General features: G+C 52.7%; 1 protein-coding gene across 3 annotated transcripts; it reads left to right on the top strand.

Moving 5' to 3' along the window:
* The first annotated feature begins 2,784 nt into the window (after positions 1-2,784).
* Positions 2,785-49,744, top strand: HLF (HLF transcription factor, PAR bZIP family member). Of its 3 annotated transcripts, none has more exons than XM_084862612.1 (4): positions 2,785-3,412; positions 5,728-6,063; positions 41,013-41,233; positions 45,555-49,744. In XM_084862612.1, exons 1-4 carry the CDS (start codon positions 3,298-3,300, stop codon positions 45,768-45,770), a joined length of 888 nt encoding a protein of 295 aa, XP_084718738.1. In that variant the 5' UTR covers positions 2,785-3,297; the 3' UTR covers positions 45,771-49,744. The 3 variants fall into 3 exon arrangements, with proteins under 3 accessions (XP_084718738.1, XP_084718737.1, XP_084718739.1); XM_084862611.1 differs by having other exon boundaries at positions 45,552-49,744; XM_084862613.1 differs by lacking the exon at positions 2,785-3,412 and adding an exon at positions 4,645-4,761 and having other exon boundaries at positions 45,552-49,744.
* Positions 49,745-60,948: the final 11,204 nt, after the last annotated feature.

The raw sequence follows: 60,948 nt of genomic DNA, 5'->3' as shown, positions 1-60,948 counted from the left end.
CCGATGTTCATTCTACTGCCACCCACTGCATTCATTGATTTTTTTTTCCTCTCCCCCGCCACCTGTATTCTTCTTTGTCTCTCCTACAGTTCCCTTCACCCTTCCTTCCTATCACATATCCGCAAGCCTCTGACTCTTAAGCACACACCACACACACATCTGCCTTACTACACTTTGTACCTATCCGTCTCCGTATTTACCACCGAAGTCTACCAGAGCCGCAGGGACTCAGAGAAGACCCAGAGAGCCTGCCAGGGCCTCTGCCTGAGTCACCCTGGGGAGGAGAGCTCAGTATTCCCAGCTCCCGCTTTGTTGCTTTTGGTTAGCCTGCTCCTGCACCACGCCAACAGGTCAGAGTGTCTCCGGTGGTTAAGCTAGTTAACTATCGTTTTCCTGTTTGGGGCTTTAGTTGAGGTGGAGGTTACCGGAGGGAGAACCGGGACAAGCTGCACTAGGCTGAGGCGTAGCCGGCTGAACCGCCGCGTGATCCCTTTCACTTCGGAACTAATTCCCCGGATCAAGCGCCCTTTCTGGCAACAAGATAAACAGGTTCCGCTGGAGGTTTGGCTGCTTGGCTTGGAAGCCCTCGATCACCGCGCGCTCACCTCCATCCACCTCGGCTCCGGCCGGGGAGGACACAGTGGCGGCCATTGTGTGCTGGCCCAGGCTTCACGCCCACTGGGACTGACAGACAGACTGCCTGCCCTGCACAGGTCTCCCCGCAGACCTGCAGGCCCGGGCCCGGAGGCTGCCCCACGCCTGCCCCGTGGGCTACGGAAAAGGCCTCTGTCCCCAACCTCACCACCCACACTCCCGAAGCCTGACAAGGGAACTTCCGGGCAAAGTGGGGCTGTGCTGGTACCTCCTAAGAAGCTGATTCTGAGAAACCCTTCTTCTATGGCGTTGCTATTTCTAGCAGAGTTCCACACCTTGGGCGCCTCCCTATGCTTCCTGCCCTCCTGCAGAAGCCTAGAGAAAGGCTTTCCACTGACCTGTCAAATCTTCTAATAATGTTTTTTCGTTTGCTTTTTTTTTTTTCCAAGGAGATTTCTTTTGGCTTTATTTTTATTTTTGTTGTATTGAAGAAGTGTGATTTACAAGCAGCGAAGGGCTCAGATCTTAAGTATGCTGTTTAATTGGTTTAGACAAAGGTATACACACTTGTGTAACCCACATTCCTCATCACCCCAGAAAGTAGCATAACTTTTTAAAAGTAAAACCCCCAAAATAAAAACAATGAGAGTAAAACCCAAGGCCCATTCTCTGGGTCTTTGATAGAAGTACACAGGTCCACTTCACAGCATTCTAGCGATTGCATTAGCTAAATGAGTAACTCAGCTTTAAAATTTGTTTCTTTTTATTGGATTGATTAGGGTGAGGCTGGTTAACAAAATTATACAGGTGTTAGGGGGGCACAATTCCACAGCACATCATCTGATACTATTGTGTGCTCAGCACCTTAACCTTAACGTTTCGTCGTACTTTTCAAATGGGGGCAAAAGGAGAGGCCACTTAGCACGTGCCCCTTTATGAGCCACCGGGCAGCGCAGAGAGAGAAAGGCGGTTGCCAGAAGTCATTCTGCCTGGGACACCCCGCCCCCAGGCGGCCCTCCGGGTCCCCTGCCTTCCAGGTGCCTTCTCTCTGGAGGCTTCCCTCCTGGGGCTCCAGGGGAGTAGGATGCACGGGACCCCGCTGTACCCCACCCCGGGATGCAGCCTTCACAGAGGCCTGTATGTTCAAGAGCTTTCCGTCTCACCGACAGAACGTTTTCTTTCATTTGTACCCATTCCTTCTGCCACACCGGTGTCAGCGGGAGATGCGGGAGGGAGGGAAGACCCTGCCTGCCTGGGGCTCTGCAGGCCTGATCGCCCTGGCCCGGCCCACCCAGGTCAGGAGGGGTTCTCCCCACACTGGGGACAGGGGTGCACAGACCGACAGCGGGAGCTGCTGCTGCTGCGGCTGCTGTGGCAATGAACGCGGAGATCTGCTTTAGGAATCGTTTACAGAATCATTTTAATGGCCATGCAGACCTCTTCCCTTGAGGCCATCTGTCTTCTCCTGGAGCAGCTATCCCTAAAACGCCACTCAGCGCCTGTGTGTCCCTCCTGCCTGCATGCAATTGCGCCTCTGTGTATCCCTGTTCAGACCCCGCCGGCGCAGCGTGGGAAACAGCGGACAGCGCTCCTTCCTTCCCGCACTCCCCTCTCCAGGGCACGTTTTGTATCTTCTGGGAACTTCCCGTAAGAAGCTATTTTCGGTGGTTGAGGGAGCGGATCAGGAGCGGGAGGGGCTGAGCGCGCTGGGGCCAGGAGGATTCAGAAGAGCATCTACCTTCCATGGATCTAAACTTGTCCTTCCTTCGCAAACTTGGCTGCTCTTTGGAACCGCGGGGGAGCTTTGGAAACAAGTGATGCCTGGCTGTCAGCGCACAGGTCTGACTTAGTTCCTCTGGGATGCAGCGTGGCATCTGGGTGCTTAAGGTCCCCCAGCTGCCCGGTGGAAAACCACGGGAGTGCATTTCTCCCTCCTCGTCCCACTCGGGAACAATCAGACCCTCTGTCCAAGTCGTTGGTCTCAGGGATCGGGCTCCTGTCCCTTTGCAACCTGCCATCTCCAGATCCGCAAGGTCCGTCCCGGAAAATCCGCGCGCGCGACCACGCCAAACACGCCGCGGCGGCGGGCGGGGCTGGGGCTGGGCGGGGGCGGGGCCTCTCGTGGCCCCGCCTCCCGTACGCCTATCGGCGAGCGGTGCGGGCCCTGACGTCACTCTTGTCAGGGCCGCGGCACATGGGCGGCCGGATGCGCTGAGCCCGGCGCTGCGGGCCGCGGGGCGCAGGGGAGCAGCGGCCGCCCGCGCGCGGGGCGGGGGGTGGGCTGGGGCCGCGCGCGGCCTCGGGTGCTGGCGGGACGGGGCCGCGTTGGCGCGGTGTCTTCCGCCCTCCTGCGATCGCCTGCACAGTCTTTTTTTATTTTTTAATTTTATTTTATTTTTGCAATCTTAAACATTTTGCAAGGCGGTGGTGGGTTCAAGACAGGTGAGAGCATCCCGCAGGTCGCCGTCCCGGAGCCGGAGGGCACTTGGCGCGCTCTCCGGAGGCTGGCAGCACTGGAAACCTGAAAGTTTTTTGCTTTTATTTATTTTTTTTATGCAGATGCATTTCTAAAGCTATAAACACATTTTTTTTTCCTTCTCTGGTCTCCAAGCGAGTACTTTTGGCAAAGGACGGAGGAAAAAAGCTCAGCAGCATTTTGGGGGGCGGTTGTATTTTTTTTTTAAGAAAAATATTTGCATCGCCATGGAGAAAATGTCCCGACCGCTCCCCCTGAACCCCACCTTTATCCCGCCTCCCTACGGCGTGCTCAGGTCCTTGCTGGAGAACCCGCTGAAGCTCCCCCTTCATCCTGAAGACGGTGAGCGCTGCCCTCCTGGTTGCCCCTCTCTGGGAGGGGGAAAGAAGCTCTTGGGGTCCCCCTCCTTCGCAGGGCAAACACCCCCCCCCCCCCTGCCACTTCTCCCCTGCTCCCCGCAGCTAGCTCGCTGGAGCATCCATCTCCCTCCGTTCCCAGGGACCCCGGCCCTGCTTTAATGACATAGAGGAGCTCACCCATCACCCCACCTCCCCTCGAAAAATGGGGGACCCCCCTCACTGTGCAATGTTTCCAATAATGCAGGGGACCCGGCCCAGCCTCCCCAGGTCCAGCTCTGGCTGAGCGGGTGGGAGATGGAACTTGACAGGTCCGTGTTCCGCACACGGAGGCTTCTGCGCCCGCAGAGAGACACGCCGCGCTGGGGCAGAGCTCCAGCTGGGGGAGGAGAGATGGGGGGGGGGGGGGCTTGCTCCCGAAGGGGTGGAAGCCCGAATTGGGGGGACGGGTGTCTCACCTTCTAGGCCGAGTATTGGGATCCTATTATTGTGCCTGTTATTAGTTCGGATTTGGAGCTCAGGAGGTGTGCGCGGAGACAGGAGTTCTCCAGTGAAGAGTAATTGAGAAGCGGGGGGAGGAGGGGTGCTGAGAGCTGGCGGGTGGGGGGTGAGGGGTGCTGCCTCCCCGCGGGAAGCGGTGCCCGCCTCCTCTCGCTCTGCACTTTGTCGGTGGGAGGGGAGCGAGGAGCAGGCTCACGTGTAGCGGCGCGGGAGCCTCCTCTGGCCCGAGCCCTTTCCCGGTAAGTCCCGAAGCTTCCCCGGTGGCCTGGGCTGGAGCCGGGCCTGAGGGAGGGAGGGAAGGGTCGTGCAAGGAGACCCTGAACCACCCGAGCTGGTGCAGCCAGGGGTTTGCCATTTGGGCTCATCCCAGTAGCAAATGCAGACCGTGTGGCTCGGAGTGGAAGGTCCTGAAAGATCCTTTGGCCACCCATAGCCCGGGAGCACTCGCATCTTCTCGCACCCTCTTTGCTGGCAGGGGCCCACTTGTTGCATGGCACCCAGGCCTTGTTGTGTGCACAGGCTGAGGCTCGGCCTTGTTCTCGGTCTGCAGAGCACAGCCTTCCGCGGAGCTCTCCTTGAAGGAGTAGCACTTGGCAGGGAGGTGCTGTCTGCCTGCAGCCTTTTTTGCATCCGTGGGTGTTTCCAGTCAGATTCTCGGGAGATGAGACTGGAGAGGATTAGAACGGATGGCAGCGGCGGAGGCTGTGTTTCTCCGAGGAAGGAGCTCAGAAGCCAAATTCCTTAATTCCCAGATTCCACCGGCGCCTGAGTACTAGACTTGGCAAAACCCTGAGCGCTGGGTAAAGCCCTCCCCGGGTGAGGCGATGCTTCCAGGTAAAAATAGTTGCATACCTCCATCATAGGTATGTCAGGCAACCACCTTTCCCATCAGCCGGGCTTTTAACAGCTTGTGTGCGTGTGTGATTTTTTGTGAACCAGGTCACACTTATGTGTTTAGGGGAAGAGGTGGAAGAAAACACTTTGTATGTGTGTGTGTGTGTGTGTGTGTGTGTTTTAAAAAAAGGAAATAAAACTCCTTTTGTAGAATCCAGGGTAGCCCAGTGGATTTAGAAGCAAAACCCGAGCTTAGGCCGTGTTCTCAGTTGTCTTCTGGGCCAATATGAGGCATTGGTCAGGTTCCTTCCGGCTTAGAGCCTCCATGTCTTCATTATACATGGGGATAATCACGAGTTGCAAGTAGATTCTGGGAGTTTTGGAGAGAATATATGGAAAGAGCCAGGTACGAAGTAGGTGCTCAATACACGGTTTCAGAGAAGGGCGGAGAGTCCCTGCTTCAGCGAACTCAGAATCACCAACTCCCGGGCTTTCCACGTCTGAATGGCTTCCTATTGTTACTGTAATGACTTTCCTAGATGCTAAATCATGCCTAGTTATTGCCTTTTTTTCTTAAAAAAAAAAAAATCCCAGCGGTTTTATATAATTGTGAGCGTTACTTTCCCACTGTGGGTTGAAATGATTTGCCTCCTCAAATAATGCCCCAAAGACTGTGCCCCCTTGTTTACGTCCCAGAGCAGTCTGTCGCCCCGACCCAAGGACCAGCGCTGTCTTTCCAAAGTAAATAGGAAGATGCTGAAACACGGGCCCGGATCCATGTCCTGCCTGAACTTTTCACTCTGGAGCCACAAAAGCCGGCGGCCAGACAGCCCCCGTGTTTGTGAGACCAGAAGACAACTGAGAACACGGCCTACGCTCCAGTAGCTCTGGAGCAGAGGCTGGGAGAGGCGGTGAGAAGGCCGCATGTTCTCTCTGTTAACATCCGACTCTCCCCTTTCCCCGCAGCGTTTCACAAAGACAAAGACAAGGACAAGAAGCTGGATGATGAGAGCCACAGCCCGACCGTCCCCCAGTCCGCCTTCCTGGGACCCACCCTTTGGGACAAAACCCTTCCCTACGACGGGGACACGTTCCAGCTGGAGTACATGGACTTGGAGGAGTTCCTGTCCGAGAATGGCATCCCCCCCAGCCCTCAGCACGACCACAGCCCGCACCCGCCCCCGGGGCTGCCGCCCGCCGCCTCTGCCGCCCCCTCCGTGGTGGACCTCAGCAGCCGGGCCTCTGCGCCCCTTCACCCCGGCATCCCGTCCCCGACCTGCATGCAGAGCCCCATCAGACCAGGTAACCCCTCCGACGGCTCTCCCTGCTCACTGCAGGCGGGGAGGGGGGGCTAAGGGAGGGGCGGGGAGGGAGGGTAAACTTCTTCGTTGCGGGGGCTTCGCTCGCTCTGAAAGAGGAGCCTCGAACAGGGTGGGGCAGAGGTAGGTGTCCAGTTGTTCGTCTGGAAAACGGTACAGTGGTGAATAAGTGCGAATACAAGAGTATAAACCCTATTTGGCGTACTCGCCGCTGTGCACCTGCTTTTGCCCCAGGCTGTCTCACCCCCAGCAGCCGGGGTCCCACTCCAGTGAGGGTCTGTGCCACCTCGGGCGTCGGCCGAATGCAGACCAACCCTAGAAATGCTGGTTTTCAGGCTGGGGTCAGAGCCCAGGAACATGCATGTTAACCAGCTCCCCGGGGGATTGGACGCCATTGGTCCAAGGACTGCAGTGTAAGAAACACCAACGGACAGGCGATGATTCGGACAGTTCAGCATCCCTCTCGCCTCCTGCCCCTGTCCGCATCCCCAGCTCCCCGGATGCGAGGCTCTTGTGAAGGATGTGTGTAGACGCTCTATAAGGCAGTGGTGTACGTACGTTCCCCCTTGGCTGGCCTGAAGGGAAAAAACGATGTGAGTTAAGGGTGTGGGGCAGATAGGCGTTTTATCTTTTCCTCTCATGTCGTCACGATGGAGAAGTTGACTCTCAACCCACCTCTCCTAGTAAGCACGGCTTAGCCTTTTTCAGCACCAGGCCTCACAGTTAGTTCTCTCTTATGTATTCCTCTAAACCAACTTGTCCTTATATGTCCCTTTGTCGTTTTCCTCTGTCTGAGCACACTTAGTCCACTTTTATCAATGCCTGCAAGGCCGCAAGGTCGGCTGGAAATGGTGTTGAAATATTACAAAAACCATCCCCTGAAATGGCCAGGACTTCAAAACCCGCTACCGAGTGCTGATACACACATGGAGGAGGGAGGCAGCTGTGGCTCCGGGCCTGCAGCTCCCCGCGGTCTAAAATGAGCAGGAAGAAAGGCCGCAGGTAACCTGGAACAAAGATTCGGCCGGATCCATTGTCAGGAAGGCCGCGGAGCTGAGGCTGCGCTGCAGGGGAGGACGGAGAGCAGGACAATGGGAGATTGTGCTAGAGATCCTTCCTGAACCCCGTGTCCTCCGGGAGAATTTCTGTGACACGCAGAGCAAGAGTAAAAGGAAGGACAGGCAGCAAAGGAGGAAGAGCGCCCCCCTGCCTGGAAGTGTTAGTGTTGGGGTTAAAGTTCTCCATTCATAGCTCTCTGGGCCGGCCCCCTCCTCCCAGACCTACAGTGAGTTATGGCCCAAGGCTACTGGCTGGCATGGAATTCATTCTTAACCTCTCACCACCTGGGAGGCTGCGGAAGCTTGGGAAAACTCTCTTTCCTATGACCCCGAGCTCCGGGTACTAAGAGCGGACAGTGCCACTGTCTTCACCTTCTTCCCGGGGCCAGACAAGTAGCAAAACACACCATTCAAAGTGACACAAAACCGGGGAGAGGGGGACAGAGCCCCGAAGGGCAGGCACCGCTGTGCCTCAGGCTTTCTGCTCCGTGGCTAAGGGGACGTGCCACTTTGTAGCCGGGTGGCCTTTCACGGGACAGCCTCTCAGAGCCTCTGTTTCCCTCTGTGTGGAATGACAGATTGTCTGTTTGAGCTGTTGTGAAAAATGGAGGTGAGGTACATAAAAGGTGCGGTGACTAGCATCACGAGAGCAGTGATGATCGTTGTCATGTGTGTGTCATCTTTTATCATGTCGTTCAATCCCTGTCTTCTGAAATACCTTCTTAGACTAATGAGGTACGTACAGTATGCAGCTACTTTGTCTGGGGAGAACTCTGAGGAGGTGTGGACCAGTCGTTACTGGCGTGGGGTGTTTGAACCCTACCGCTTACAATCAATTGATAATGTATTTCTCACCCCTCCACCAAATGCCATGTTAGAAATACTGTTTTCCCAGTATTGGGCCCCCACACCGTAGTTCCCAGGGAGGATCAAGAGCTGGGGTTGGGACTGAGGCTTTGGTGACAGTCATTTGTCAGAGCTCGTTAGGATCCGTGTTCATCAGCGACTCAGGAGCCCGAGGTGCCCCGGTCCGATTCGCAGCCCATAGTGAGGACTCCTGCTATCAGTGTCTGTCACTGGTTGGGGTAGGCGGGGGGTGGGGTGGGGAGCGGGAGAAGGGGAGGAAGAGGAAAGACACTAGGACCAAAAGGGACATACAAACGCTCGGTTGACATGTCTTTTTTTGATCATGGAGACACACTTCAAAATAATCTCCTTCTTTGAGTTGAAAACACAATGATATTCCTCACAAACAAGGGGAAACATTAAAGCTCTTCTTCAGACACCAAATGCAGATGAAATGCCCTCTGCTGTTGATCCTTACAAAGATCATGATGCAAAATAGAACTCTCGCGGGTGTGGGCCTGGTGCAGGGTCCCTCCTAAGCAAACATGACAAAGGAGAGAGCTCTCGGTGGTCCTGTGTAATCACAGTGGTGACCGGAATGGAAAGACCAGGTTTCCATTGAGGAAAAGAAATCCTCAGAAGGGAAGAGCACAGAGGTAGCCTGGAGCATTCTGGGAATTGTGTAATCTCAGTCTAGAGCAGGACTTCTCCACCTTGGCGGTACTGCTGTTGCAAGTAAGTCTTTGTTGTGGGAAACTGTTCTGTGCATTGTAGGAAATTTAACAGCACACACACACACTCACACACGCACATACACACTCTCAAACACATGCTCACACACACATACATTCACAACACATACACACTCTCATACACTTATCCACACACTTATTCACACACACTCATCCATCCATACACACACACACACACTCACACACTTACTTATTCTCACATGCACACTCACACTTGCACATACACTCACAACACACACACTCTTCACACACACTCACTTATTCACACAATTATTCACACATACACACTCTCACTCCACATACACTTATTCTCTCTCTCTCTCTCTCTCTCTCTCTCTCTCACACACACACACACACACACACATACACACACACACAAGTTATCTGTGACAAGTTGCTGCCAGATGTCCCCTGGAGGCAGAATCATCCCTGTTGAGAAGTGATGTCCACTGTCCACTGGGGACTGAATCCGGACCCTGTCACCCACATGGATGCTTTTGACCTCCTGTAATGCTCTGTGGCCAAACTCTTGAGAATGTCAGGAGACATTAGGTTTCAAGAAGAAACACAATGTTCATAGAGCAGAGTCGTGCACTTTTAGTTTATAAAAGTATGGCACCTGGTGAACCAGGAGACATTTTCAGAGTTTTGATATTAAACATTTGATTTCTGCTATTGCATCGTTTGGGCTATGCTGGGGAGCATGTATCATTAGGGCTGTCTGTCTGGCAGGAAGGAAACACATGGGCACTTCTTGGTCTGCCCAGAGCATGTCTTGGAATGGCACGGTGAGCATTCCTGTGAATTCTCATAGGATCGGCCGTGACTCGCCCCAACCCCCTTTCCTGTTTTGCGCACCCATCCTTATTCCTCTGTCTCGCTGTCTGATCAGAAAATGAATCAAATGTCTGGAGAAATATACTTGGCCTTGCAGAAATACCCCAGGGGCCCATTCGCCCTCCTGTGGCTCTGGGGTGACGCTCAGCTTCCTGGGCTGATGCCCTAATGGCAGAAGAAGAGCGGTGGCGGCTGGATGCTCTGGCACCTGCACGGCTGCTCAGTCACCTGGGTGCCGCCTCCCGGGCGTCCCAGGCAGCAGAGGCCGGCGTCACCCTGACCACATCGGTGACTGGGCTCCAGGGGGGACCAGGAGTGGGACTTGGAAGCGCCGGGTCCTGGAAACATAAGAATCCGTTTGCCGGGAGGATGGAGCGGCCGCTGTAAGGACAGCAGTCCCTTTAGGGAAAGTCGTCCGCAGCAGACAAAGGCAGGGTTATTTTTAAATCACACGCTTGTGGAGCCAGCATTGAGATAGTTTCCTCTGGTGGTTTTCCTTTGAATAGCTCGGGGGTGTCCTGCCCTGGCAGACCCGTATGCAGCTGAGGGTTGGGGAGTCTCCCTCTCTGGGTGTGGATGAAGGACGGCTGAGGGTGACGAGAAAACCCTTCCACGTGGTGGGGGGAGGAGGGAGCGTCAGGGAGCCCTCAGCATGCCCATAGGGGATGGAATGGGCGTGGTTTCTGCTGACCTTGCCTTGTGAGAAGGCGTGGGCCTGGCAGGAGAATGCTGGCCGTGGGTCTGAGTACTGAAGGCAGGAGGTCGTGTGCTGGTGGCTCTGGGATGAGGGGAGGGTCTGCCCCAGCACCAGTGTTCTCTTGCTTTTCCCAGACTCATGAGGTGAAGCGTCAGTGTCCCCTCCCCATACATGCAGGCGGCTCACATGTTGGCCACCAGCATGGTGTCGTCTGCAGGTGGGGGCGTGGGGACTGAAGGTGGCTGTGCGCTGTGCCTCGGGGAAGAGCCTGGGGACCCAGGATGTCACCCAGGGGAGGGCGTCGGCTTCGTCCCGGAGGCAGGCAGACTTCTGTCTGTCTCCTCAAAGAGTGTGTCTTCTCCGCGGAGCGCTGTGGCTTTATCGTGCCGAGGACAGTGGTTCCCGGCCTCTGGGAAGAGGTGTCTCAGACAGGCACGGACAGCAGGACAACTCGGTTCTTAAGAGCATAGGCGCCCGGTCAGCGTGGCACAGTGGTTGAGCATCGACCTATGAACCAGGAGGCCACAGTTTGATTCCTGGTCAGGGCACATGCCCGGGGTTGTGGACTCAATCCCCAGTAGGGGGCGTGCAGGCGGCAGCCGATCCATGATTTTCTCTCATTGTGGATGTTTCTCTCTCTCTCACTTTCCCCTCCTCTCTGAAATCAGTAAAACTATGTTAAATTAAAAAACAAACAAACAAACAAACAAAAAACGCATAGGCTCTGGACCCAGGGACTTGGGTTCACATCCTGGACCCACACTGGCCTTGTCTGTAAGTTTGTGTCGGTTCCTCGGCCTCTTTAGGCCTCGGTTTCCTCGTCAATAGAATGAAGACAGTAACCAGCCGCTCCCTGGGGTCTCAGCAGGGCTGGGTAAGGCAGCACACCACAGAGGATGGCAAGGCGTGGCACATGGATTCTCCTGCTGGGAGCCGTCCTGGTGATGCTGGTGGCACGGCCTAGGGACGAGAATGACTGTGCTCCCAGCCCCTGCTCCTCATCTGGGATTTGCTTCCGGTCCCCTCCCCTCTGCAGAAATAGGACAGGCGCTTTTCTCCCAGCATGCCCAGTATTCTGTGTGGCCTGGTGACTTCCCTCCTTCATTCTGGGCTGGAACGATGAGTCCCTCCCCGGATGCTAACCCAGCATCCTCACTTCTGGGTTAGCACCTCCCGATCGGCCCGTGTGTGGAGGCGGCCACTCGCTCGGTGCCCAGCCGCCCTCCTCCCCCCCTCACCCAGCTCTCGTGAGGGCCCTGGCAACCCTGGCCGCCCGCCTGCCCGCCTGACCGTGTGCTTCAGGCACGTGGCTGTGCCCTGTGGAGCTTGCCCAGCTCCGGGTGGCCTGCTGGCTGGGCTTCCGCCCTCCCCCCGCCCCCCCCCATGCTGGCTTCTCTCCCCAGGCGAACCGCAGCGCAGCCAGCCAGAGATTGTAACGCTGACCCTGGCATGAAAAAGCCGAGCTCTGGAGGGCAGTTCGGATGCCAGGGAAACCTGCTCTCTCCAGCTTCCTAGCCAGACCCCAAACTTGGCCCGGTCTCCCGCCCGTCTGCCCGGAGGCCCTGTCTTCTCCGCGCCGCTGTGGTGGGCAGGATTCCTGCAGGCCGGCTCCTGCCAAGGGTCCTGGCAGAGCCTTCCCCGTTCAGCACGGTGCCTACCAGACTAGAAAAACAGCAGCATGCAGACAGAGCGAGGTGGAGGAGGAGGCAGGGCTGGGGAGGTGGGGAGGATCGAGGCCCTGATGCCACCCTCAGGTGGAAGGCAGAGGATGAAAAGACAGCGGTGATTTATGAGGTTTTTCCTTGGAAACCTCGCTGCCAGCCAGCACTAATCACTTTTACCCAGGAGTCATTTTTTATGTCTCAGCAGCGAGAAGAGAGGGAGGAAGGGAGGTGGTAGGGGAAGTAATAAGATTAAAAAAAAACAAAACATTGGAAAAGAATATATGAGAGAGAGACCGGGGGGACAGGGCCTGTATTTGATTCTGTGGTGGGGCTGGGTGAGAATATTCTTCATTTACTGTCATATCTGGCGTTGTCCCAGCAGATGTCGACCTGAAACCACCAAGCCATTGTTTTGGAATAAACTTCAAGTTTCTTAAGACATAGCCGCCTGCTGGCTCACCTTTCACAGGGTCCATTGGCATGTCCTGTGTTTGAGACACTGTTCACACACGGGCAGTAACACAGCGATGTGTTAGAGCAGTGGTCAGCTCACCGAGGCTCGTGAGCCACATGCGGCTCTCTGGCCCCTTGAGTGTGGCTCTTCCATAAAATACCACAGCCTGGGCAAGTCTATTTTGAAGAAGCGGCGTTTGAAGAAGTTTGAGTTTAAAAAATTTGGCTCTCAAAAGAAATTTCCATCGTTGTACTGTTGCTATTTGGCTCTGTTGACTAATGGGTTTGCCGACCACTGTTTAGACTGTAGGGGTGTCGAACTCAATCAGAGAAGGGGCCAAAATCTAAAATCCAGCCTAAATTGCGGGCCGAATGGTTTACTGAACAGTCATAAACTGACAATGTCATAAACTGACAGCGGAGTGCAGTGATGACAGCGCGGTGCGGGCCACATTGCAAGGCCTGGCGGGCTGGATTTGGCCCGCGGGCCTTGTGTTTGACACATGTGGTTTAGAGCCTAGGATGGCCTGGATAGTCCCACTCCGCCCTGCTTGCCTGGGTCTTGGGTAGGTCACTTCAACACTCTGAGCTTCTGATTTCCCATCTGGAACTTTGGAATCATCCATCACTGGCCCGCCTCACGGGAGTGTGGAAGGTCCATGAGCCAAGGTGCCCGGAGAGCACTGGGTGTGGCACCTGGCACACACGAGGTGCCCAGGCACAGTTAGCTGCCGCGAGAGGCATCCTTGTACCACCTGCTCTCACTTCTCCCGGGAGGACCCAGCCCGGGAGTCCCCGTGCTTTTCCCTTCCTAGCCGATCAAGGCGTTTGCTCAAGCCATTGACGTCTCTCCTCTGCTTCTCTACCTGAGTCATGTCTGTCCCTCTTAGCCCCTGAGGTTTAAGGAACCTCGGGTCACTAACTGGAATCTTCATTCATTCCTCCTCGCTCATGAGATTAAAAAAAAAAAAAAAAAAAAATCAAACAAACAAAATGCAGCTCAAGTAAGTTCTTGATTAGATTTCCCCATGACACATTCGCCGGTAAATCAGTCCATCCATCAAGGTTGCTATTGCATTTTTAATCACAGGCATCAGTCACGGTACCTGAGGCTGTAGAATGGCCTCGGGGTAAATAACCAGGAAGACACCGGGTGGTGCTGGGAGGGGAGAAAGGTCTCGTACAGTTCATCCTCCTGCTGGCAAGCAAGACCCGACATAGGCACCCAGACTGATCATACTCCTGCCCCCACACGGTCCTGTCGCGGGCAAGGCCTTGCTCTTTCGAAACTTCCACTTTCTTGTCCGCAAAGTAACGTCTTTGCTGGGTTTGTGTGAGCTTTCTGGAACTAATGCGTGTGAGGGTCCTGTGTGGCAGCTGGCACACGGGAGGCCAGCCTCTGCCACAGGTCAGTTCCCTTCATTTTCCTCTAGCAAATGACACGAAGGTTAGAGAGCTGCAGGGGAGGCTGGAAGAGCAAAGAGCCACGTGGACAGTCCCCAGAAGTGGCCTTGGCTTTGGGCTGCCCCCTGGGGAAGACAGACAAGGACACGATTTGGCTGCTGGTCTCAAGGAGTTGGCCATGGAGTAGGGAAGACAGAACGTCGAGATAAAAGGAAGAGTGACAGCCGAAACCAGTTTGGCTCAGTGGATAGAGCGTCGGCCTGCGGACTGAAAGGTCCCGGGTTCGATTCCGGTCAAGGGAATGTACCTCGGTTGCGGGCACAACCCCAGTAGGGGGTGTGCAGGAGGCAGCTGATCTATGTTTCTAACTCTCTATCCCTCTCTCTTCCTCTCTGTAAAAAATCAGTAAAATATTTAAAAAAAAAAAAAAAAAAAAAAAAAAAAAAGGAGGAGTGACAGGGCAAACTAGCCTGTTCTCATTGCCAAACAACGAGCACAGGGAGGCCTCCAAGACCCGTTGGAAAGAGGAGAGTGAAAGAAAGTGAGCGAAAACTTTCAAAATAAATAAGGGAGCCGTGCAGACAAGGAGATCTGCCAGACCTCACAGGAAGCGGCCACTGCCCAGGGCAAGAGTGTCCTGGGCGAGGCTTCTTGGAAGGGATGGACCTTCAGCTGGGCCTGGCGGGAGAGGTGGGGGAGCCAGAGGGTGAGTGGGCCACGGTGCCCCCGCACTGTGGAAGCAGGAATGCCCACAGGGCGTTTAGGGCACAAGGTGCAGATCCAGTTTGGCTGGTGCCGGAAATTCATCCGGAGGAGGCAGGGGGCCGAGTCCGGAGAGGCGGGTGCCAGCCAGGCTGGCAGCTCCGGGCCAGCAGGCCGAGGGGAGCCCGGGACGGGTTTTGAGCAGGGAAGTAGCCGGTGGACATTTCCCCTTGGGTTCAAGGTTGGACTGGAAACATTTTTAGACACTTCACAATCGTTTCCTCTGGCAAACTGGGACTTCCTCATTATGATTGTTTTGAAAATAAATACTCTGCCCTGAACATCAAACAGCTTTCCAAAACACAGTGTTCTAATGATCGAGACAAAGTAATGTAAAAACACAGGGTTTAGGTTTCGCTTGTGAAGCCCATAATTTTGGGTGGTTGGGGGAAACAGGCTCTGGCAAGAAAACCATGCGAGGGTTTTGAATGGTTCGGAGTTTAAAAGTCTGAAAGCAGGCCTGGTCTCACAGGAGTAGAGAAATAGAGTTTCATAAACCCCATCCCATTCACATTCATCACTTTCAAATGCTTCTATTTTATAAAGCTCACGGAGTTGCAAACAAGTATAAGGAACAGATTTCTGTGAGAGAGAGAGAGAGTGTGTGTGTGTGTGTGTGTGTGTGTTTGGTGTGTATGTGTGTTTGGTGTGTGTAACATGTCCATATGAGAGAAAATTACTGCCTCAGTGATACAAATGGTCCTTGGTTATGAGGACTAACCTGCCGCCCGAATATCAAGCTAAAAATACTTAGCCAGGTTTCCGGCCAGCTCATTAATTTTACTCCTGAGAGACAAAGGAGTCATTATTGCAGTTTTGCATTCTTGAGTCCCGACCTTGTATTTGTGGCTTCCTTCTTCCCTGGAACGGGAATTAATTGCATGTCGCTCTGAGATACGCTGGCTCTGGGCTGTGTGAGTGTTCTCTATTGGGGAAAGGAGCGTCGAGGGGGGACACAGGTTTTTTTTTTGGGGGGGGGGTGGGAGCTGCTGAGTGGCCCAGGCATGACATGACGTGCTCAAGTACCCCTGAAGGGGGCTCTGCCAGCCAGCCAAGCATACAGAGAGCCGGAGGAGTTTTCATGACCTGGACCGGTTCACTCAGATAACAGGTAACAGTCGACATGTGCAATCTCACCTCCAGCTTTGAGGAGGAGACAATGACAGCAGTGTTGGCAGAGCCTAGTGTCTGTTGGAGGAAAACCACACAGTCCTTGTTTCTGTCCAGTTGGCTTCTGGCGGACACACACATCCATGACTTAATGGGAAGGTTCCTGAAATGCCTCTCTCCTTTTCTGACTTTACCAAATATTTTTTATTGTCTCTGCTCCCTCCAACTCATCCTGGGCACCCGGTATCGGTTTCTGTCTTTAATAGTCCCACAGTTCCCTGTCACCCAGAAGTTTTGGTTTTGGAAGTTTCATCTAGGATTTTGTTCTGTGTTTTTTGTTGTTTTTCATGAATGATTTTTTGGAAGATGCTTTGGAATCTGGGGCCTTATCATCAGAGACAGCTCACGGCTAATTAAACCCCTTTCCCTCTCCAATCTTGCCGGCGAGACCGGAGATTCCTAAGAGCAATGAGTGCATGCTGCAGAGGGATGCTCCAGGGAGCCTCCACACTAAATCATCTGTGACAAAATGTTCTCCTAGGAAGCGGGGTTGCATAAATGGATCAGCAGAAATAAACGCTTTGGTAGAATCTCCTTGAGTGGGAAAGAGCAGCGCTTTCTTTCCTAATGAGCTCTGGGTAGCAGTGCACCCCGATGCCTTTGCTGAGGAACCCAGGCGTGGATTGGGGGGAAGGGGCGGACAAGGGGGCTCTCTTCACTACTCTCTGAGTGCTACTGCTCTGAATGGAAAGAGTTAAGCAAGGCTGTTCATTCATGCACAAGAAATGCCTCTTGAGTTGGACTGAATGGGAAAAGCAAAGGCTTGCTTGGGGAAGGATGGCACCGGGCCCTGGCCAATGGGAGCCCATGCTGTAAACCAGATGAACAAGATCGCCTGGCTGTGCAGTAATCAGATTACCTGGATCGGAGCTCAGCGTACCCCCAAGAAGGGCAGAGTTCTAAGGAGCGTGGCCAACAGCTAAACTCCACCGGCCCTGAGCACTGAACAAGAGACTTAACTCGCCTTAGAGTGGAGTCAGTATGTCGTGGCCTTCGAATCAATGAAGGAAGCTTTTAGAGGAAAGAAGAGCTGTATGGTGGTCAATTCTCTCCCTCTCTTCTTGATTCTCCCTGCAAGAAGGGAACCCAGCAGGGGTGCCTCCAGGTGGGAAAATGGAGCCTTCCATCAGAGTGGAATGGAACCAGGAAGAAATTGAAAAAAATCAAAAGAAAATTATTTGGGCCCGGCTGGTGTGGCTCAGTGGTTGCACCGATGAACCTGAAGGTCATGGTTCCATTCTCAGTCATGGCACATGCCCGAGTTGTGGGCTCCATCCCCAGTGTGGGGCATGCAGGAGGCAGCTGGTCCATGAGTCTTTTTCATCATTGATGTTTCTATCTTTCTCTTCCCCTCTGGAAAACAAGTGTGAAGATAGTTTTTACAGAAAGGGGATAACTGAAAGTTGGTTAATATAAGAATTGTTTTGAACCTGACATGACAGTTTCCCAACCAGATTAGGGATAAGGAGTTCTTGGCAGTGGTCTTGATACAGTACGTTATGTACTGTACAGTTGGGTGAGGCAGGTTAGCGCTTTTGAAGATACACCAGCCCTGTCTTAAGGACAGCATCAAACCAGGCAAAATTTTCTCCTCTCAAGAGGGAAGTTCGATTCTAGCTAAAGCTCCCTTGCCATATTTTTACATCCAATCAAATGTCTCTGAGCTTTATAAAAGAGTGCACACACACCGTGCTCCTAAGTTTAAATCAACGAAATGGATATGAAATCATAGCAGCACCCCTGGGGTATTAAAGCAGCGATGGTGCTAGGCATTGGGTGTGAGAGGCTGCAGGACATCAACTCATATTAGCAGCGATGCTGGTTCAGGCGTTGAATCCGCCCCCAAGAGACTGAGTGGTGGCTGCATTGCCGAAGTACGTGTTCCCTCTCCTTCCCCAGCTCTCCCTTCTGATTACAGGCAGCTTAAAATACACGTGGGCATATCTCAGTGGCCAAAAACCATGGAGATCAGGATGAAATCATTTTCAAGGCAGAAATAGCAAGCTTTCGGGAGGATATTCGGAGAAACGCAGTCCTAATAGCATCAGCGCGTCACTGTCAGACCTTCAGGCCCTGAGAGAGGGTGGGTTTGGAGTGGGAGGTCTCCTAAGAAGCCATGATACCCGGACAAGTCACGTACGTGGGGAACCCCTCGTTTCCTCCCCAGGACACGGCAGCCTGTTGCACAGTACGTCCTGGAGATTATGTGACATTGGGTGGGCTAACCATTGAGCTGACCTGGGCCTGGGCCTGGGCAGAGCTATCACCCGGCTAGTTTTAATTCAGAGTGAAAATCTGGTGTTTAAAAGACACTTTTCTAAGATGTAGTTCAGTCTTTGAGTCTCACTTCCAGCTTTTGGAGTTGCTGGGCTGAGTCTTCGCAAGGTCCCTGATACTCCCTCTGGTCCACTGAGAGACCTCAGTACCCTCCCAGCAATGCTGTTCGTTAGAATATAACCCTCAACAAGTCCTCAGCCTGTCCAGGTTTTCCTTCTTTATCTGTAAGATGGGGACAGTCTGTGTCCTTCTCACTTACCAGGTGCCATAACGTCAAGTTAGATAGCCAACTCAAAAACTGGCCACATAAAAGCCCAATCAAAGTATAATCTGGGGCCCGGCCGGTGTGGCTCAGTGGTTGAGCATTGATGCAGGAGCTAAGAGGCCACAGTTCCATTCCATGTCAGGGCATATGCCTAGGTTGCAGGCTCGATCCGGTATGGGGTGTGCAGGAGGCATTCGATCACTGATTCTTTCTTATCGTCGATGTTCCTATCTCTCTCTCCCTCTCCCTTCCTTTCTCTGAAATCAATGAGAACATATTGAAAAAAACTTAAGCTGCAAAGCAAAAGACACGTGACACTATTTGGTGGAGAGATGCAGCAGCATTAAATGTAGTTGCTTCTTTTAAAGTGGTCTTCGTTCCGAACGGGAGCCACTGGCTTCTGGCTGGTGTCCAGCCTTCCGGGGAGCCCTGATACCAAGTTATCTGGGTGAATCATCGGCCCAAGGCTTGGACATTTCAGCAGTGGTTTGTTAGCCAGACCAAATAATTTGTAAACAAGAAAAGGAAAACCCCCAAGACCCCAGCTCAGTCTTCTGATGGCGGCTTTTCTGGAAGGGCGTGGCCAGCGGTGCGCCTGGGCTGGGCCTCTGGGGGGCTGCTGGCAGGTAGGACCCCCCACAGCTTGTCGATGGACTCGTAGGTGCTCGCTCTGAATGTCATCTTGTCCCACGGAGGCTCGGTCTGGGCGCAGAGGGACAGTCTGTGCCGGGTGCGGCTGTCCTGACAGAGCAGGCTGCGAAGAGCCTTCAGGACTTGTCCTTCCCCTGGGCACAAGGTCAAGGACTCCGGCCAGTGCTCCTTCCTGTGTCCCGGAGACGTGTTCTCCAGGCCGGGCACGTGCTGTTTTGCTCTCTGAGGGAGGCTTCTTCTCCTTACCTTGACAGAGAGAGTGGAGAAGGGCGGCCTATTGATTCCGCTCCATGGTCACAGGACAGGAAGCGTGAGGCTGACGGGGCTGTGATCCAGCAATGCCCATCGCATCCCTGGGGGGGCTGGCAGAGCGCAGGCTGGGGGCTCGCTGCTCCGGCCACAAACCGCAGAGCCTGGTGGCCATGGCCAGCGGTCACGGCTGCGGATTCCCTGGGAAACCAGCCCTCGGAAGGAGCAGGTGGCTGTCTCCCCTGACCCCCTCCCTCCCCCCCCCGTACTCCATGCCCTGTGAGCCTTGCTGTTGAAGACAAAGTGCCACCACCTTCTTCGAGAGGCACTGGGGAGTGTACCAGTCTGCCAGGCTTAGAGATGACCTTCAGGGACCCAGGGTGCGGGGCCAGTGCTCTGAAGGCTGTTTCTCTCTTCACCTTCGACACGTGCTCGCTCAGATCAGCTCTCCTGGTGATGTTTGTGCCCTTCGGGTGTTCCTTTCTGTACAGAACACTTGAAAAGGAGGGGCATGGTGCTTTCACAGCACCCCCCCCCCCCCCCCCCAGGTGCTGCCCACAGCCGGCCGGAGGGCCTCAGAGTCCGCCCCGGTTGGAATCCATGAACCGCTCCAGTGGAAAACAGCAGCTGCATCTCACTGAGCGTTTACCATGTGCTCCCCGGCAGGGAGGTGGCTGTGGCGAGGAGTGGGTCTAGGTGGGTGTGGTGTGGGGCGGCGGGCTCGGGGTGACACGTGGCCTGTGGGAGTCTCTCCCAGAGAGTGGACCTGGCCGCCTCTGCTTCTGCGGCCTCCTCCTGTTCCCAGCGGCTGCACCTGAGCCGTGCACGGGATTAACGTGCCATTCTCCCCGGGCCGGTGAACCGGTTTGCAGATTAACCCCAGGGAGGGCTCAGCCGGGCCTGGTAATTAGCTGGTTTGGACTGGTTGCCTGCCCGTGGTCAGGGAGTGGAGGTGCAGTGTCTTCCAGAACTTTCCACTCCCCTTCAACCAGAAAAGCCCTTTGGCCCGTGAAGTCCCGCAATCCCCAGCGTGGTCCCTAAGAGGTTCCAAAGCCCCACGGGTCCCGGAACTCTGCCCTGGGCACCTTTCAGGCCCAACACACTCCCGGCGTTGGGAAGACAAGACTGGGCTGGCTGGAGGACACGGGGAATGTGAGAGTCAGTGATTAATCTGTTGAGAGGGCAGCTGCTCTCCTTTTCTCCTCAGCCTGTGGACCTCCCGCCCCACACCCCCGAGGGTGGACTGACAGGCTGGAGATGCTGAGCGGCAGGTCCCTCCCGAGGCCAGGGGAGGCCACGCTGCCCACCAAGCAAGCTCCTGGCGGGTCCGGCCTTCCCACGGCGATTACTGGGGTTGCTGGGAGCCCCTCCCCGTGGCTGCAGGGTTCACAGAAAGTTGACTGCGTTTGCCAGGCCCCTGTGGGGTGAGGGAGTAGAAACAGGCGGAATTGCCACACCTCCCACCAGACCAGAATGCACACAGCTGAACCCAGGGCTTGCTCAGACTCCTGCGCGTTGGCAGCGATCTCAGTGCTGTGGGCAAGGTTCCCTGGGTCCCGGGTTTGCTGCCAATCCCGAGAAAGTGCACATGAAGGACTTCAGTCCATGGACCTTGAGAAAGAACACACACACACACACACACACACACACACACACACACGCTCGAGGGATCATGCTCCACGGATTGTTTTTATGTCTGAAGCACGGACATGTCTTTTCCTCCCCGCCTGTGTCCTGCCTCTGCATCTGGCAGGCCCGGAACGCCTGGCCCCGGCCCAGCCGAGCCGGAGGCCTCTGCGGTCCCTCCCCGGCCAGGGCCAGGGGTTTCCTTGGGTCCTTCTCGCTGGCTCACGTTTTCCCAGGGCTGCTGGCGCGTACAGTCTAGTTTATTAACAGAGACTCTGCCCGGCCCTCGCAGTCACGTGGAGAGCCATGTGCTCCCCGGCTACGCCAGCCCGCAGCTCTCTGTGCAAAACACAGCCGCGCCGGGCGCCAGGCCAAGCTCGCATCTCGCTGTGGAACACACTCTGGCTCGGCCCCTGGCAGCACATCCTCGGCAGCGGCCATCCGGGGAGCAAGTCAGAGGAGTGTCCAGAGAGGGGGCCTCTAGAAACCACCTGACCTTTCCCCCATCGTGGCCTGCAAGGTGCCCAGGAAAAAGGTGACCCAGCCCGGGTTCAGCCTCCTCTGCAAAGCCGCCGCCTCCCTCCCTCCCAGCCTCTCCCGTTTCCCCTGCTGAATGAGTAAACACACCCAGGGACCGCCCGCCCGCCCGCCCGCCCGGGACCGAGGAACCCGGGCCAAGGTAATAACATCAAAACCAAAGTCCTGGAGCTCTTGAGTAAACGAGTTAGCCTCCCAGATAAAACAGCGCCGCGGTCCAGATCTTTCTTTCCGAAGATCTGAGGCTTTTCGGAGGCTGGTCCCAGGCCAAGCATGGGAGGAAGGAACTGCAGTGAGCCTCCCGCCATGGCAAACTCTGCAAATAAACACGCAGGCTCTCCCATTCGGCTCTCCCTCGCCGGCCTGCTTCTATTCCTCCTGCCATGGGGTGGTGGCCGCCCCTCTCCAGCCCCTTCTCCATCCCCCTTTTCTCAGGGCCCCGCCGATCGGTGTACCTCCAGTAAAAGACATATCTCATTTCAGAATGGGGAGGTGGCATGATTCACTTCTTCCGGTTTTCCCTCACCCTCAGCCCTTGCAGGTGGCTGCTTGAAGCTGGACCCAGGGTTGGAAATCAAGCTGATTTTAGAATTTTAAACCCTGCTGAGGAGAGGTCAGGATGGTTGGAAAACAAAGATGTATGGGAACAATCCTGGCTTCTCTTTTTTTTTTTTTTTTTCTTCAATGGAATAGACCCCTCTTGTTAGAAACCTATTGACAGACTTCCTCCGCCATCACACCACAGCCCACAGATCCCACAGTACCTAGGCGTGCCAAGCCTCACTCTGATCCTAGTGTTTGCTGCCTTGGATGGTTGTGTTTGCTGTCAGGACCACCCAGCCAAGCAGCAAGGAGTCAGGACTTAGGAGTCAGGACTTTCCCAGCAGAGTGCGTGTGCCAGGCCGCTGCTGCGTGGGTCAGGCCGCCCCCGAGAGGCCCCCACGGCTGCCAGGCTGCTGGGGCCCTTGGGGGCTGGGATGCAGGTTCCCGCCCGTCACCTGGTGATGCGTTTGCCTGCTCTGCAGAAGGGAGGCGACAGAAGCCCATCCCACCTGTCTCAAAGGCCTGCTGGTAATTAGCTTTAAAAAATAATGCCAAGTTGTCACATGGCTGGGAGAGACTCAGGCTCTGTGTTCCGTGTGTGTGTGTGTGTGTGTGTGTGTGTGTGTCAGGGCGGGGGGGGGGGGGAGCAGGGAGAGGGAAGGGTGCTATTTCCCAGCCTAACGCTGTTGCAATCTCATTAATCATCCCCGGGGAGGTCAGATAAGGTTCTGAAGGGGTGAAAGTCGCCCTGCTGGGTCAGAGCTGTCTCCAGAAAGGGCAGAGACAGGGTTGAAGTTCAGAACTTGGTTTGAAATTTTGTCCCCCTTCCCCTTATCGGCCGGATTGGCACTTTTTGGGGGACACATTTTCTTTTCTTTTTATAAATATATTTTCATTGATTTCAGAGAGGAAGGGAGAGGGAGAGAGATAGACACATCAGTGATGAGAGAATCCTTGATCAGCTGTCCCCTGCATGACCCCCAGTGGTCTAGCCTGCAACCTGGGCGTGTGCCCTGACTGGCAATCAAACCGTGACCCCCTGGTCATCGATGCTCTACCACTGAGCCACGCCGGCCAGGCATGTTTTCTTTTCTGAGGGACGGGAGCTCTGGCAGATGATGGAGATGGTCTGTTGTCAGCCTCGGGCATCCCGCCTCCATGGTGCCTTATCCTCTTCCAAGTCTTAGCCATGATTAATGTGTAAGCCCTGGCTGGTGGCCATTTGCCACCTGGCGAGACGGCACCTCGAGGCCTGGGCCCCTGCCCTCCACCGGGGAAGAGTTCGGGGGGTGCAGTTTCATTTTATAACTAACAGAAGCTGTGCACGGTGCCTTCCTTAGCGCATGGTGCGGGCAGGACCGTTAGCGTGCAGCATTCCCTGTGTCTGGCCCGCTTTGAAAAGCAGTGCGTCCCGTGGTTGACCTGAGTTGGGACGATTCTCCTGTGAGTGGGAGTACTTTCATGCTGCAGGATCTTTTCATTTTGCATAAAAACAGGTGAAGGTCTGGGAAGCGCCCCTCTCGGTGCTCTCGTCTCCATCGCTGCCCGCTGGCTCTCTGCCCCTCGTTGGGAAGTTTCTCAGAGGCCGGGACTGAGGAGGCCTCTATGCAGCACCTACGCAAAGGGTGAATGCAATGACAAGGACCTTACTTTCATTAGTATTGATTTCTTAAAATATATTTTTATTAAATTCAGGGAGAGGAAAGGAGAGGGAAAGAAAGATAGAAACATCGATGATGAGAGAGAGAGAATCACTGACCAGCTGCCTCCTACATGCCCCACACTGGGGATCGAGCCCCTGCCACCTGAGCATGTGCTCTGACCACGAATGGAACTGTGAGCTCCTTGTTGATGGGCCGATGCTAAACAGGCCAGCGCCGGGCAGTATTGATTTTGAACGCGTTCCTCTGCCCACCTAATGTCTTCGACGTGGTGCATCTTTGCCAAGGGTCATGATGGCGGGATGAGCTTTGGGGCTGGGTGGTCTCAGGAGGCGAAGAGCAGACAGGCCCCTGCTGAACTGTGACGGGCCAGGGCTCCTCTGAGCTTCAGGGAGCTGCTCTCCTACTTGAGCATTTCCCTGTTTTCTGAAGGAGGAAGGGTGTTTTCAGACAAAAGGATTTAGGTGCTTATAAACACAGGTGGATCTAGCCCAGCCTTTGTTTTGAACTCCATCCCCAGTAGGGGGCATGCAGGAGGCAGCCGTTAAATGATTCTCTCTCATTGATGTTTCTCTCTCTCTCACTTGTCTCTCTGAAATCAATTAAAATATTTTACACACACACACACACACACACACACACACACACACACAGCCTCGGTGACAGGGATGCAACTGGAAGTTGGTAGCATGTTCCAGGATTAGCTGTATAAAAGTTCTTAAAACTCATCTCACACCTTCTTAAGTAGGATTTTCACTGAGTGTGTAGAGAAGGTCCACGGTGTGTGTGTGTGTGTGTGTGTGTGTGTGTGTGTGGTCGGGGGGTGCCGATAAGAAACGCCAGCTTCCATTGGTTTGGTTGGCAGAGGCGGGAGTTGTGGCTTCTTGGAGTGCAGGCGTAGGCAGTGGCACTCCTGCCCGTGCCAGCCAGAGGTGGGGCTACTGAAACGGGCACGGCCCTGCCCTGGGAGGAGGGCAAGGTTCCCAAGGCCCGCGCCCTGGCATAGCCCCACGCGGAGGCTGTGCTGCTGGCGGGCCTGCCCTCGGGCTTGCTGCGGGGGCAGCAGCAGGTCAGGCGTTGGGACGGCTGATCCGGGGATTTGTGATGCCCTCAATCCCCTGGCAGAGTCCACCCTAAGCCCCTCCACGCTGTGTGCCCACACCGGGGAAAACACTGCAGACCTCCTGGCAAGTAGGACCCTTCTGACGGGCTGCTGCTCTTCATTTCCTGTGTCTCCATGTAATCATCTATAGGGAACCCGTCCCTCCTACCAGGCCAGACATGGAGGTCTCTGACAGAGAGGGCAGAAAATTATTCAGACCCCCGAGGCGTTCAAAAATTATTTTGAGAATGATTTAAAATACAAAAAAGAATACATAGCACATGTCCTTCTTCCTACCACCCAGAATTAGTAATTTGGCATATTCACCATATATATTCATATAGACATTTATTTATTTATGAATTTAAACAGTATGGGCCAATTGAGGTCCTGAGTAACTTTTTAAAAATGGAAATGGCCTGGCCAGGGTGGCTAGTGGTCGAGCATCAACCTACAAACCAGGAAGCCAAGGTTTGATTCCAAATCCCAGCGCATGCCCAGGTTGTAGGCTTGACTCCACAGCAGGGGGTGTGCAGGAGGTAGCAGATCAGTGGTTCTCTCTCGTCATTGATGTTTCTCTCTCTCCCTCTTCCTTCCTCTCTGAAATCAATAAAACATATATTTTAAAAATAAAAAAGAGAAATGTATTCACTTATTCATAAGGCTGAACGGTCATAGTCCAAGTCTGTTTTCCTAGGTCTTCATCCCTCTGTAGGAATAAATGCGCCTGTTGTGCCTGTAGTTAGAAAACAAGTGGAATGCTGTGTCCCCTCCCACTGGGGATGGAGCCTGCAAAACCGGATGTGCCCTGACTGGGACAGGCAGCTCTTTGCACAGGTTCCGGGGGTGTTTCCCTTGGAATGTGGAAGAAGTATTCCTTAGCCCTGGGGAAGCCACACCAGAGTGATCTGTCCACAAATGCACAAAGCCGACCTCAAAGGAAGGGCCCGGAGCGCCCAAAGGCCTCAGCTGTGTGCTGGGCCGCCGGCCGCCCCAAGGGCTCAGGTGACGGGGGCACCAGAAAGAAGGCCCTCCCGCAGGGCAGGTGGACTGGGCGATGGCCTGGGGCCACCATGTGCTTTCTCTCCGGACTGGTGAGATCCTGAGAATCGGGCCCTCCACAATGCGCACCAAGTTTTCTCTGGATATAAAGCCTCCACCAGCCCTGGCCAGTGTGGCTCAGTTGGTTGGGCATTGTCCTGTGCACCGAAAGGTTGCTGGTTCGAATCTCAGTCAGGGCACATCCGGTTTTGCAGGCTCCATCCCCAGTGGGAGGAGGGTTCAGGAGGCAGCTGATCAATGTTATACTCTCACATCAATGTTTCTCTTTCTCCCCCTTCCTCACTCTCTCAAAATCAATAAGAAATATTAATTTTTTTTAAAGCATGCATGATTGTATGGACAGGCTGGCCATCAGCTCTGCATTTGGCCATCCACTGGATGAATGGAGGGAGTCGGAGGTGCTCACCCAGTTTTCACTTTTCAGGGACACTCGCTTGGTGCGAGCTCCTCACAGATTCGAAGCATGGGGAGAAGGTGGTGCTGGGAGCTGTGTGTGTGTGTGTGAAGCATCAGGCCAGGGCATGCGGCAGCACTGGGTAAACATTAGTTTCCTTCCCCTTCCTGCATTGTGGGAGAGGCATCAGCAGTCTGGAAGGCAAAAATAGGCCTGTGTGAGGACACGCCTCTTCTCCCAGGTGTGGGCCAGATGCCTGCTGAGGACTCGGGGACTGTGACGCTCCCCTCTCAGGCTGCGCTGCTCTGCCCCAGATGGAGAAGCCTCCCTTTCGACACACTTCTTGGGTCTGAAAAAAACAAGAACAAGAAAGAGGATGGTAGGAATCTTAGGGCCCAGACCTTCTGTAGCGAGCACCCCACCCCCCAACCCCCTCAGCCCCATGGAAAAGGATTTCTATGTGTGTCCCTTGGATCTTATTTTCCCATCTGAGACACGGTCGTTGCGTCATTGTCCTAGCTATTTAACAACAATAAAAAGTAATGGAGAACCATAAGCAAACAGACATTGGTTTGGGAGTGCATTTATCCATTTGGTCAGCAGACATTGACTGAGGGCCGTTTACCAGGCACTGAACTAAATGTTGGGAATCCAGATATAAGGAAGATGCCAGCCCTTAAAAATGAGAAGCTTATGCTGAAACCGGTTTGGCTCAATGGATAGAGCGTCGGCTTGGGGACTGAAGGGACCCGGGTTCGATTCCGGTCAAGGGCATGTACCTTGGTTGTGGGCATATCCCCAGTAGGGGGTGTGCAAGAGGCAGCTGATCGATGACTCTCTCTTATTTCTAACTCTCTATCTCTCTCCCTTCCTCTCTGTATGAAATCAATAAAATATATTTAAAAAAAACAAGAAGCTTATGAATTGCAAAGAGATAGATAAATGGAGTATATTGGGCACGGCCAGTGTGGCTCCATACAGGAGGTCACGCTTTGATTCCCAGTCAGAGTACATGTCCAAGTTATGGGTTCAGTCCCCATGGTGGAGAGTACAGGAGGCAGCCGATAGATGATTCTCTCTCATTGATATTTCTATCTCTCTCTCCTCTCCCTTTCTGAAATCAATTAAAAAAAAAATTTTTTTTAAAGAGTACATTTGGTATGTACCATTTGGAACCAGGAAGGCCAGAATGATCTGCTCTGAATGAGATGTAGCGGGAAGGTCAGAGGTGGTCCATGAGCTGTGACTTGATGAACGAGCAAATATTGTATTGATTTATTGATTGGAAGCCTACATTTAAGTGACTCATTGAGGTCTTTCTTGACTAATATGAAGAGTTATTTGCCATTAACTATGCACAGGAAATAATTCAGATCATAGTTGAGGGACATGGGACTGGAATAAAAAGAGGTGAAGAGAGAATAGAAAGAGTGTTATGTGGTGATTAATCTACCAAGTGACTAGCTTCCTCCTACCCAGATGAAGGAAGCTTTGCTGCCTGTTGGGGCCCTGGGCTCCACATGCCCAGGGCAGCCATGTCACGTGTCTGAGATGTGGTAATTTGTTTAAAGAAGACATTGGGAGGGTAGCGACGGATAATTGATGGGACTTGACAGTTGCTGTGGCAACACACCCACTTCCAGAAAAGCAGGGTTAGTGGGAGGGCAGGAACACTCCTGGCACCTGCCCTGGGCTGCCCTAGGCCTCACATGGCTGGTCCTGGGCCCCAGGCGTGGGCAGGTCCGGAGGCACAGACGCCTCCCATGGCTGATTGCTGCCCGCCTTTGTGGAATTGACTCTGGAGTAAGATAAGGAGATGCCTAAACCAGAGCAAAGAAACAGGGAAAACGGTGTGGGGGAGGAGGAGGGGGAGGTCTGAGTCAGCATAGACAACTCTGCTCAGGAAAACATCTACCCAGTGCTGCATTTTAATATATTGGAAGTGGGTTTCTATGGGAAAAAGAGTATATGGCATAAAAATGTGTGTAAACTTTCCTTTCTAACTCCGACAAAGCATGCTTTGGGTATAAATAAAATAGAGTAGTGAAAAGACTTGGGCTAATGAAAAATTGGTTTTGACAAGTTTGGGCTGAAGCTCTGGGTGATTTCCTCTGGCCCTCCACCTTCTGGCAAGTTAGAGGCATGACATGTGAAAACTCCCCTCCTGAGTGGGTGGTGGGTTTCCTTACTAGCTGGAGTGTATGAGCTAGACATCCACCGGGCTAGTTACTTCCTCCACACCACGGGTCCTCAGACATGACCTCACGTGAGAATCATCAGTAGATCTTTTCCTTTTTGGCAAAAAATTACCCCAACATATTTCATTGTGAATGTAGTATGTGATCAATTTTAAATAAAGTTAGAACTGAGTGCACAGGTGTGCCGCTTGAGTGACAATGTCCCATTCGAAGATTTAACTATTAATGGTTTCTTGGGTACTCTTCCAGACATTTTCTTTGTGTTTGTAAGCATATGTATATTTATTAAAATGTACAGTTCTGACTTTATTTATGTTACAATGACCATACATATAGTGTGTATATAGGAATGTGGTAATGTATGAATATACATTCTATATAATGTTATGCAACTTGCCTTTTTTATATAATACTAGAGGCCGGGTGCACGAATTCATGCACTGGTGGGGTCTCTCGGCCTAGCCTGCACCCTCTTGCAATTCAGGACCCCTAGGGGGATGTCTGAGGCCCCGTACACAGATTCAGCTTGATCCCCTCAAACCAGGCTGAGGGACCCCACCAGTGTACAAATCTGTGCACCAGGCCTCTGTCATGCATATAAGACCTTTGATTAATCTCTTCCCTCCTTCCCCTTTCTCCCCTTCCCTCTGAGATTCATAAGTCTGTTCCATGTTTCCATGCCTATGCCTTGCGCATCTGCCCTATGGTGGTCAGTGCATGTCATAACTACCAGTCGAACGGTCAAACAGTCCAATGGTCACTAAGGCTTTTATATATATATAGATCTTTCGGACATGTTTTCCTGTTAGTACAGCTTTGTGAAATCCTATTGTCTGGATGTGCCATAATCTGTTTAACAAGCTTTAGCTTGTTTCAGCCTTGGGTGCCATTCTTTGTAGATTCCCACGGCATATCTAAAGTTTAAATCCCTAGATGTGGAGCTCCTAGAGGCCAGATCAAAGGGTGCAGGCTCGGAAAGAATGGTGCTAGTTCAAACACTCATCATGAGATGTGTGAGAAGGCTCTTTCCCCTTTTATTAAACAAAAACCCAGCAAGAAACAAAATACAGAGCCAGGCCCCGTGTCTAGTGCTTCAAATGAACATGCAAGAGCTGCTGAGAATCTGTGTTGTTTAAAAGCTCCACTGTGGCCCTGGCCTGTTTTTCTCAGGGGTTAGAGCATCAGCCCGTGGACCCAAGGGTCTCGGGTTTAATTCCCTGCCAAGGGCATGTACTTTGGTGGCAGGTTCGATCCCCAGCCCCAGTCAGGGCACAAGTGGGAGACAACCAATCTATGTGAGTCCATATTTCTCTCTCCCTCCCTCCCTCTCTCCCTCTTTCCCTCCCATTCATTCTACAAAATCAATGGAAAAAATATCCTCAGGTGACGACTAATTAGTTAATTTTTAAAAATAAGTAAATTAATGCTCCACAGTGGCCCTGGTCCCTCATGACGGTGGGACGCGTCGGCCATGGGAGGCGGGGACATTAAAGGGACAGTGCTCCTCCATGATGAAGCCTCAGCCACGCCCTTTCAGGCCCAATGGCAGGGCTTCCCTTACTGTGGTCCATGTGGAGAAATGGAAGCCCGTTTGCCTTGCATTCTCTGCTAAGCAGCAGATCTTCCTTTAAGCGTGCACGCGCGTGCACACACACACACACACACACACACACGTTAAATGAATCCATACTTAAAATATGGTCATAATAAAGCTCCAAGAGCCAGAGAAGTAACACCTAGGTACAATTGGGTACTTTAAAAAAATATATATTCTTATTTATTTCAGAGAGAGGAAAAGAGAGAGGGAGAGAGAGAGAGAGAGAAACATCAATGGTGAGAGGGAATCATTGATCAGCTGCCTCCTGCACCCTCCACACTGGGATCAAGCCTGCAACCCAGGCATGTGCTCTGACCAGGATTTGAACCGGGATCCCCTGATTCATAGGTCAATGTTCAACCACTGAGCCAAGCCAGCCAGGCCAGTTGGGTACTTTTCTCACTTTTCTGTAATTGTTTAGTCATCATCCATTTCTTCTTATATAATTAAGAATAATTATTTTGTTTCTTTGTGTGTTGCCTTGGGTTCCATTAGAAGCAGATACAGTTCAAGTAAATGAACAGTCAAAAACTGTTCTTTACCTTATTTCAGCATGAAAAGTCCCCGGGCTGTTACACAACTTGCCAGTCTGGGGATGGTCTCCTTTCTTTCACTTTGTTAGCCTCAATAGATAATAGATGATAGATAGATAGATAGATAGATAGATAGGAGGAAGGGAGGGGCAGGGGAATAAAATGGACTTTTGTTCTCCAGAACACCTGTTCTAAGAACTGCCCATCTTATGCAGCTATTTTGGTATTGACCTTCACAACCGGTTTCAGACAATGCTCACTAACCTTCAGGGATCCCTTCCCTTGAGGCCACGCCTTGCCCACTTCTGAGGGTTCCTGTCTACTGAGCTGCTGCCAAGGACAGTGTCCCCAACTGGGAAGCCATGTGATGCCTCCACCTGTCCCCCACCCACCTGAGGCCCTTTGTCTCCATCTAACTTTTTCTCCTTGAGGAAGCTGACTCCGCCCCTCCCCCTCTCATTTGCATATCCGCACCTTGGCCTGCCTCTGCCTCTCACTCCCTGATTAGGTAAGAGCCCCTTCCATGAAGGAGGCTGTGTTAGGAAGTCCGAGCTGGCGGAGTCGTGATTGACCAACACACTGGAATGGGAGGGGATTTCAGAGGCGGTGTGATATTCTGGGTCCAAGGAAGCGTCGCAGGGTGTGATGGGATCTCCCGCTGGGCACTGGTCTCAGAAGCTAAAGGAGAAAGTGTGCAACGAAGTTAAGATCCTTCGTCCTGTTTGATACTGACTTAGCGTCTGGCTTCTGTGCACCCACGAGGCACACAGACCTCACCTCTGCCTGGGGAGCACAGAGGCAGATTCCAGTCCCAGACAGATTTCGCCTTAGACAACACCAGCAGGGGCCCGGAAGGTGTTGCTTGGCTAACCCCAGTGCAAGCTGGAAAACTTCAACTTTTTCCGAACGACGCCTTTCTAAGAAATTGAGTGTTATTCCAGTGTATTTTAGGAACTGTGGGACCATAGGCTGGCTTAGAAATGTGCCTGAGTTCAGCAGGCATGGCTCAGTGATTGAGCGTCAACTTATGAACCAGGAAGTCAACATTCAATTCCAGGTCAGGGCACATGCCTGGGTTGCGGGCTCAATCCCCAGTGTGGGGAGTACAGCTGATCAATGATTCTCTCTCATCATTGGTGTTTCTATCTCTCTCTTCCTCTCTGAAATCAATAAAAATCTTTTTTCAAAAAGAAAAACATAGGTCTGAAATGTACCTGCGTCTCGCCTCTTGCCCCACCAATGGATTTAAGAAACCCCTCCATCGTTACTCCTGGTCTAAATCAGCGACAGGAAACTTTCCTCCTATGTGGGTGGGACTTGGATTTATTTGAAGAAATGCGGGTGCCCACCTTTCCCCAAGCCTTGGCTCGCATGCGAGCGTGAAGAGCAGACGCATGCCCACTGAATGTTGATTCAGATTACAGATTGCTATGCACTCTCTACGTTGCTCCATCGTCTTCCCTGTCCCTCTGCCTCAATGACTGGTGCCCCAGCCGCCACTTCTTTATAATGTAATTCCTCCCGTGATACCTTGCCTCACAGGTAGGAGCCAGTCGGCAAGACCAGCCTTGTGCGATGAATTCATGAAGTGAGTCTGCCCTGCAGCGGCTGCCCGGGCTGCAGTATTAGCCCATTACTCACCTCCCCCGAAATGAGACTCTGGGGGCACAAATCCATTTTGTTTAGTTACCAGCTGACTTGGTAGAATTAAGTTGATTTCCCCCGCAGGATCCATATCCCTGATTTAGCATAATCCCCCGTCCCTCCTCAGGCAGGCCCTATTGCCTAGCAACACTTGTTCAGTAACCTTTCAGAACGGTCCTTAAGGAGTACGGAGCAAAGGTCCCCTTCCTGCAATTGGCACAGACATTGCTAATTGCAGGTGGTCAAGGGGATCTCTACAGGTTTTCCCCTACCCTCCTCCCTACCTCCATAGCCCAGGCACCCCAAACAGACACTCACCGGACCAAGAAAATAAAGATATACCGTGGGAACTTGAGGTATTGGTACATGGACAGCAAAGGAAAATACTTCTATTGGGCTGGGCTGCTCAATATCTCAAGATGCAGACACACCTCACAAATACTCCTTCAGAGAATGGAAAGTAGGCACCTGCCATCCCAAGAAGCATGTCTAAGGTGACCAGACGTCCCACTTCCGGCGGGACTGTCCCGCTAAAAGCGGGACGTCTGGTCACCTTAATGTAAGCACCCCAGGGTTCCTGCACGCGTAGAAGCCGGGTGCTGCTGCCAGAAGGAAATTACCGGACACTGGCTGTTGGCATTCATTTTGCTGGTGGACATGAGTGGGTGGAGGTGGAAGTGTAGACAGAAAGGGCTTTTGAATTCGCCCTGATTTGAATGTGCTCTTCCAACTCTTTGGACTTTTTTTTTTTTTTTTTTTTTTTTTTTTTTTTTTTAACATTTTTAGGAAGGAAGTGAGAGGGAGATAGAAACATTGATGATGAGAGAGAATATTGATCAGCTGCTTCCTGCACGCCCCACAATGGGGATCAAGCCCACAACCCAGGCATGTGCCCTGACCCGGAATCGAACCATGACCTCCTGGTTCATAGGTCAATGCTCAACCACTGAGCCAACCTGGTCAGGCTATTCGTAATCTTATGTACAAGGCATTGGCAAGGACTTTGCCTGACATGACTTCCCATCTAGTTTGAGAATAGATACTGCTTCAAAGTTATAGTCACTTACTCTGATAAATCTTCTAGGCTAACACATGCCAAGTGCAATGTGACACTGACATTGAATGTACCAGGTGAGGAACGTTAGAAGTTGTGATCAACCCTGGGACAGCCAGGAGGAGGAAGGCTTGGCTTGGACTTGATGGATGGTCGGCCTGGTAGAGGTGGAGAAGGTGTGAGGGAAGAATGTCCAGGGAACAAGGCGGACCCGCTTGGCTGGAACAGAGAACACAGGACGGGGGCCGTACGCTTGAGAGTGGAAGTTCCTGGGCGCCAGACTAGGAGAGTGGGTGGGGAGGCGGTGGGAAACCATGGGCCACCGTTGACCACGGTAGAGATGTCCTGGGAAGAGTGACCTGGTGGCCCTGATGGCAGTCAGGACTGCAGGGGCAGGGAGACCAGTTCGGAAGGTACTGCAGTAGGCCAAGTCCTCTGTGGACTGGCCTGCCCTCGGCCTATGACCGGGATCTGAACCACCAAGGAAAACCTCCACGGAACATCTGGGAATGTGTACTGCTAGTGTCTGAAGGAGCCTTTGCTCTCATCCCAGGATTCATTGAAGCCAGGGAAGCTCACACATTCCCACAGCTCTCGGGGTGCTGGGATTCTGGGCCGGGCTCATTTCTCCCTCCCGCCTGAGAGGTGTGAGAGTAACTGACAGGATGGAGAAATCGCTCCAGGCCCCAGGAGACCTGGAGGAGAGTGTGGTCATCGGGAGATCGGACGGCCAGTGTGGCTCCGAGCTGCCCGCAGACTGGAAGCAGGGATCCCGGCGCGCAGAGCTGGCTGGGACTCTGTGTGAACTTGGTGAGAGAATGGCACCGGGCGCTGGCCAGGGGCCAGGGCCTGGCAGCTTTGGAAAAGCGTGTTTACTTGTGGGCGAGCAAGTTGGAGACGCACACAGGAAGGCGTTTTCGTGGGTCTCCTCCAGGGACGGCACAGCCACAGACACACCTGAATGCTATTCATGTTCCTCCGGAAGCTCGGGCTCTAAGACAATCCTGTTTTTCTTCCTACGTTTGTTTGGCTTGGGGTGGGGGCGGGGGCTGGGGAGAGGAGGAAGGGCAGAGGGCGGGCCATCAGGTCACCGTGGGCTCCTGGGCCCAGAGTGGATGCGAGGACCACGACCCCCACCTTGTCCCCGCCCCCCTCTCTCCTCTGTGTTCAAACAAAATCTTAACGTCACCCGAAGGAGAGCAGTCAGTTTCACCTTCCACCAAGGCAGTGCTTTAGAAACTGCGGGCTCCCAGGGGCTGGGCCTGCTCCTTTCACAGACTCAGACAATGCGGAGGCCCCCAGGGCCCACGCGGTGCTGACTCAGGGCGGGTGCACGTTGGTGTCAGGAAAGGAAGGAGCCTCTGAAGTGGACTCCAGGGACGGGCGAGCTTGTTTCTCTGCTGGAGAAGAAGACAGCCCCGTCATCAGACGCCCAGTAACTTGCTCAGTGGCTCCGCTTCTCCGTAGGCGAGGGGTCCCCACCGGCCTGCTGCTAGGGCCATTGGAGGGCAGAGTGAGGCAGCAGGTGGGTGGCACGCAGTCCACCCAGGGCCGAGTGAGCAGCTCCCCCTTTCCCTGCTCCTCTGTGGGGTGATTGCACCCACACCGTGCACCCCTGGGGGCTCTGAGGACGGGCTCAGACACACGCTGGACAGGACCCTCCACTTGATCCTCCAAACGTCTCTTGTGGCGTGGCCTCCGGTGTGTGGGTGCGGGGAGGCTTGAAATGGCCATTGGCTCTCACAGCCAGGGTCGCCAGGGCAGCCTAGGGAGGGCCTGGGCCTCTTTGCTTTCAGGACGGCGCAGCACAGTGGAATGTGGACACTCAGACCCCAGGGGCAGCTGGCTGGGACGTGACCATCTGTTCCCAGGCCTCCCCCTCCCCACGCACCACGCATTCCCTTCAGTACAAGGCCACTAGGCCTGCCTTCTTCCGCCGCAGTTCCACACCTGCAGTGTGTGTGTGTGTGTGTGTGGAGGCCATCACCTCTTGTTTCCCACTCACAACCCTCCATACTCACCTCAGGGGGCCCATGTTGCAAGATCTGCACTGTATCTCATGCAGGCCGTAGTCTCAGGCACCAGGAGTTCATTTCCGGCTCACCTGCCACTTCTCTGTGCCCTGGGGTGCTGGGGCAGCTACGGGGAAAAGGGTGCGGGGAGAGGGGGCTGTCTCGGGGGCATGGTGAGAAGCCAGGGCCCACAGGAGCTCTGACCACAACTGGAGCTTCTGCTGCACTCCATGCACCGGACTCCACACGCCTGTGGTGTGAGCAAATCCGGTCCCACCTCTCACTCCGGGAGGTGTGTTTCCTGCTGGCACGCCGGCCTGGAGCGCGATGATAAACGTGCTCGGAATGGGAGGCTTGTGAAGCCAGCCCCGGCGCCTGCCAAGGCGGGAGCTGCCCGGTCACGCCCGGGCACCAGGGCACCGCTCCACGGCCCCAGGGCAGAGGGCTTGTCCTGGACACGGGGTCACACTGGTGACGTCGCAGGCCTCATCGGGCTGCAGGTGGAGGAGAGTAGGAGCCGAGGGAGTGTGTGAGGGGAGGTGTGCTTCCCACCGCCCTCGAGGGGCCTTCCCACGTACTGCCCATCCCACCTAGCCCTGTGAGATGATAGTATTTCCCCACTTGACAGACGCTCCATGCTGGAGGGACAGGCCCTGGGCCACAGAGCTGTTTTGGGACAGAGCCACGATGAGCCCACGTCTGTCTGCACCTTCTGATGAGCCGTGCATTCTCAGGGAGGTCAAGGTGGAGGGACGGAGGCCGGAGCAGAACCTCAGCACAGAGTTCCAAATGCCTTTCTTTACTCGAACCCGGCCAAGCAGGTGTTCCTAGAAATACTGATAATGTAAAGGCATGGGCAAAAACAACATGCCTCCCTGTGCGATGCCCTTGGAAGCCAGCTTCACATCCTCCTGAGAGACTGTGAGATGCCCTCTCGGCCAGGAGTCCTCCCCCTCCCCCTTTGGGGCAGGTCTCAGCCATCAGAGGCTTTTAAGGGCACATGTCTGGTTTTGGGCTCAATCCCCATTAGGGGGTGTGCAGGAGGCAGCTGATCAGTGATTCTCATCATTGATGTTTCTCTCTCTTTCTCTCTCCTTCTCCCTCTCTCCCTTCCTCTCTCCCTTTCTCTCTAAAATAAATAAAAATATTTTATTTTTAAAGAAAAGAACTTGAGTTTTGGAGTCAGAAAGATGGTGAGGTTAGTCTCTGTTTCATCTACCAGCTGGGCAGCCTTGGGCAAATGGTTATTTCTGAACTTATACTATTTCTCTTCTTTATTTCCACGTCTGGAAACGGACGTACCAATGGTTCCCCTTCACAGGGCTGTGGTGAGGATGAAGTGAAGTAATACATCGGAGAGGTTGGTGAGGCGAGGGTTCCCCCAGATGCTATGGCTGTGGCTCAGGGTGATTCTGCCCGGGGATCCACGTGTTCACCCTCTCAGGAAAGGGTGGCAGACGGCCCCTTCCATCGCTCACATGCTGATTGGGCCGGCGTATTGTTTTACCCCGTTTCTGTTGACAGCGGTTACTGTGCAGAGAGAGGGTTGGGAAAGGGCCACTCAGATCAAAGCGATCGGAACAGCAGGCCTCTCAGGGGTTTGTCCGGGAGTCCTGGCCACTGTCTGAGGCCAGTGCCAAGGAGGGTGTGTGTGTGTGTGTGTGTGTGTGTGTGTGTGTGTGTGTGTGTGTGAGAGAGATTTGTTGTTGCCTTAATATCAGCACATCAGCATGTGAGGCTCGGACACTTGGAAAGTAGGGGCATCTGGACAGATCCCCAGCTGTTGGGGTCCAGGGGATTCCTCATTTAACATTTGCCTGAGTGTTTTCTTTCTCATCCTCTGTCTTTCTGTTTCACCCTTATGTCCTTCCTTCCTTCCTTCCTTCCTTCCTTCCTTCCTTCTTCCCTCCTTCCACCCTCTCTCCCTCCTTCCACCCTCTCTCCCTCTTTCCTTCCTCTCTCCCTCCTTCCTTCCTTCCTCACTCCTTCCCTCCCTTCTTTCATTCTTGTGATTCTTCTGTTTCTCAGTTCCTTTCTCTTCTTTCTCCAGCCCATTTCCCGTTCTGGTCTCCTCCTGCTCCTGCCTTCCCCTCTTTCTTTCTGAGCCTTCTCTCTCGCCATAGTATTTGGCATAGCCTCCTGAGCGTACTACGTGCAAAGTAAGCAAAGTCCATTTTTTGAAAATCATGTTTTTTTCTTCTGATTTTTTTAAAAGTAAAAGATACTTATGACAGACAATTTGAAAAATATAATAAATAAATTTAAAAAGTCCTTGTTTCCAAAAAAGTGTCCTTGTTGGGATCTGGGAGTGCTTATTTCTGGTTACCCCATCATTCACATGGAGCTTCCTCTCCATGAGTGTTCTGCCTCAAAACTGGGGGTGCCCCAGCAAATGAGACAAGACCCCCATCCTGTGGAGCTTCCGTGTGAGTGGAGGGAGGTGGTCCACAAATGTCAGGCGCAAATGGTGATTTGGGTGGAGATGGTATTGTACAGGAGATGAAGCAGGACGGTGGAGGGAAGCCGGGGATCCGAGGAGGTGGCATTGGAGCCAGTGCCTGGACGTGTATCAGACTGGAAACATTTAGAACATGAATATTTAATCCTGAGGAAGTTCATTCTCCTAAGTGTTGGTGCAAGTGTAAATAGATGTGACAGTTTAACAGAATGTTTGGAAACATAAGACGCACATGCCTGTTGCATGAGCAGTGCCACTTCTTGGAATCTTTTCTACAGGAGTGCTCGCATACCTCCAAGCCCGTCCGTTGGAGAGTGATTAGGGAACTATACTGAGCCTTTGAAAAGATCAAAGGAGTTCTCTTCCTTTCCACTAACATGGGAATGTGTGTGGTATATGGAAGCGTTATTGACGAGCGATGGTAGTCATATGGTGTCTGTGCAACAGCCAAGGTCTGAGAGGCTCACACATGTGGTTAAGGGGGATCCCCTCATGAAGGGGCAGCAAGATGGTCGGGGGACAAGGGAGAGGATGGCTTCTTGACCCATTGCTGCATTTGTTCAAATGTTGCAGTGAGCACCCGTGGTGATTTTTTAAAAGTTATGCAGTGATGCGTTCTCAAATTGAGAATTCTTACATTACAGTTTTGCAAACCCACAGTAGGTACGATGAAAAGTAAAGATCCTCCTCCCCGTTATCCAATGAGACCTGACATTTTGGAATAAGGGGGTTTGGGGGAGGTGAGTCCAGCCAAGTTAACTCAGTAGACAATGTGGATAACCAAGATGGTGAGAGGTAGCTTTGGGGAGAAGGGGGGACCCCGCTGTGATTCTCAGGTCCTTTGCCCTGTGCTGTTTTTTGGTGCCGGGGAAGCCGTGGGCCTCATCTGGAGTCCAGTTAGGTTTTCCCCATCCTGCAGGTAGGGCTGGCCTGCTTCCGTCGGAAGAACGGGCTGGAGAGAAGGAGTGCCAAGGAAGGCTCTGCTGGGCCGGGAAGTGGTCTTGGCAGAACGCCCAGGGATGAAGGTCAGGGCCCAGCTCGCCGAGGGCCCCGTTGATGAGGAGCACTCTTGGTAGAAGCAGGACTCTGACGTAGGGACCACAGTGAGGGGTGGGGGGGTGGGGTGAAACAGATAAACCACGAAAGACCATGAGGTCTGGTAGAGGAGGAATGTGTGTGTGAAGCTTAACATTTATAAAGCAACAAACGAGAACATTTTACTACTTTTAATATAGCATCACAAACAGAATACCGAGTACTGGGGAGGGAGTCGAAATAACTTGGAGCCATTGGATTTGGGAAACATGAGTGAAGAGAGGCTTGCAGCGGGTGGGAGAAGGGGGCATGCGCCTGTGTGAGAGCGCGTGCGGTGGGGAGCGGGGTGGGGAGGCGGTCACAGAGGCGGGGCACCGGGTAGCTTTGGCATTAAGCTCAAAGAGCAATTGCAAAGGGAAAAGGAAAGCCCCGTTTGACTCAGACACGGTCTGTTGTCTGAGGCGATGTCAAGAGGCAGGAGATCAAACCCAGCTCGCCACGGTCCAATCCGGAGCCCAGCTCAGCCTGGCTAACGGGCATCTCCGTCCTCGGCCAATGCCTCCGGGGCCCTCGCTTCCCCTTTGGCAGACGAGAGACAGAGGGCGCTCAGAGCTGGGCGGGGGCTGAAAGGTCACCCAGAACATTCGTTTTGCAGGCTCCCCAGCAGGCCTTTCCAGGAAACAGACAAGCCTGGCTTCACAGTTTTGCTGGAATGCAAGCCCCTGGCTTTGCACTTCCACCTGGGGTAGGCGTTGATGAAGGCTGCAGGACACGCACACGCTGGCCAGCCACTGGCCCTGAGCAAGGGGAGGAGCAGAGCTGAGCTGTGTCCACCCCGTGATCCTCTGGGCCTGAAAGGAGCGATTGAAAACTTCAGGTGAAACTAGAAGTAAGATTCAGAGCTCCCCGTGCAAACAGTTCATTTCGCCAGGGAGACGTGTGAGCAAACCCAGGCACCCACCCTGCTGTCCAGTGGACGCTGGTGCATTTCCGGAGGTTAGCCTGCAAAACCTTCAAGTGGAAGTGAGACTGGCTCCATTGCGTCCTTCCTAATCTATTAGATGTTCCTGGAGCCTGTCTCCTCTCACTGTCCCCGGGGCCAGTCGGCAGTATGCGTGCGTGGTTATCATAATGGACCGGGAGCTGGTCTCCCACCCCAGCCTTGCCCCCTTCAGTCCATTCCTCACGCCACCTGACTCTTCTCTCCACAGCTCAGCCCTGTGCCTCCCTGCAGTGCTCAGAACCCTTCACCGACATCAACTCGGGGCCTTTATAACACCCCATGCCCACCTTCCTGCTCCTGGTTCACTCACACCTCAGCCCTCCACGTGTGCTCCGTTCAGTGCTGCAGCCACCAAGCCTGCGTGTGGTTCCTCAGAAATGTGACCTTCTGTCTTGTGTTTTTGCCCAGGTTACCTTTCCGGGCTAGTTCTCTTTTGTCTCAAGATGCGGCTATGCCAGGCGGCATCTCTAGGAGATGTCCCCTAACCTCCCCGTTAGGCACTGCTGCCCACACTCTGGAAGCTTGTGGGGTTGGCATCCATCCGGGCACCGTCACTGTGTCCTCACTGGCTAGTCATTGGTCTGGTTCCCTGATTTGCCTTAAAGGTAACAGTCATGTATTTCTAGCCATTGTACCTGTAGCGCCTGGCATGGAGCTGGTCCGTGGATGTGCTGCAGAAAAGAATGAACTCAGGGGTTTGTTTGTTTGTTTGTTTAATATATTGTTATTGATATCAGAGAGAGGAAGGGAGAGGGAGAGAGAGATAGAAACATCAATGATGAGAGAATCATCCATCTGCTGCCTCCTGCAAACCCTCTACTGGGGATCGAGCCCACAACCCGGGCATGTGCCCTGACAGGGAATTGAACTGTGACCTCCTGGTTCATCGGTCGATGCCCAACCCCTAAGCAGTGCCAGCTGGGCTGAACACAGGTATTTTTTTTATTTAGTTTGTGACCACATGTTTGTGGGTCTTGGTTGTGCACGATCTGAGTAAAGACCTGCTCAGTCTGCTCCCAGGAACGCGGTGAGGATTAGTAAGATGAACAGGCTTAGGGTCGGATATCAGGAACATGCAGACTCGTCACTCGCCTTGAAGCATCACTAAGCTGTATCTATTGGGTCTCCCTAGGCCAGTGGTCGGCAAACTCATCAGTCAACAGAGCCAAATATCAACAGTACAGCGATAGAAATTTCTTTTGAGAGTCACATTTATTAAACTTAAACCTCTTCTAACACCACTTCTTCAAAATAGACTCCCCCAGGCCGTGGTATTTTGTGGAAAAGCCACACTCCAGGGGCCAAAGAGCCGCATGTGGCTCGTGAGCCGCTGTTTGCCGACCACGGCCCCAGGGTGTTGATGAATTGAAACTCCCGTGTTGTTCCAGGTCAGCTGTTGCCGGCGAACCGCAACACGCCGAGCCCCATCGACCCCGACACCATCCAGGTCCCGGTGGGCTACGAGCCGGACCCGGCAGACCTCGCCCTGTCCAGCATCCCAGGCCAGGAAATGTTCGACCCTCGCAAACGCAAGTTCTCCGAGGAGGAACTGAAGCCGCAGCCCATGATCAAGAAAGCTCGCAAAGTCTTCATCCCCGATGATCTGAAGGTAAATTGGAACTGGTAACCAGGCTGTGGGCAAGCAGCGAGTGGGAGGATCAAGAGGCGGATTAGAAGGACGACTCCGGGCAGATCACACAGGCTGGTGGACAAAGGACTGTTGATTTCTGATCCTGTTTCTTGGCATGTGACTCAGCAAGCTGCTTCCTCTCTGGGTGCCTTCTCAAACATGCCTTTCATGTCCCGGGAATGCCCAGAAAGAAGGAGGGGCGCTAACATGCTGGAGATATTTGCAGCCCATGAAGGAGGCACATTGCAAGGAAACATAGGAAAGGCCAATAAAATCAAACTATAACCTTTCAAGGTTGGAAAGAGAGAGAAGATCATTGGGGAAGGCATCTATCCCCCTCGTCTTCCGGGGGAAGTTCCCTGGGGGAATTGATTGATAATTAACTGCTGTCCTTTCCCTGGAGACCTCGGGGGACCGCAGCTGGAGACAGGACCCCTCTCCACATGCCAACCTAGGGGGACCAGGGCGGGTGGGTCCCCTGACACTGTTTCTTTGTAGTGTTCACTCTGTACCTCAAATAAGGATCACTTGCATATCTAAGCAAAAGGTTAATTCCAAGTTGGTTTTTCTCTGCTCTGTTGAAGGGACATATTTCTTTAAAAAAAAAAAAAAAAAAAAAAATATATATATATATATATATATATATATATATATATATATATATATATATATATTGATTTTTTACAGAGAGGAAGAGAGGGATAGAGAGCTAGAAACATCAATGAGAGAGAAACATTGATCAGCTGCCTCCTGCACACCCCCTACTAGGGATGTGTCCGCAACCAAGGTACATGCCCTTGACCAGAATCTAACCTGGGACCTTTTAGTCCGCAGGCCGATGCTCTATCCACTGAAGCCAAACCGGTTTCGGCGGGACACATTATTTCTAAAGGAAAATAGATTTATCTTGGGAAATCAGATGCAACTTGAAATTATTCTGACACATTTAGTATACCTTAGGGAGGGAATTCTTTACAATGATGCCTGTCCACTGGTATTCAATGAGGACCACCTTTGATTAGCTGTTGCGTAGACTTGTCTGTGTTTGTGCTTCATTCCAAGCATGTGGACAGTGAAGATATGATTACCTATATTCAGGGTATCGGAATCAAGCATACTCCCTTAACCCTTTCCTAATTTCTGATCCCGGTTTCTCAGGCCTCGGGATGGCTCAGATGGAGTATTGCTCCGTGGCTGGGAAAATGGGAGTTTGGGGCATCATCCTGGGACTGGCTTAGACTCGTTACCTCTACTTTTCCATCCAGAAAGAGCATTGGAGGGGCAGTGACTGGCCCCTTTAAATCACTGCGATCATCTCTGTACCTGCCATTGCCTGGCGGGATGCAGAACTGTCGGGGTGAACAGACCTCAGAGATTCACTAGACCACGTTACCATTTTGCCATTGAAGAAAAGGAGAAGCAGACAGTGAAATGGGCGAGCACCGCTCACTGCCAGGTGGAGGAAGGCCTGGCCTGGTCCCCGAGGCTTCTGGCTTCCAAACAGGTCACTGTAGCACGTTGCCCTGGCAGGGGCGACAACGGGGACTCCTGGGGAACAGATCAGTAGCTGTCCCCCTGGGAATCAGGAGAGGAAGGTGCAAAGTAAAAACCAGAACATCTAACCCGGCCAGGGAACTGATGGTTAGCCTATGGCGGCGTGTGAAGGGGCACCATAGGTTTGGTCCTTGGGCGAGCAGGTATCTTCTTTCCACAGGAGGGTTTCTCTCATCCTGGGTGCTTAGCCGTCCTGCGGTATTTCAGAGCTCATCTCTCACACTAAACCCGGGAACCCACGCGGCATGCATTTCCTTTTGAATGGAAGGTAGCTTGAAAGGATGCTGCTGAGAAATAGATGTAGCTTCCAGCCAGACCTTCGCAGGGTCTCTGAATTTTCAAGGTCAAAGCAGAGGGCCAGCCCACCTCATATCCCAGGTAACCTTGGCAACAGAGAGGCCACACGGAAACCTTCTGGGCTGGGATTATGCGTATCGCTCTTGTCAGAGCCAGGCCTGACCTTTTCCCGTGGCAGGTGGGAGGGGGCAGGAGCTTCCTCCTGCCATGTGTCCTTGGATTTCTTCAGCTGGGAGGGAAGCCTCGGGCCACAGACCATGTACTCGTGGGAAGCGGGAAGCTCTGAGCTTGGGTGGTGGGAGAGCCGTCTGTGGTCCCAGCACTGGATGAGCAAACCTACTGAGTGAACCGTGCTTCCTCCCTGGAGCCGTGCATTTGGGTCAGCATGCGTCCCCTGGCGGGGGTGAAGGGGTAACACACTGACACTACTAGCTGAGACTCCATTGAATCACTTCGATGTCTTCATACTTTGCAGCGTCCATTCATTCCTTTGACACGTATCTTTCCAATGCCAGTGTGTGCCAAGCCCCGTGTCAGGGGCTGGGGATTCTCCAGTGAATTGGTCCTGGCTTTGTGTCTTACCCTCTGGGCACTTCTAGTCTGGTGAGGAGGGATGCCCGCCTGGTGGGGGGAGGGGGCATCAGGAAGATGATGGGACAGGACGGGGGGATGAGGGGAGGGGGTCCTTGCCGGGTGGAGGTGACTGGGCAGCTGGGTGGCATCTGCCCCTGGGGGTGGAGGAGAAGGGGACAGGGGATGCAGTGCCAAACCGATCAGCCCCTCAGTCTCCTGCGATTCACAGGGCAGCAGCCTGGCTTTTCTCTGCCAGGACAGCCATGCGTCATCCCCGCCTTCTGCGTCCTCCCTCCTTTCCTGTCCCCACCTCTCATTCCTCGCCTTTCCTAGCTCAGCTCCAGGCGTGGACGGGGGAGGCTGGGGGTGTGGCCGCCTCAGAGGTGAGAGTTCCAAGAGACAGAGAAGTCGGTTGAGTGAGCTGGTGACTCCCTGGGCCCTATGATGTGGTCACAAGCTGCCAAGTCCATGGCCTACACCCCCTCTGTCCCCCCAACACACACAGCTTCTGCAACACCCAGGGGAGTTTCTCACGTCCGTCTGCACCTCCTGGGCCCTGTTTCCCTGGGTGCAGGTTCGGACACATCCTAAGTCAGCCCCTCTTTCGAATGACCCTGGAAGCCACACTCCCAGGAGCACTGAGGAGGATGGCAGGCCTCCTGACACCCAGGGGTTGGGGTTGTGTGGAATTGGTGTTTCCATCAAAGTAGCACAAACAACTTCGGGCTCTACCAGAGGCTACACCTGGGCCTGTTTAGCCCTGGGAAACCTTTCACTCCCCCAGCTCCTCCCAGCCTCTCTCACCCACTGGCCTGGCCCCTCCCCTTCCTCCAGGCCCCTGCTCCCTTCGGAAGCAAAATAACAAATCCCACCACCAGCCATGGCATACCTGCCCAAGCTAACTCGTCTCTAAGGACAGTCCTGGTATATACAGAAAGCGGAAAGCACTTGGTAAATAAAAGTCCCAGCTTGTGAGAGCAGACAGAGGTGCCTGCACACGCTGTCTGCCTCACGCCTTATGTCTCTGATTAGGGCAGATGTCTGCTGAGGGGAAGGGGCAGGTATGGGGGCGGGCCACTGACCTTGGCCCTGGCTTGCAGCCTTGGCCCCAACCCACGTGACCTCCTCCAGTGCCAGCTGCCCCTTGGAATCCTGGGGGAGGGTGAGAACTGACCTCACCCGCTTACTCTGGGTGGCATGTAACTACAGGCGTTAGGCTTGCCGAGATGGAGCGCGATTCACTCTTGCAAGGGATTGAAAGGGGGGGAGTGGCAGAGGCACCAGGTGGCGCCATAAATCCGTTAGGAAGGGCTGAAAGAGGGCTTACATTTCTCAGTCTCCCCGGGAGTATTTTCCTTTCTCCTGGTAGGAGGAGCAGGGAGGGGGAGGGGGAAGAAGGGACTGCTTCTGGTTGACCAGTTAAACATTACTCAGACTAATGAATGCGCAGAGAACCTTGAAACAGGAAATCAGAGAAAATTATTTAAGTGGTAGCCACCAGTAGGAGCATGTTGATGTGGTGGCAGGTAGAAGTTTGCGGGTTTTTCTTAATTTCTGTTTTTAATTGCCAAAATGTACATGTCCATTACGTCATATGCCAGCAGTTCAGAAGGATAGACTCATGAGGCACGTGCTCTGCTGGGCAAAGAGGGCAGGGGCCTGCAGTGACAGGTGGGGGTGTCTGCCCTGGGAAGGGGGCCAGGGCCCATGGACTCCACTCCCCGTTGCCTAGACCGTCAAGGAAGGAGACGCAGGTTAAGACTCCTGGGCTGGTGCCTGGACGCTGCCCCGAGGCCTGCCAGCTTGGCCAGGCGGTCCCTCAGCCCTGCCGAAATCTAATATCTTGTTTCCTTTTCCCTCTGTACCTCCCGAGCAGGATGACAAGTACTGGGCACGGCGCAGGAAGAACAACATGGCAGCCAAGCGCTCCCGGGATGCGCGGCGGCTGAAGGAGAACCAGATCGCCATCCGTGCGTCCTTCCTGGAGAAGGAGAACTCGGCGCTGCGCCAGGAGGTGGCCGACCTGCGCAAGGAGCTGGGCAAGTGCAAGAACATTCTGGCCAAGTACGAGGCCAGGCACGGGCCCCTGTAGGACGGCGGGGGGGATGGGGGGGCCGGCCGGCCTTGGACTAGATGGACCGTGCGTTTCCCTGATGACAGCACCACACCTGACCTGACCTTCCTTCCCGACGGCAGCACTTTACCGGAGGCATCCATCCACACAACGGGCTCCCGCACGCGTGTGGCCAGCGGTGGGCGGGCCTCTGCACTTGCCATGTCCAGAGAACCCTCTCCTCCTCCTTCAGGTCCCCCATCAGAAAGGTGCCATGTTTTTACTGGACTCTGGAGACCTCCATGGCGGGGTCTCCTGCCCCTCTTCTCCTCCCCACTCCTGCCCCATTCCATGCGGCTCTTCCCTGCTCTGCCAGGACCCTGGGTTTGGATCCACCGCAAGGGCCCTGGGAGAACGGCGGCTCTCGGTGGTCCAGACCGGCCTGTGAGTTATCAACATGCCAACACGGTGCCCAGAAGAAACCCAGCGCTCCGCCTCGCCCTCTTCCTTTGCAGGCGCTTTCCTCATCGTTTCAGTTCGGATGGCGATCGTCCTCGCATTGACAGTGCTGTTTAGATTCCTTAGAGCCCGTATCTGCTTACCGCGCTATCGACTAAGCTTCCTTTTCCTCCTCCGCGCCCCGGATCCGTGAGAGTTACTCTTCTAGACCACAGAGCGTGTGTTTGCACCGTCTGTACCTAAAGCAATAATCCTATTGTGCGCTAGAGCATGCTGCCTGAGTATTACTAGTGGACGTAGGATGTTTTCCCTCCCTGAGAAGTCCACCCTCTTTAAAAAAAAACACACACACACAAACATGACAGCAATGCATTTGAGCATGCCCAGAACATCCCCCTCCCAGGACAGGGAAGCAGAGGGAAATGGCAGGTCTGAGAAGGAAGGGCTACTTTATCAGCATAGGAGCCAAAAAAAAACACCCAAAAACCTACACAAACAAATCGCATTTTGGAATGGCTTTTGACATGGATATGTTTGGTTTTGTTCTCTCCCTTCTCCCATATCCCCACCCCCCACTTTTATAGTTAACTTTTTTCCATAGCCCTCTTGATATATTCCCAGCAACTCCATTAAGATTCAGTTCTCCCCATTTTTTGTAATATATATATTTTTGTGACTTCTACCTTGCTGTTTTTAAACATCAGTTAAGTTAATGAGTTGGCGTTTTGTATGACCCCTTTTCCCAGCGGTGCCCCTTTTCGAATGCTTCATAAGTTAATGATTCCGGAGCTTGCGTTTCTCACCCCATTTGCTTTTGAACGTATGTGCTTCTATAAAGTGTACTTCTGAAGAAAATGAATGTAAAAGACACTGGTGTATCTCAGAAGGGGATGGTGTTGTCACAAACTGTGGGTAAATCCAATCAGTTGAACTGTTTACTATAGACCCAAAGGAGAGATGATGAAATTGTCTAATGTTTATACAGAGTTATTATAGGACATTCTTTTTTTTGTACAGTATTTTTCAGATATGAATACTGACCATGTATTTTGGAAGACATATATTATATATAGCAAAGAGAAAAGTCCATGTTTTGAAATTCTATAGCAAAGATATATATTCATCAGCGTTGTACAGAGAAGAAGGGCTTGGGGGTTTTGATGTCTTTAATATTTGAAGCCTGTCACTGACACCTCAGCATGTTTTCTGCTTGGAGATTTCACGACAGTATCCAGGCCCTCCGTGCTGAATTCTGCTCTCACAGCTAGAAGGGGATTTCCTGTTTCCTCGTAGGTCTCAGAAAGAAGTCAGTTAGCATCACCCAAAAGCACAAAATGGATGTTAGTCAAATATTTATTGGATGCTACAGTGTTTTTTAGGGAAAGCATCTGCCACAGAAATGTTCACTTCAAAACGATGACTTCCTGGAACGGAATACCACCGCAGACACCCCAAACAGTTCTGTCCTCCCCGTGGGCGCGTCTTAGGCAGTTGACGGTCGCTAACGGTGCTGTGTGTGGCTTACGACTTGATGGATGTTCCGACTCTAAAGATTGTTCTTCCGCGTCGCTCGGTTGTGTCACGTCAAGAGATTCTGCTGCTGTTACAGAGACACGTTGTGCTGGATTCAAATACGCTTCCCTCCGTGAGGTTTCCTAGTGTCCCGCGCCCAGAGTACCTGGTTCCTTAGTGATCCGGTGGGCTCCCGGTCAGCCCGTCAGCAGCTGTCTCTGGTGTCAGAGTCCCGGGAAGCCCGGCTGGGCGGATAGTCCCGTTAGCTGTTCACTGGGTTCCAGGCGGTAGAGGGCAGCGGGAGGTGGAAGAGTGTTGGAGCTGAAATGCGTTGCTCGGGTGAATCACTCATGACAGAAACAAGCAAGACCTTGGGCAGTCTCAGGCAGGTCTGAAGAAGCGGTATTCAGTAGGAGACACCAGTGAGCCAGGGTCGGCCTTTTCATGAGAAAAGAGACTAATTGCCCTAGTTGTGAAATGGCAGTCTTCACTAAGGCAGAGACAAATGATATATTTAAGTGGCGACATGTTGAAGGGCCACTTAAATATATTGATGACTGGACCACCCAATTCATTGATGTATAAAATGGTAGCCCCCTCCAAAAAAAAAAATGCATTTGAGTACTGGTCTTTCTTGGAATTAGATTGTTTGTATCCAATGAGCATCACAAATGCTTTCTACAGAAGAAATAAAATTGTCACAATAAAACATACACTTTCATGTGCCAGGAAAGGTTTCGGAGACCTACCTCATCTTAAACAATTTTAAACGCGGGCGTCTGCAGGTGCCTTATATGTAGGTCATTGCCACTGCGCACACGTGAGCACTCGCACCCAGACCCACTGCCTTCCATCCAGGGCAGTGAACTGGCCAGGGAGGCAGTTCTGCTAAAGGGTGTGGGAGGCCATGGCCCGGTCTGGAATGACTCGGGTCCACCAGAGCCAGGTTAGTTCTGCAGACTGCAGCTATTCTAATAGTCCTGCTGTCATACCCCCTACCCCCTTTCCTCATAAGCAACTTTCAGAGATCAATTACTTGCCTGTTAACAAGGAAGCCCAGTCGTATCGTGCCAACATCCTCTAGACACGATTTGGAATGAGCGGTCCAGGGCTCCCTGATGAGGTCCCATCACCGTTACTTCTGCCCAGACTCGCAGAGAAAGGCAGGGATTGCCCATCCCATGCTACCTGTAGCAGCAGGCGGGGGGGGGGGGGGGGGGGGCGGCTGTAAGTTCTCCTTCTCTTGAGGAAGTGGCTGCCTTTTGAGACACCATCGCTTAGAGCAGGAGGCCCTTGGCTGGAGGAGAGGGCAGAGGCGATTTGGGCATGGGCTGGACAGGACGCTGGACCAGGTATCCCAGAACTTTCTTTCCACTCTCTGGTCTTGTGAGGGAGCTCATGATGATTCTGCATGTACATTGACAAGGTCTTGGGTCTGTTTTTTAAAACTTGTTTGTTTGTTTTTTTTAATGTATTTTTATTGATTTCAGAGAGGAAAGGAGAGGGAGAGAGAGAGAGAAACATCCATAATGACAGAGAATCATGGATCGGCTGACTCCTGGACACCCCTCACTGGGGATGAAGCCCACAACCCGAGCATGTGCCCTGACCAGGAATCCAACCGTGACCTTTTCTTTTGTAACTCGACTGAACCACACCTTCTGGCAATAATACCATTTAAAAACAATGAGCACAGCCTTAGCCTCGATCTTGATGAATTGAATGAACTTGGCATGACAGTCAGTACATTTCACAGAGGGCCAAATGTATGTAGAGTAGAGTGTGTGTGTGTGTGTGTGTGTGTGACTATTTAAGTCAAGACATAAAAATCTTTAATTTTGGAGCACCTTACCAAACATCACAATAATCTGCCGTTATCTTTCTGGCAACACCACAAAGATCGCATCCGCTAACCAGGTGAAAGTCCACAGGAGGTCCGTTGCATTGTGTACCATGATGTGGGCCGTGTTTATGCTGTTCCACACAAACCTTTCTCTGTCTGTTATCCTTCATGTTTAATAAACTTTGAATTTTTTCCTTTCTTTCATGTATTTTTTTTTGTTGACAGTCTGCTAGAAATTACATTCTGTTCCCAACTCTATCGCCAAGAGAACATTTTAGAGATTAGTTACCTAGATGAAGAAATAATAGTACATCATGAGTGAGACATAAACATTTCTTGCATATTTATGTGCCAGGCCCGGTGCTAACCTCTCCCATGGGATATTCAGCCCTATGAGGGAGGGACCGCCATTATTCCCATTTGACAGAAGACAAAAGAGAGGGTTCGGGGAGGTAAAGAGCTGACCTAACATTTCGAAGGCGGAAGTGACAGAGAGGACTTCTCATCCGTTGAATGGGTAGCATTTAGGACAAGGGTGGGCACCTTTTTTCTGCCAAGGGCCATTTGGGTATTTATAACATCATTTGTGGACCATGCAAAAATATCACCTTAAACATCAGCCTGCTGCATTTGGTCAAACATTTAACTAACTCAGTTCGAATGCTTTGTCAGGGCCAGACCCAATGATTTCCCGGGCCTTACATGGCCCGCGGGCTGGACATTCCCCACCCCTGGTTTAGAGCCTCGGTTTCAAACTCCCCCCACACAAAGTCTGCTTTCGGGGTGGATATACAAGAATCACTGGGGAACATACCTCAGGATATAGACCCAGTGATGCTGAATGGATAGAGCTGGGGTGGAGCCGGGAAATTATTGTTTAAAGACTCAGCTAACTCCCATGAGTGGCCACATACCTGGAGCCAAGGGTTGATAGACTCAGCCTTAATTCGAATTCATGACCCATGGTGGAAATTCACGTAGAAGCTCCAAAAGGCCCATCATTTCCTGAAAGTGAATGCTGTTTTCGTGTATAGCTGAATTTATTTTATTTTTGTAGAGACGATCCATAGTCCCTTCCCCTCCTCTCCCCGCCTCAAGGAGTCTGGGATGCAAGAAGGAATGACAGCCCGGATCTACATAGGAAGGCTGATGTCAGAGCCGTTCCCGGCCCAGGCAGCCTGGCAGAGCCACCCGGGGAGCTGGAAACACTGCGCTGCGCGAGCTGCAGCCCCGGCCAAGAAACTCGGCGGCGTCTCTGGCACGAGACCCGGGGCTCTGAGGTGAGGAGCTCCAGGACTCAGATCTGTCACTTAGCAGGTATGTGACCTTGAACCGATACTGTACATTTTGGAAGCTAAATCTCCTCGTTTGTGAAATGCCGTTCTCACCGCCACCATGAGGGCTGAGGGGAGGATTAATGCCAGAACCGATGCGCAGGTGCCCGTCCGTTCTGGGCCCGCAGTCAACACCCTCGGAGGGAGCCCAGCAAGGGGAATGTGCCCGGAGCACTGTTCCCAGTTCAGAGTTTCAGACCATTTGTTCCTTCAAAGAGGACGGAAAACAGGTCTCCTGCAGGTGCTGGTGGGGTGGGGATGAGTGATGCTCTAGCCTCGATGTGCTTTCCTGCTCTGACGTCCCTGACAGAGCAGCACACAGGCCGGTGGCATCCGTCCACTCAACGCGTCTTCCAGTTCAGACTGAGCGGGGCCAGTGAGGCTTCTGCTCTGTTTTGCGTTTTTAATATATATTAATATAATTTGTCCAGTCAGATGTGGCTCAGCGATTGAGTGTTGACCAAGGAACCAAGAAGTCACCAGTTCAAGTCTCAGCGAGGGCACATACCCAGGTTGTGGGCTTAATCATCGATGATTCTCTCTCATCATTGATGTTTTTTTTTTTCTCTTTTTTCCTCTCCTTTCCTCTCTGAAATCAATATACTGTAAATATACTAGAGGCCCAATGCCCCAAATTTGTGCAAGAGGCTCAGCCCTCACAGCTGGAAGGTCTTCCAGAAGGACGCCTGGAAGGTCGTTCGGCTGTCGGGTCTAATTAGCATATTTTGCTTTTATTATTACAAACTAGAGGCCAGTTGCACGAAGATTCATGCAAGAATAGGCCTTCCTTCCCCTGGGTTCACTCCCGGCCACCTGGGAGCCTGCAAGTCCTTGCTCCCGGCCAGAGCACCGCTCCTGTAGCTCCCTCCACCCTGCCCTCCCCTTCATAGCAGGCGTCCCACCCTTCCCGGCTGCTCCATGCCTGTGTATGCAAATTAACCTTCCATCTTTGTTGGGTTGATATGCATACTCACTCCTGATAGGCTGATGGGTGTCGTGGAGGTATGGTCAATTTATATATTTCTCTTTTATTAATATATATATATATATATATATATATATATATATATATATATATATATATATATATATATATAATTAGTGTGGCAGGTACAGGTTTTAGGACACTACCTAAACCACTGAGCCATGCCGGCTTCGGCTCATTGAATCTTTATGCTATGAAATAGATACTCTTACCATTCCTGTTTTGCAGATGAAGGAACAGGCTCATGGAGATGAAGCAGACAGAATTTAAATCAGGCCCAAGCCCAAGTCCAGAGTTTGGATGTTAGTCCACCCCTCTCCATGGCTTCACTGCAGGAGACAATTGCTGTGGTTGGAGGGTGAGCCTGCTGCAGGCAAACCTGCACTGACTCTGTCTATTCCTCACCATCTGTGTGACAGTAGAAAGTGTGCCACATGGCCCTGAGTTGTGTCTGTGAAATGGGCAAAATAATACACTCCTGCCATATAGCTCAATGGATAGAGCGTTGGCCTGCGGAATGAAGAGTTCCAGGTTGGATTCCAGTCAAGGAGGCAACCAATTGATGTGTCTCTTTCACATTGATGTTTCTCTCTCTCCCACCCCTCCTTACTCCCTCCACTCTCTTAAAAAAAAAAAAAAAAAAAAAAAATCAATGGAAAAAAAATATCCTTGAGTGAAGATTTAAAAATATATATATCTCAGCAGGTATAAATATCTATCTATAAATATATAAAAATAAATATATAAAAGCCTAAGCTACTCTCTGACCACTCAACCATCTGACCGGTAGTTATGACACACACCGACCACCAGGGGGCAGACACTCAATGCAGAAACTGTCAAGTTGCAGTGACTTGGCAGCTTTGGTTCTCAGGTGGCACACCCTGAACCAGAGAGGAAGGAGCCCCATTCCGAGGTGAGTAACCTGAGAAACACCCTCTCACAATCCAGGACCCCTCGGGGGATATTGGAGAGCCAGTTTCAGCCTGATCCTCGCAGGCCAGGCCAAGGGACCCTAGTATCTATAATAATAAAAGGGGAATATGCTAATTAGACCAAACATCTTTCCGGGTGTCATTCTAGACATCCTTCCAGATGAAGCCGGGGCTGGAATAAAGCAGCCTGGGTCCCGAATGCCAGGGGGAAGCCCATGCTGGCCGCCAGAAAAAGGAAAGCCTACTCTTGCATGAATTTTTGTGCATCGGCCTCTAGTAAATATATAAAAATAAATATATATAAACATATGTATCAGCAAACATATGCATCACCAAACCCATTCCTGTTTCCTCTGGACAGGATGTCTGTGTTACTAACATGGCTTCAAGTTCTTCTACCTGCACCTCTTCTCCCGAATAGATGGCAGCCCCTAGGCCACTTTGAGCTGGAAATTCTGAAGCCACTCCTGAAAGTGGGCCCCGGGGTGTAAGGACTCGGAGACCTATGACTTCAGCATGACCCTGCCGGCCAGGCCTGTCGGGGTGGGTGCCATTTTCCTGGGGAGTAGACCCGATGGGCCCCCAGCCTCAGTCACAGGGTTCGCAACCGCCCAGGTGTCTTCTCCAGCAATCCATGCTGTGCCTCCTCTTGGCGGCCTCCTGGGACTGAGAAGGGGGTGGGAGGAGGAGGGAAAAGGGCGGGTCTCCTCATGAACCTCTCACGCGAGGAGGATGTGCTCAGGGGAGGAACACGGAGCCCTGCCTGGTGACGAGGACCCCACCTGTCTGAACAGCGTGGCCCAGCCGAGCACTCCCTCCCCTGTAGCTCAGGTGGCCTTTCAGCAGCCCTGGGAGGTGCTCGGGGCGGGATCAGTAAGGAGACTGAGGCAAGCCCTGTCCAAGTGCAGAGAGGAAGGGGGCCGTGCTGAGCCCAGCCCCTCTGAGTGTCTCCTGCATGCCTGGAAAACATACCCCAACTTCCTCAGCGATAATGAATGAGTTTGGGATAAATTTGAAAAAGTAAAAGCCCCTGACAGGGTGCTGACTCCCCAGCCCTCACCCTGGGGCTTCACTCTTCACCATTCCAGGAACAAAAATGATGGTCTGTTGCCTGGCCGGTGTGGCTCAGTGGTTTAGCATTGACCTATGAACCAGGAGGTCACAGTTCAATTTCTGGTCAGGGCACATGCCTGAGTTAGGGGCTCTAACCCCAGTAGGTGGCGTCCAGGAGGTAGCGGATCAATGATTCTCTCTCATCTTTGATGTTTCTATCTCTCTCTCTCTCTCCCTTTCTCTCTGAAATCAGTTAAAAAATATATATTTAAAAAATAAAGATGATGGCCTCTGAGGAAGAGGCCAGGGCCTAATTGATTTGGCCTGAGCCAGGACTGCCTTTCCCAAAGAGAATCTGCCCCAGCTCTAGCCTCATCCTCCTTCTCTGAACCTGTATGTTTGTCGCTTTGAAGGCGCTTAAATGAGTGACCTTTGACCAGGCTCCTGTGGCAGCCAGACACGCCCTCCCTGTCCAGCCCTGCCCACCTCCCATGGCAGCATCACAGAGAGCCCAGCACCCTTCTCTCAGCCCCCCACCCCCACCCCTACCCCTGCTGCTCCCCTAGCCACAGAGGGAAGCGCACACACTCAAAGCCTTCATGAAAAGGTCCCCTTAGGAGACCAAAGCGCCTTTCTTCCTTTGGAACGATGACGAATCTCAGGAATATAAGGAAAGTCAATGAAAAGAGGCGCCAGGGTGGGTCGGCAGAAAGGAAGGAGCCTCCCCTTGGCCTTGGCGTTCTCCGTGGGAAGCTTGGATCCGAGCTGTTTGTGCCTCGAAATGGTCATATTCCCCCTCCCCCCCTTTCTCTTCTTCCTCCTCCCCTCCCCTCCCCTGCTCCTTCCCTCTCTCCTTCCTTTCTTTCCTCCAGTGTGGCTGAGGGGGAGGGATGCGGGTGAGAGGTGGGATAACTATCGGGGAAGAGGGGCCAGAGGAGCAGGTGGATGGGACAGGAGGAGCCCAGACTTCCCTGACGGTGACCTTGTCAACACCCCCGCTGACCCTCTTGATCCCCATTCCCCAGTGTCTGCGCCAGCAGGAAGCCCGTTCCCAGACGCCCACCCGAGGCACTTTGAGGATCACACAATGCTGTTCCAGTCTGAGGGCGCCTGGAAGGCGTTTCATCTGGTTGAGCCTTTGATTCTCCAGATGAGAACACTGCGGTCCGGAGCAGGCGAGGGATGTGCTGCCTCGCACCCAGCCAAGTGCAACGGCCGCCGCCTGCTTCCCAGGCCCTGCTGTTCCGCAGGCGCCCGGGCCCCCCCTCCCCTGCTGCTCCCCATGTGGCCCCAGAGGGCAGAGACGCTCAGATCCTCGCTCTGCAGGGAGGAAGGAGGCCTGAGAGCTCACCCCTCAGCCCGCTGCCTTCCAGGCCTAAGCATGAAGGGCCCCATCCTGCCCCTTCTTCAAGACACATGGAGATGTTCCTTTTCTTCTGAAAGCCTCTCCGGAAGGTCCCCGGGTTGGAAGCAGTCACTCCCCGCTCGGACCGAGCCCCACCCCCACACACGCTGTCCATCTGGCCCTCTCTCTGGCGGCGAACTCCCTGCGATGTGGTGTAGACACATATGTCTGCAGCGGAGCCCGCACAGATGCCAGCTTCTCAGAGGCACGCTGCGGATGGCAGCCGACACTAACCCCCACTAGGCCCCTCAATGCCATCTTTACTCTCTAATGGGCTTTTGTGTTTCCATATTCTTTCTGCAAAGATTAAACAACAGAGAAAGGAGCTAATCCTGGGCTCTTTCCTTCAACTTGACCTCTTTGCGTGAAGAATTCAATCCTTTCAGACACAGCTGTGCAAGGCAGGCTATTTCTCCGCCTCCTCTTTCTCCTGGTCCTGTCTGGGTGGAGAAACGCACAAGGCCTAAGGGGGTGGGGAGTGGGGGAGGGACACTCAGTTCTACTTGCTGATGTTTCCTGGATGTCTGCCTGAGAGGGGACCCTGCTTTGCCATTCAGAGCTCTGTGTGTGGCCCCAACTTGACCTCCAGAGGTGAGTCCCCACTCCCTGCGGCCTCTGTATCTACCTCCCGCATCTGTTTGGGTCCCTCCTTCCGGCCTCTACCTCTCCCTGGGCCCCGGGAACTCCCTGTAGGTCTGCCAGTGGGACTCCGGCCCCATCACCTGGACGCCCTCCTCAGCCCCGGTACTTGCTGCCCTGGGGCCACGCTGGGTGTGTGCTGGGCCCGCCCAGGGCTGTCTCAGTCATCTCCATTTCCCAGGGCGAGTTACCCTATTTCCCTCTCTGGGTGCTCCTATCCCCTGCTACAAATCTTTCCTCCTTTCCTACCCCAACAACCCTGATCTTGACCTGATTTGAGGAGCAGAAATATCTACATCTGCCCAGCTGGTGTGGCTCAGTGGTTGAGTGTCAATCTATGAACCGGGAGGTCATAGTTTGATTCCATGTCAGGGCACATGCCTGGGTTGGAGGCTCAATCCCCATAGGGGGTATGCAGGAGGCAGCCGATTAATAATTCTCATAATTGATGTTTCTATTTTTAAAAAATATATTTTTTATTGGTTTTTCACAGAGAGGAAGAGAGAGGGATAGGAGTCAGAAACATCGATGAGAGAGAGTCATCGATCAGCTGCCTCTTGCACACCCCCTACCGGGAATGTGCCCGCAACCAAGGTACATGCCCTTGACCGGAATCGAACCAGGGACCTTTCAGTCCGCAGGCCGACGCTCTATCCACTGAGCCAAACCGGTTTCGGCTCATAATTGATGTTTCTATCTCTCCCTTTCTGAAATCAATAAAAAAAAAAATATTTTTTAAAATTTTATAAACCAACAAGACTCTTTTGAGAAAGTAATGACAACCATAGACCCTCTCCCAAGAAGAAATTTACAAGTAAAACATTCTTTTCAATAAAAAAAAAATATATATATATATGCTTTTTAGAGATGGGAAAATCAAGGACCAGAAAAGATCAGAGACTTATACAAAGCCACTGGTCTGGGACAGTCACTCCTGGAACCCTGGTGTCTTGACTCCCGTCCTGTGGTCCCGTGTCCCGTCCTCCAGGCCTGCAGAGCTGCTAAGGCGTGGCCCCAGTCACAGAGGGACACAGGGGGCGCAGAGAGAACCATCTGAACCATCCCAGAACCGGCCCTGGGAGGGTTCTTAGAAGGCAGGTAATTGCCGAGATAACAATGCCCTGGGCTGCGGGGATCGGAGAGCCCAGCGGGCCTTTTAGTCCTGAAATCCAGTGGCTCCTCCACTGCTGCTGAGAGCCAGGCAATAACACTCGGAGTGCGCGTTCAGGAATCCGCCGCTAATTGTCCTCACTAATGAGTTCCTTTCCAGCCTCCTGGGCACAGACACCGGGAGGCAGCGGAGCGCTGTCCCTGCATCTAGGCTTCTGGAGGCTCAAGTCCCAGGGGAGGCAGGCACTCGGATGCTGCCCGGAGCCTGCCCTCTGGACGGCTAAAGCAGAGGGAGACACAGGTTCATGGTTCATCCCACGGGGTCCTGCAGAGGGAGAGGGAGGAGTGGGGAGGGAGAGGAGGAACAGGGGGGAGGAACAGAGTGTGGTGTGGAAGAAAAGGAAGAAGCCACGGTTCCCTAACAATCCTGGGTCTTCCCAGCCTCCATGCTCTGGCTCAGTCAGTTATGTCACCGAGCCGGCCGGCCCTGGGAGGGATGGCCGAGAAGATCTGGAGGAAAACAGTAGCATTCCCTGTGGCCATTCTCCCATGTCTGCCTTCAGGAAACATGAGGACGAGTCCTCCGGAGAACAGAACAAAGCCAAACACACTCAGAAAAGGACCACTTAGTCCCTTGGGGGGCAGGGGTGGGGCGGCATCATTAAACAGGCGATGTCCAGGAGGAAAAGACTGTAACCGTGTGGACCAAGTCCCCGTCGCCTCTCCTTCCTGGCTCCTCACAGGACACGGGCCCCTGTTCCCTTCGGTCTGACGGGAGCTCCATCGCCACCCCCTGCGAGAGGCAGGAGGCCCTGGCTTTGCAGTCGCTGCTGCGGATGGATGGCGTGATGGAGACATGGTCACACTCTCGCCTGCCTTTGGAGGGCGGCCCTCCCTCCCAGTCCTGCAGGCACCTGGCAGGTTGGCCTGCAGTCTCTCCTGCAGCCAGGAAGGCGCCCCTTCCGCGGGCTTTCCGTTCCTAGGCGCCCTCCTTCCCCTGTGCGTGAGGACACGTCCCTCCGTGCATCTATCGTGTGTGCGCCATGTGCGGCGCGGTCTCTCAGCCTCGGCGCGGGAGCAGCTGGGTTCCTTCTGCAGAACTCCTCTGCATTCTCCCTGGCACTCGGAACCGCTTAACGAACCAGATTTCCTTTCTTCCTCGCCTGGGAGGCTACGAAGCTCAGAGCCAAATCTGCGGCCCGTTGCTAGCAATTATAGACTCACAGAAAGTAATCCAAGATCCTAGCCTTAGCTCTTGTTTTTCCTCACTCTGCTTGTCCCTCACCCTGATTTTATTCCCTGCTTTAGAGATAATGTCATTGGGCTAATTTAAAAAAACAACAACAACATATATATATATATATATGTATGTATGTATGTATATGTATATGTATATGTATATGTATATGTATATGTATATGTATATGTATATGTATATGTATATGTATATATGTATATATTGTTTGTTTGTTTCAGAGAGGAAGGGAGAGGGGGAGAAAGATAGAAACATCAATGATGAGCGAAAAATCTTTGATCGGTTGCCTCCTGTGTGCCCCACACTAGGGATTGAGCCCATAACCCAGGCATGTGCCCTGACCAGGACTCAAATCTTGGTTCAGTGGTCCACGATTGACCACTGAGCCATGCCTGCTGGGCTGGGCTAATTTTTGTTGCACGTGGGTACACTCAAAATCCTCTCTGAAATTGGTCATGATACAAATCAAAAGTATAGGGTTTTCAATAAACATCTCTGAAATTTTCTTAATAATTTTGGAACTTTCAAGGGAAGGGAAGCTCAGAGACTCCCCAAGCTGTATTCAAGGTCATGCAGGGTTGACGTTGAAGAGCCAGAAGTCCGATCTATGCCCACCTGACTGCTGGGCCCACGCTCTTGGTAGCCCGGATTGCTTATAGTTAGCTAGTGCTTCCCATGTCCCTGGTTTTATGCTGCGTGTCCTCCATGTGTTATCTCACGTACCCTCACAAGGGCCCACAAGGAAGCAGCCACTATGATCACAACCATTTTCCAGGTGAAAAAAAAGTGAGGCCTCAAAAGACCCAATAGTCTGCCCAAGGTTGCCTAGGCGTTGTGAGATTCAAACCAACGGCCTGGCCTTTGAATTTCTGCACCCTTTCCAGTTTCTCTAATTTATAATAGTGATAAGCATACCAATAAAGAAAATAAAATAAAATTGCTAATTAAATGTTTGACTTCTTTCGAAGGCCCGGCTGCCTGGTTATATATCCCAAAGGCATAGCCACTGACAAGTCCATGGAGAAATGGGTGGCTGCTGCGAGTAGGTGTTACTGAGTTTCACAGTTCTTCGAGGAGCAGATGGGTTGCAACCACAGAGTTTGCGTGCAGGGCTGGGTTTAAATGCCAGCCTGAGCACCAGCACCAAGGGGAGGAGAGTTACCTAGTACCCAGCCGGTGGAAAGAAAAGCCTTTGCAAAGGGCAGCGCTGCTCACTGGCGCCACCTAGCGGCAAAAGTGGAAAATTGCTCCGAGAATGAAAGGGACAAAGTGAAATCCCCCCAAAGTACAATGTATTGGGCCCCTCGCATGTGGAGCACTTAATACGCATCTTTCTTTCCTACCAAACCTGCAAAGAGATATCATTATTTTATAAGTGAGGGACTCGGAGTTCAGAGTATTAAATAGCCAAGGTTAATGCCAAAGACTGGGCTCAGACACGGAACCTAGAGTAAGGCAATGGGCGGAAGGCAAAGAAAAGCAGGAGAAATGGTACAAGGAGGAAGAAGGCTACATGCATAGGATGCTGCTGGGATGGAGCACGGATGCCTGGGGCAGCTGGTGTGAAGGCTGGGTCATCCTGCTGCCCCATTTGTCCATCCTCACAGGCATTCTTTATCCTGTGCCTCCCTCAGTCCACTTGACCGATTGGACCATTGCAGTGGTTTGCACATTGTGTTACACAGAGGTACACCCACGGTTCTTCCAGCATTTGACTCGGTTTTAAACTGGCCAACTCACCATTTGGGGGCTATCAGAAGATGAGAGGGAGGCCTCTTAGGTGAAGCCTCAGGTTCCATAGTCCTGTTTCAGCCCCAACCACAGCCTCGTTTTTATTTCTCTTAACTACTGGGGTTGCTCTTACAATTTCCTTTTACCGGGAGGTTTTGCTTTAACAGAGTTGGACCCCGCCCTGGTCTACGGCAGCATTGCCAGGGCAGCCCTGACTCGCGACTCTTCTCCCCAGAAATCCACGCAAACATCACGCCAAGTGCCTTCATCGTTATGTTACCTCCCCCTGCTCCACAATATCTGTGGGCTTTTATCAGCCTCCGGACAAAGGTCAAGTCCTCAGCCAAGCCTCTGGGGCCTCTTCCATCAGAACGGAAGGACAGGGAGATGCCTTCTGCTCTGGAATATCCTTAGTGCATGGTGAGCATGCAGTAAGGCAATACCAGCTTACACATTGGACTGTTCTTTAAGGGAAGCTTTGCATCCTCCCAGCCCCTAGAACACCACCTTGTGCCTAGGAATCGTATCCGTAAATCCAATGGCACATTCCTCTTCGCGGCCTATTTCCTGGTGCATAGCTAGGGGGCTTACAACTGGAAAAATGACCTGGTGATGTTTAGGAAACTCTGTTGTCTGGGAAAATACCTACTTCTGGTTGGCCTGCACATCTAACTGCTGGGATGAGCTCATTGAGTCCTTGAGGACTTCACCGGTTACACCCGGATCTTGGTGCCCCCTTGTGGCCATCTGTCTCCATGCACAGTTGAACGTAAGTATCAGTGGGCATGTAAGGAATGTTGGGAGGGAGGGAGGGTGGGAGAAAGATGGGAAGAAGGATGATAGAACAGAAGTAGGAAATAAGGAGGAAAGAAAAGTTTATAAATGATGAGTCAGTAGGAAAAAGTGTTACATAAAGGAGAGAGAAAAATTGTGCGAGAGGGAGAAGCTGATAAGGA

Source organism: Pipistrellus hanaki, assembly GCF_964339955.1.
Source record: "Pipistrellus hanaki genome assembly, chromosome: 16".
In the NCBI taxonomy this organism is placed as follows: Eukaryota; Metazoa; Chordata; class Mammalia; order Chiroptera; family Vespertilionidae; genus Pipistrellus; species Pipistrellus hanaki.
This window is presented reverse-complemented; position numbering and strand designations above follow the sequence as displayed.

What these genes read in the sequence shown, in the direction of transcription:
- HLF (XM_084862611.1), top strand. Translation starts at nt 3,298, where the DNA reads ATGGAGAAAATGTCCCGACCGCTCCCCCTGAACCCCACCTTTATCCCG. An exon ending in CCCCCTTCATCCTGAAGACG is followed by an intron (nt 3,413 to 5,727) that starts GTGAGCGCTGCC and finishes CTTTCCCCGCAG; the next exon opens with CGTTTCACAAAGACAAAGAC. An exon ending in GCAGAGCCCCATCAGACCAG is followed by an intron (nt 6,064 to 41,012) that starts GTAACCCCTCCG and finishes GTGTTGTTCCAG; the next exon opens with GTCAGCTGTTGCCGGCGAAC.